The sequence below is a fragment of the Syzygium oleosum genome, unplaced genomic scaffold, assembly GCF_021117445.2.
Source record: "Syzygium oleosum isolate NSW1041296 unplaced genomic scaffold, Sole_v2.1 Sole_v2.55, whole genome shotgun sequence".
Lineage (NCBI taxonomy): Eukaryota > Viridiplantae > Streptophyta > Magnoliopsida > Myrtales > Myrtaceae > Syzygium > Syzygium oleosum.
In genome coordinates, this window is record NW_026607539.1 from 39,900 (window position 1) to 96,089 (window position 56,190).

A 56,190-nucleotide genomic window follows, 5' to 3' on the forward strand; every position below is an offset into this window, starting at 1 on the left:
CCGTTAAATTTTACTGTCAAATTGCTGAGTTAGATGACGCGTGGCAGCTGACAGATATATCAGTTTAGGGCTTTACCCCTCTTTTTGTAACATATTTATCAATTTATGATTTTTTGTGGTATTAATCCAATTTAACGGAGGGTAAATTTGTTACAAGTGTAGCAGTTTGGGGTTTTTTGTGGTCAAAAAATTAGTTTGGAATAAATTTTTCACAGGTGTACCAGTTTAGGATTTTTCGTAATATTAGCCCTAGAATAATCAACAAAGTTACATGGCCAGACTCTTTCCAGAGTTCGACATCCGATCGCGATGGAAATCTAATTACCCAATAGCTCATCGTATGAAGTGCATTCACTAGAAATCTCCTGACCAATACCAGTACTTGAGAGTATTTTTCAGCAATCTCTTGTGACCTTCTCCTCATCAACTCTAGGATTACTTAAACAATTTTGGGTTTTCCTTTGGAAACTACTCTCAATACGTGACCGAAGGCTTTTTTTCAATACTGTTTTCACGTTCAAACGAAAATGAAAACAAAAAACTAGAAAATTTTCAATAAAAACATACGGGGCAACCTGCTTTTTAGACCTATAGGCTTTTGGTCTTCCCTCTTTCTTTCTTTAGTCCCTTCTTTTCTTGGCAAAAGGACACTATAAGTGCCATAACTTATGTACGGCGCTCACTTTAGTGTCAAAAGTTTTCGCCGGCTCACTTAAGTGCCAAATCGGAAGAAAAATGATCACTTAGGCTCCGTTCGTTTGGCGGAAAATATTCTCCTTTTGGAAAATATTTTCCAAGTCATTTTCCGAAAAATGTTTTCTGGAACATAATTTTCCGGTGTTCGGCGATCAATATGAAAAAGTTTCGAATTTTTTCGCGGCGACAAGCCATCATGGGCCGGCGGCAGCCAGGACAAAGGCAGCAGTGACCAGCAGCAGCGAATGGCACGGCGCCAGCCGGCGGTCGCAGCAGCCGGCGGCCAGCCAGCAGCGTGGACCCAGCGCAGCGGCCGTGGCAAGCGGCGCAGCCAATGCAAAGCGGCAGCGGAAAGGCGGCGGCCGAGGCCCAGGCGCGTGGCGGCAACCAGGCGGCCGGCGGCCACGGCCAATGCAGCGGTGACCGCGATCAACTTCCTCTCCCACGGAAAACATTTTCCCTCCCATGGGCAATTTTGCCTTCAATTTGGGGGAAAATGATTTCCTCTTTGTGAAAAGAGGAAATCATTTTCCTCAAAACAATGAAGGATTTGGGGGTGGGGAAGGAAAATGTTTTCCCACAGAAAACATTTTCCGCCCCGAACACCGGAAAACGCTGAAAATGTTTTCCGGAAAAATATTTTTCCGCAAACGAACACAGCCTTAAGTGCCAAAAGTTTTTTTTGGATCACTTCAATGCTAAAATTTTTTATAAACGATCACTTAAGTGCTAAATTTTTTAAAAAACGATCACTTAAGTACCAATCTCCGGCGAGCCACGTCAGCTTCAAAAATTAATAAAAAAAAATGCCACATCGGATTTCTGGCGAAAAATTGTGTACGACACCGGAGTTGGCACTTAAGTGATCGTTTTTCAAAAATTTTAGCACTTAAGTGATCGTTTTTCAAAAATTTTAGCACTAAAGTGATCAAAAAAAACTTATGGCACCAAAGTGAGCGCCGTATACAAGTTATGACATTTGTAGTGTTCTTTTGCCCTTTTTTTCTGGACCCCACGCGCCTTTCACACCACCTAACATTTGCACATGCTGATCTTCTTATCGGTCAAATCCATTCCCACTGAATTTACAACAGTGACTGACCATGAACTAACATGGAAATGCCGTTGGGCCTTGCTGTATATTCGTGCATGAAGTTGATCACACCACCTAACATTTGCACATGCTTATCTTCTTATTGGTCAAATCCATTCCCACTGAATTTACAACAGTGACTGACCATGAACTAACATGGAAATGCCGTTGGGCCTTGCTGTATATTCGTGCATGAAGTTGATCATGCCGCACCACCAAACTATTGTCTCTCAACAAAAGCATCAGCTCTGCAGCCTTCTCGACCCCTGATTTTGCCTTTGGAAATGGCCGAGTCACTGCTCTACAGCATTGCCACTGGCATAATGGAAAGCATCGGCTCCCAAATTGCGAAACCTGGAGGCGCCTACGCTTCTCAAATGATCCAATTGTTCTGCTGTGGCGAGGGCGAGCTCCATAGTCTTAGGGAAACTGTCAAGACCATCCAACTTGTGCTTCCGGATGCCGAGAAGCAGCAATGGCAGGACAAACGGGTCGAGCACTGGGTCGAGAGGCTCAAGGATGTGCTGTACGATGCACAGGACTTGTTCGATGACATCTCGACCGAAGACCTGAGGCGACAAGCTATGGCTGGCAACAAGATGATGAAAGAGGTATGCCTTTTCTTCTCCGAATCAAATCAGCTTGCGCACGGCTTCAACGTGGCTAATCAGATTCGGCAACTTAGGAAGAAACTGGATGAATTCGCATATAATAATAATTTCAACTTTACGCTGCTTCCGAGTGAGGAAAAAATGGTCACCGGAAGACGAAAGAAACCTGAATTTCTCGCACCTGACACTAAAATAATTGGTAGGGAAGAGGACAAAGAAAAGATCAAACAACTTTTGTTTGATTCCTCCTCTAGCAACACTGTGTCCGTGGTTTCCATCGTCGGTAAAGGAGGTCTTGGAAAAACCGCACTTGCACGACTAGTATACAACGATGGGGAGGTAAAAGGACATTTCGGGCTTAAGATGTGGGTTTGTGTATCTGATGTCTTTGATGTGGATCTGATTTTCAAAGAAATTCTTAAATCTGCAAAAAGTGACTGTCGAGGACATGATGATGAGATGAAAAAGTTATCAGAAGATGTTGAGAATAAGCCTGAAGACCAGTTGCCGAGTCTTCTTTGTGAGACTCTATCTGGGAAGAAATACTTGCTTGTTTTGGATGACTTGTGGAATGAAGTTCGGCATAAATGGTTCGAGCTTGGAGAATGGCTAGAGGGTGGTTTACCGGGAAGCAAGATACTTGTAACCACTCGCAGCCACAAAGTTGCAAAGGTCATGGATGAGAAATCAGTTATTCATGTTCTACGTGGCCTAGCTGAAAATGAGTCGTGGAACTTATTCAGGAAAATGGCTTTTGGAGATGGGGTAGACCCAGCACTGGAGGAGATAGGTCGAGATATAGTTAAAAAATGCACAGGGGTTCCCCTTGCCATTAGAACTATTGGAGGCCTTTTGTACGGCAAAAAGAAAGATGAATGGTTCCGTTACAAAGTGCACGAATTTCCAGAAATACCAGAAATTGATGAGGTTGATGATGGAATTATGCAAGTCCTCAATTTCAGTTACGATCGTCTCCAGTCATGCTTGAAACATTGTTTTGCATATTGCTCATTGTTTCCGAAAGACTATATCTATCGTAAACAGGAGATGATACAACTTTGGGTGGCACAAGGCTTTCTTGAGTCCCACAGCAGGGAGGATGACCTTGAAGAGGTTGCTAACAATTACTTGGAAGAACTATTAGGTAGGTCATTCCTCGATGTTATACGCATAAACAACATTGGTGAGGTCATAAATTTCAAGATGCATGATCTCATGCATGATCTTGCCCAAAAAGTTGGGGGAGGTGAATGCAAGACTGTTAATTTTAGAGGAGGAGATAATGATGAACAATTCGACATGCGTTTATTTCGAGATTTCTCTACGAAGAGAAAATGGTGTCCATGCTCAAAACATCCAAATTACGGACGTTTATCGTAATTCCTCTTCACTCAACTCTTCCAAAGTTTTGTCTGAGTGTAGACACTGTCGAGCATTAGTTTTGGCTCGTACAAATATTCCTCTCCCTCCCTCCTCTTTTAAAAAGTTGAAGCACTTAAGGTTTCTTAGGATTTCTGCAAACCAATCTATGCAGAGTTTGCCAGATTCAATCATGGATTTGGTGAACTTGCAGGTCCTTCAACTTTGTGAATGTATGAACCTTAAAACATTTCCAAGAGATTTGAGGAAATTGGTCAATCTTAGAAACCTCTCAATTGAACGTTGTAGGTCACTAAGCCACCTACCACCCTTGAGTGAACTCCTTCCCTAAAGACGTTGAGTCTCCATTATTTGCCTGCGTTGGAGTTCCTTCAGAGACAAGTGACTGGAGCAATCTAATACTACACGCCCCTTCTTCCCATCTCTTGAGAGACTGTCCCTCATCGATTGCGGAAACATGAAAGGATGGTTGGGAAGAAGGCAACTAATAGGAGCAGATAAAAAGCATCGGCCAGACAATTCACGGTCATCATTCCAAAAACTTCGGTGCGTGACAATATGGGGCTGTCCCCACTTGAATGACGTGGCACCATTCCCCCAGGTGCAAGCGTTGCACATAGAAGGAACGAAACTGTTGGCCAATCCAAATTGCCCATCAGAAGCAGCAATGGGATCCACATTCATCCCTTTCTCTGAACTAAAGCATCTACATCTTAGTGGTAGTGATCTGGAGCCCTCGAAGCTCGAGACTCTATTCCAATTGGCTAGTAATCTCGAGTCCTTGCGCCTCGACTTTTGCCAACAAAGGAGTCTCTCTGGCATGCAGCACCTTTCCTCGCTCCAGAAACTCATCATTGTGGGAGTTGAAGGATTTCATTTATTGTGCGAAGAAGACGAGCACGGCATCCAATGGCGATTCCTTACGAAACTTCGTGTCCTTGAAATCTATGGTCCTCATACTTTGACGGTATTACCCGAAGAGATTCAACATGTCAAGACTCTACAATCTCTCGAGATTTCTCGCTGTCAGGATCTGCAGAGTTTGCCGGAATGGATTGGAAATTTCTCTTTGCTCGAAAAGCTTGTATTAATTGGATGTCGGAATTTAAAGCGTTTGCCATTGGAGATGCGCAACCTCACACGCTTGACGGAATTGAGAATCGATGATTGTGATGCTCTGAAAGAGTGGTGCCTAACAGATGGCCGTGAAGATTGGCCAGAGATTGCGCACGTTCTGGTCATCGATTGGGAGCACCGATCGTGACTATGAGCTTAAGTAGAGGTACGAGAAAGACTTATCACCTATATAAATATATAGCTATGTTCGTTTGCGGAAAAATATTTTCCGGAAAACATTTTTTGCGTTTTCTAGTATTCGGGGGCGGAAAATGTTTTCCCTGGGAAAATATTTTCCTTCCCCACCCCCAATTCCTTCATTGTTTTGAGAAAAATGATTTCCTCTTTTCACAAAGAGGAAATCATTTTCCCCAAAGTGAAGGGAAAATTGCTCATGGGAGGAAAATATTTTCCGTGGGAGAGGAAGTTGATCGCCCGTCATCGCCGTTGGCCGCCCGCCGCCGGTCGCCGCCCGCCCGCCCGCCGCCGGTCGCCGCCTGCCCGCCCGCCGCCGCCGCGGGTCGCCACTTGCTTAGAAAATGACAATTGCTGTTTAATAATGGCTGATTCTTTGGAGGACGAGGCAGCTAGCACGCAAGTTTTGCAGTTTATGGAAAAAGAAAAGATCTTCTAGGGCAGAGTTCTTAAGACCTCGCATAGGAATTCACGCTTCCCGCACAGGATGTATGGAGAGCTGTTCCTGTTTATTGTCAGTTTCTTACTTTGTGGAGCAAATATTTGCAATTTTATATATTAGGACAACTATGATAATTGTTGTTTGGCGGAATATAGATCAAGCATAATTGGGCAGATCTGAGGACAACTATATAATGGGGATGGTGACAGGCAGAAATTATATTCCTTCTTGCTAGATACCCGTAATGCAATAGGTATTGTCCTCACATCAGTAAAACTGATGCTAACCTGGCATATTTCCTAACTTGTTCCAGGATGCCAATGACTGCGATACATGGTTGACTTTACTTGATCAAATGCTGTCTATGCTTGCTCCGTCTGTGACAATCAATAATTTATAATGTTACAGTACCCTGTAGTTGTCCCTTTTTTTATATATATTATTCATTGGTGCGATCTTGTTTCCCTGAATGTGCCACTTAATAAATGTGCTCCATTGATAGCACATACCTGAAGCAATAGTCCTGGTCTTATCTGGATTGCTGTCTTACTTTGAAAGTCTATGTGGATATACTCGGTCAAAAGATGGCTACCTCGTTGGATAAACTTGCAGAAATGTGAACTGTCTTATTTGTCATGTTTAGTGTTTAATATTCACTTGTTTCAAATTCAATCTGCACTTTCGTCATATTTGTCATGTTAGAGATTCTTCACTAAGAACGTTGAACTGGCGGCTGGACATATTACACTCCTACTGGAAGAGATTTCCCGAGTGGTTTAGGTCTTAAGCACCCACAATGGTGACCCCTTTCTCTGTGCTTCAAGTTTTTGGTTTGTTTTCTTATAATTTTTTTTCCAATTTCTACTCCGGAAGTTGGTGTCACCTATGCAGAATTTTTTTTGGGGGTGTGATACTTTTGCATCAATTGGTAGAATCCTGTTCAGATTGGCTGGACTTGGAAGTATTTTTGATAGTATGCTTTTAATTAGATTGACAGGATGGTTATCAGAAATGCTATTAGATCTGGAAGTAATTACTTACGTCCAGTTTCTAGTACTATTGACAACCTGTTGTAATGCAGAGAACTTCCGTGTTTTCATTATAATAACCTAGTTCTTGTTAAAAAATGGATGTTCTGGATTAAGTTTGCTACCTACCTTGAGTCATGTATTCATATGAAAGCTATCTCTAATTCTGATTTCTAAGTATTTTGTCCGTTTTACTCATTTTCCTTCTAGTTAATGCTTAACTTGCAAGGCTATATCGTTTGTGCTGTCATCAATCAAAAGAGGTAATGAAAATTGAGAACTAACTGAGATGCCAGTCATACTTATAGATGTTCGTACCAATGAAGAGGTCCTGCTGTATCTCCTTCGCCTTTAAGGGACCTGAATCTGTTATTGGGAATTTGTCTGCCTATGGTTTTTCTGACAGGTTGGCTAAGCACGATATAATCTCGACTGACTATGAACTGTTTTTGAGGCCATATGCTACTCTACTGTCTTGAGATTTACTTGAACGGTCAGATTTGGATACACCTTTAGGACACATGATTATGATGATAGAGCTATCTGAAGAAGTTTGATGTCTGTATTTGACTTCTTTCATAATCCCTCTCTTTAATTTGAAGTCTGAACATAATTCTGACTTTCTCCCTTGACGATCATCTCATTCTTTGGATGACAAGTGGCAGAAGAGGGTTGTCTTGCTGATTACAAATCTGTAGGTGCACCGATTTGTGTGTTTTTTTTTTTTTTGGTAAGGGCACCGATTTGTGTGTTCATCGCTGACAAATTTCGAGCATTGTTGATACTTCCCATTTCATGGATTCTGGGCAGTGAATGGTTCCAATATTATTGATTCTAGTTCCTTCAATTGTCTTCAAAGAGGATGTTTTTCAGTTCTTTTTCTTTTGTAGGTCAGAATTAACTTCGATATAGAGTGTCCTTCAATCTGCAATGGTTTTTCTTAGCTGGATATTAGAAAAATGATTTGATTGGACAAGATCTTGATTCTTGGCATCATCTGAGTATTCAGTTGTTTTTGGAAGGTAGATAACTATAGACTTTCTTCGGTTGTAGCAATTGTTTACGAGTCTGGAAAGCAGGAGGTCCACATTAGTTCTCTTCATTCTTATTTCATATGTGAACTGCAATTATTGATTGGATCTTCTGTAAATCATGCAGATAGTTTTTGTATGTTTATTCGTCATGGTGCTCTTACAATAGATGCTTGGAAAAATTTAGTTTTGGTTGGCACTTCTGATGATTTAGCTCTTCTGTTAACTGATTTTGGATGGCTCTTTTGTGCTTTTGGCAAAATAGAGCCTTTCTTTTTGGGATTGGATGAACTGTTTTTTTGGCCTGGTACTATGATTGTATATGGTTTCTATTAATGATATTTTGTTTGTCCCACCTTTTTTTTTCTTTCATGGAACTCTCGTGGATGTCATTCTTTCACTGACTTTTTGCTTTTGACGTACTTTGTCTCATATTCTTTTTTACGGACCGTAGAAACTCTAATGCTGTAACAAATCTATTCTTTCTGGATATGTTAACTACAAGTCCTAAAACTTGTCATGAAAGTGCAATTGAGTCTTAAAACTTGCAAAAAGTGCAATTGAGTCCTAAAACTTATCAAGTTGGTTCAATCGAGTCCTAAAGTTAACACCGTCAAATTTATTAACGGAAAATGCTAACGTGATTTTTCTTATTAATTTTTTTTATCCTACGTGGTGATGATGTGACTTTTTGTTATTATTTTAATAAAAATTTTATTTAAATTAGATTTTAAAAAAAAAGGGAGGGGGAGAAGTCAGGCAAGGAGGGCCCCTCCTCGCCGGGAGGGGCTAGTGGCAAGTGAGGGCCTAGGCCCTCGCCCAGACCTGGCCGAGGATTGCCACTAGGTAGGGGTTGGCCCCGGCGGTGATGGTGGTTGGGCAGCGGCGGCGGGGAGGGCTCGCCTGACTTCTCCCCCTCCTTTTTTTTGTCACGCCCCGAACCCCTCGAGCACGCGACATCCCTCTTAAGTCGAATTAGTGCGACGTCCCAGGAAACGTCGTCGACCCAAAACGAACCCATCAGAGTTTAATCGCAGCGGAAACACCAAACACCCAAACAATAATTTACCTGGGGTGCTAGGGAGAATAAATTGCCAAACCACCAAATCATATACTATACCACGATTTAAGCACAATATCCATTTACAACATAAACTTATGCCACAATCGCCAATTTACAAACCACAAAACAAAATATACACATTAAACTACTAAACTGCAAACCACCGATAACACAAAAGATTAGTAGCCTGTGTAACGCTACACCAAAATGGGACACTTTTAGGCTCTTCCTCAGCTCCAAAACTAATCCCTACGCCCTCTAGATGGCGTCCGCTTTGGCTCACTCTCTTCGGAATCCTCATCCGAATCCTCATTAGGCACAGCTTCATCCAACGACTCCGAATCGGCCTCAATCTCGATCGGGAATTTTACCACATCATGATAAGTATGCATAACAATCCCAAATAGGCTGCAGCGGCGGCGGCAGAAGGTTCATGGCTCGGGCGGGTGATCTGAAATGGTTTGGTTGATACAACCATGAGACACTTCTCAATAAGTACACAACCTAAACCTTATCGAGGCTATCACGTATTCCAGACAAGTCCAAACACCGAATCAAGCAACACACAAACAACGTCCACACAATCGTACTCACCTGATTCTCAATACACGCAACCTGCACATTAGACTTACAATAGCACTATTCCACTCACATGCACGTTCTAATGACATTTCATGCATTTGTTCCCGTTTCATCACATCTTTTTCCACAACTCTCGCTAGTGACCCGCGTTACAGTACACGCCTCAGGTCCACTGCGACCAACTCATCACAACACTCCAGGGCCCGCGTTACAGTACACGCCTCAGGCTATGTCTCTTGCCAGCATTACCGTACACGCCTTAGGCTTAACATCTACCACCTACGGCATAAACAACCGTCTCATTTTCACAACACTTCTTAGCCCCCGTTACAGTACACGCCTCAGGCTATGTCTCTTGCCCGCGTTACAGTACACGCCTCAGGCTCAACATCTACCACCTACTGCGCAACCCGCGTTGAAGTACACACCTCAGCCGGCGGTCTTCCGTATCTAGGGCATTGTCCGCGTTGAAGTACACGCGTCGGGACGGCACAATTCCCACAATCGTACATGTCACACCACATTCACTCTCTTATTCATGCACATGCTCAACAATCATTTGCCACACTCAATTGGCCAATCACACGTGGCCCGTGCACGCATCAATTCACACACAATTCATGCTCACTAAGCATTTGACATGGCCAATTTAACAATTAATTCAGTCTGGCCCAAGCGTGCACATAACAAAGCACATTTCAATCCATCAAATCACGGTTCAATAAACACACAAGACCACTCATAGGCCCACAAACACAGCCACATTCATAGGCATAAATTCGATATTTCCAAGCATGTTAAACACCACAATCCAGCCATACTACCACACACCAAACCGACACCATTTGTCCTTAAATCGAGCCCTAAGCTCGCCAATTCCATCCCACAACATCCGACACTCCATTCAGTCTCACTCCAGCCTCGAAACATCCTCATTTCATCCTCAAATCAACTCATCTAACACATTCAAGCATAAATTCTGGTCACGAGGCAGCAACAATTCAACCTCGACACCCCCGCCATTCCGCTCATAAAAACGAACATTCAAAGAATCGGGGTAAAATTGGGCAGTTTACACAGTGACTGAAAGCCCATAAAAATAAATAGTAAATGAACTTCAAAAATTCTGAAATTTGGATATGTTGCGTAAAACATCTTGATAAACATTTTTCATGAAAAACTCGAAACCCAGTTCCAACTGTAAACACCTCTTTTTGTCACTTGAAGTCAGATGAAAATCAACCCGTCCGGTCAGGTCACCTGACCATAAAAATGCATCTCATTCAGTACCCAAATCATTTTGGAAAGCCTTGAAATTTTTATATGTCATAGTCACAAATGTCTCCAACAAGTTTTGTGAAGGAAGTATTTTGAAAATGGGTCTGGAAAAATTTATAAAAATTCGAACAGACCCGAAGGTTGGAGGAACAGTGTTTCCAGCACACTAATTTCGGTCCAAAGATGGACTTCCGAATGGCCTCCGATGATTTCCAAAAATTCTCAAATTAAATTATATCATACTTCAAGATGTTAGGAGCAACTTTCATGAAGAAAACTTCCTCAAATTCGGCCCTCAAAATTCTCCACAAAAATAGCAAACCGGACGGGTACAGTCACCGCGAATCCGAGAATCACACTAAACCTCGAGGATGCGAACCCCAATTGATTTCTACCGAATTTCAACCGCCAAAACTCATTCCCAGACGTCTAATCCAACACGCAACAGCCATTAACAGCCATAATCAGCCACCAACAACCACGATCAACACCCTAATCAACCCCTAAATTACCCTAAACCGCGTCTAAACGAGTCCAATAATACCCGATGTTCTAGGCAAGGGTTAGGTTGCGACTTACCGGACTTCAGACTAACTCGGCTAGAGTGGAACGGGGTGGCGATCGGCGCGGCGGCGCGGCTCGGCGGTGGCGACGGCAAGTGGCGGTGGCGAGCGGTGGCGATCCGGTCGGGCGGTGACCGGCGTGCGGCGGTTAGGCGAGGGGAGGGGGCTGGTTCGGTGGGTGAGGGAGAGAGAGGTGCCATGAGATGAGAGAGAGGAAATGAGGAGAGAGAGAGAGCCTCTTGACTTAAAACCCAAGTTTTGACCCAATTTTGCCAAATGACCAAAATGCCCTTCTCTCTACTTTTCATCCGACGGCCCAGATTTGATCTTATCTTGAAATCGACGGCCCATATCGAATCTTACCTAAAATATCCAAGGGCAATTTGGGAATTTCATAAAATTTTAAGGGCAAAATTGTCCAACCAAGGGCAAAATGACCAAAATGCCCCTCCCTCTTAAAACTTGCCCTTTATAAATCTCCAAGGGTAAAATGGTCACTTTTCTCATTTCTCGCCAAAATTGAATTTTTCTGAAGGATCCGAGAAAATCCAAGACTGAACATGCTAATAATGTCGTCCAAATGTCCTGTCGTGACTTCCTAAATTTTCATGCCCAAATTGGTCTCTAATTTAATAATTGAATTTTAAATAACGTAACTTGAGCGTGTCTCGAACTAACGGGCGGCTTTTGGGGAAATTCGCATATTCGATTCGTGACTGATACTAAATCAAGTCACGTGCAAGTTCGTTCGGATCGTGACGACCTCGGTTGTCAATGTAATCGCGAGGATCGATCGCTAGTTCCAACGGGCGCGATCGTTCGGTATAGGTTCTGGGTCGTTCGTCAACTCACCTCGTGGTCAAACGGAATCACCCGTGATCCACTTGTATGACAATGACGAACTGGCCCGTAACTATCCTAAAATCGGCCTACATTGACTCAAAATGTCACCTCGACGATTCTATGGTTGAAAATCAGTTTACGACCGAATTTCTTTAGTCGCACGAATTTAAATCCCTAATTAGCCCTTCCCTAACGGTTAGTGTCCCAGGAATGGCCAATTCCGAGCGAGAGCTAGCTACAAGTACGTTCATAAAACCACTCATTTCATAAATCCCAAATGGGCAAATTTCAGGATGTCACATTTTTAGCCAAAACGACGTCGTTTGTCTTATGTTTCATAATTTAGCCAAGTAGGAGAGAAAAAATATTAAAATAAGTCATGTCAGCGCCACGTCAGTATTTTCCATTAGTAAATTTGACGGTGTTAACTTTAGGACTCAATTACACTTTCATGACAAGTTACAAGGTTTGTAGTGAACATATCCCTTCTTTTTTATGGTTATGTTTGAGGTTGCGTCCTTCGGGTAGAAGGACGGCCGTGTCATCCCATATTCTTGTTGGTATCAAAACTTAGGTTATGATATGTTTGAGTGTAGATTTTATGAGATGTTGTGAGATTGTGTAATAGTTTTAGTGCGTTAATCTTTTAGGTGCTAAGGTTATATTTCGTTTGGATCCAGGTGATCATGCGTTTTGACTCAGAGAAACTGGTGTCACTTCGTAAGAATAGTAAAGGTAAGCGAGTAATACCAGAGATATGCCTCAAGGTTCTCAAGGTGTGGCTTCAAAAAGGAGACGAGAGGATTGATATGATAGGAGTTCGGACTCACAGGATGCAAGGGACAAACCCAGTTAGCCTATCACCCAAGCTGATTTATTTGAAAATTGTCAAGTAGTACTTGACTTCCATTGTCATGAAAGAATTAAGTGGAAGTGGAGCCGTTGAGCCTGAAAATGATAGAAAATGCACATTTGCCCGAGTTCACTGATTTTCAAGAAGCAAGTGGTAGTAGTAAGCGAAGAGGCATCAGCAGACCGTTTGAAACCTAAAATACTCAGCGCCCTCGTAATACATGTGGAAAGTATCTTATGTGAGAAAGTAGGGCACATGAGGCAGGATTGTCCTATACAGAGAGATGCTCCAATTGATAGTAGATCATGTTACCTGTGCGGGCAACCAGGACACCTAGCACGCAGTTGTTCCATGTGGAGAAATGCTTCTTCATTTGGTAGACACCAAGAGAAACAATAAAGACAGAGGATAATTTGGAAGGTTTTTGCTGTGATGGAAGAGGATCCTGCAGTATCCAATGCAGTTGTAGCAGGTAAAATTTCTATTGCCTCACAATATCCTTATGTGATGTTTAATCATGGTGCTATATATTTCTTTATTTCTATTAAATTTGCAATGAAGCTTGATGTGTTGCCTGAACCTCTTGAATATGAATTGCGTGTTGATACTCCTAGTAGTGATTTCTTGGTTGTTGACCATGTATTCAAGAGATGTGTGCTCTAGATTGATTATGTTGAAATGTCTGTGGATTTAGTGGAGTTAAAAATTTGAGATTTCGATGTTATTGTAGTGATGTATTGGTTATCTAAATATCATACTAAGAAAGAACAATTATACGCGTTGCATCACCAAGAAAGTGATTAGAATTCAATGACAAGACCAAGAAGCAACCGGCAATTATTGTATGGCAAGTTCGTCTGACTTTCAAGAATTGCGGTTGGCTTTTTCTACGTACTGCCGGTCAAACGCAGGTATCTTGGAAAAGCATTTGGGAAACGAATGGCTTAAAATGACAGAAGTGGTGAAGTTAAGAAGCAATCAGAAAATTGCAAACAGGCTCGTCATCTTTGACCGCTCGAGTTATGAGAAACCTTGTCGGTTAGCGAACTCATCTTCTATACTTGAGCACTTCGAAAACTTGATGAGCATCGTCCATGTCTATATCCGACCGGCCACAACCAGTTCCAAAACTGATGTCTAAGCGCAATCCCTGTTTGCAAATTATTATCGAATTGAGTTCCGCAGATTGAATCAATTTCCTTGTTCAAATAAAGTTTATGACAATATGGTACGTTGGTACAATGGTAGCATGGAAAGGAATCTTATTTCATAGACAATCAATACAATGCTACAGTGATATGGCTAATACATCTCTAGCGAATTGAAACCCTAAAATTCATAACGACGACATTAATTGTTCAAGAAGGATTGTGCATCTCTTCCTTGGTTAAACAAAATGTAAAGTTCACAGCTTGAAGTGCCTCAGAGGGGAAGTTCCATCAAGGCCATGTTCCTTGAAGTAGGCAAGATAGTCCCTCACTGTGGTCTCTCTGTAGATCGGAGGATTGTCCTCGGACAACAGTTCCCTAATCGGCCCAAAAAGCTTTGACGACGGCTGGAAGCTCGTGTTGAAGAAGCACACGACCGAGATTCTCGAGCCCACCGCGTTCGCCAGTACTCTGTGCTCCATGCTTCTGAATCGGTCGTTCGTTATGAGCTGAAAGGAAGAAATAAGAGGACAGGCATTATCAGCATCCGCCCCATTGTCCCAATGATCGCGAAGAGCAAGAAATCCCCAGGCAAAGAGTATCTCCCTAGATCCCCGAGACATCGCCTATGTTCGCAAAAATTTCAGGTGTTCTGATAATTGACCTGGCACTTTGTATTCAACGACATTAGACCGTGCACTAGTAATACTTTGTCAGTGCCCGTGGTGGCGGCATTGTCGTTGATCCGAGGGGTTGCTTGCAAATTATTAGATGTTACGACTAACGTCGCCGGATATAAGAAACAGGGTCGAATTGAATCGAACTTGCCTGCAGGAGGCCGCCAACATTGACCACTAGGGCTCCAGGGATAGGAGGGACGTCGACTAGGCGATTGTCCCGGAGGACCTGGAGGCCTCCGATGTGGTCTTGCAGGAGCACCGTGAGGAAGTCTTTGTCGGAGTGCTCGCTCGTCCCCACCGTCAGCTCGGGCCGCGGGCACGCCGGGTAGTAGTGGCAGATGACCACGAGGCCCTCCGTGCAGCCCATCTCCCGGAGGCTGTCCGACCTCAGCCCGAGGGACTCGGACAGGAGCTCGAACAGCAACGCGCCGCCCAAGCTGATCACTTGCTCGGAGTAGTCTATCAGTACGTCCCTGCAATTTTGGCCGTGAAAGTCATTATTAGGTTAGATCCACTCATAAATTGTTATTTATATTGAGATTTCATTTTTCTGGTTAAATAAAATTAGTTTTTGTAAAATAAAAAATATATATAAAACAAAAGTCAACTCGAAGATGAAAAGGTTACTTTGTCTCTGTGAAAAACATGTTTTGTAACGTCGCAGGTGAAAATGGCGTCGGTGACTCCGGGACCGGAGGAGGCACTCAGCTGCAAACTTCTGGCGGCTCCTCCGGCGACGGCGTCACATCCCCTTGATCGCCTCCTCCCTCTTGGCCGGGTCGCGGTCGATACGGCCGAGGTCGATGATCGGGACGCCGAGATGCTCGGAGCTGCCGCCCGATTCGGAGTTGTCTTCCGATGTCTTGTCCCATCGGATGAAGAGATTCTGGGGATTTCCGTGATGCCGGCGTCGACGAGGCCTTTGACGCCGGCTGTCGAGTCGTCGAACGCTTTTAGCTCGCTCGCTCTGTCATAACTCTGCTCGCCGGAGTCGGAGGCCAAATTGATGGTAGGCATTGTTCCTCTCTCTATTTCTCTCTACTGCAATTCAATTTCGCTGTGAATGTGAATTTGTTGGAGATGAGTTTGTTATGAATTGAATGTTATGGATGATATGAGCAGCTTCTTTATAGCTGAGAGATGGAGAGAAGAGAACAGTGACATCACATTGGGACGATCCATTTGACTTTAGAACTATTAGGTCCATAAAAATGGAAGGAGAAAGTCATTAGCTTATGAGCTACCACTTGCTGAGAAAATGACAATGCTGTTTAAATAATGGCCGAGTCTTTGGGCAACTGGGTAGCTACTACACAAGTCTTGCAATTTATGGAAAAAAAAAATCTGTTAGGACAGAGTTGACCATCGATAGATGACATTACAATTCAATGTCGTCTTGGCCCTTGGATCAATCGTTGTATCGTCTTAATGTGATGTTGACTCGATTGGATCAATTAGGTTCCAGATCTCATCGCGTCTACTGGAAACCTATAGTTTCATAAAAAATCTAAGTGTAGATAGATTTTTGCCTTGCGGTTGATTATGCTTATTGTCGTTGAGTGAGTTGATGGCTCGCAAGAATTCCACTTTTTATCCTTGCCTTCAATATACAAAGTCGAAGCTGAACCAAACATAAATGTTCCTGCAAGTGCAATTGTTTTCTCGTGGTAGATTAGTGTTGTAACTGTCGTACGAGTATTGGGCACAGTTTCATCTAAAGACCATTTTTGTTTAGAGGATGATCTTTGTTTTTGAGAGTTGTGGAAGTTGGTGCTCATAGTTCTATCAGTTGAAGCTATATAAGCTTCAGTTGACCAAGCAGTGAAGAAAGGCAATCCTGTTCTGTGGTAGTAGATGAACACACACTTATCTTCAAATACAAACATCAATAAGACCACATAAAAAAGTTTACACAGTCTACAGCTGGAAATCAGGAAGTGCAGAAGTTCCATCTAGGCCTTTGGAAATGTAATGGGCAGTGTAGTTTGGAAGTGTAGTCTCCTTGTAGATTGGTGGCTTGTCTGCTGATGTCAATTCCTTGATGCGTCCATACAGCCTTGAAGATGCCTGAGGAGTGTCACTGACGAAGCATGCCACCGACACTCTCTTGTTTGCCATGACTCAATGCTTGACGCTTTTAAACCGGTCGTTTGTTATGAGCTGTGAATGCCAAAATGAGTGGACCATTCTCGGTCTGTTAGTTCTCAGTTCAGAAATGAAGGAGCAAAATTTCTTCTTATTGCTATGATTACACTCTTCACGTTGATAAATACAAAAACTGCAGAATATCTAGGACCCCACATTGACCGCTGCTGTGAAAAACATTGTTTCAACATACATCTGTCTCATTTAGACAATTTTGAACCTGCGAATGTGAGGCTAGCATGACCTAACAAAGTTTGGATCAGGTTTGGATGAGTTAAATAGCTCTGTTTGGATACTTGATGCGTAAGGCATTTGGGAATGGTAGACATGGATTCGTCTTACCAAAGAAAATCCCAAATTGTGAAGACATGATGTTATTGCTACTGGGAAGATGCCGTGGTAATTTACTTCCTGAATTCTCAAGAGCTCTTCAACTAACTTAGCATACGAGGAAGTATAGTAATAAGGGCGAGAAGATGATCGCAATGTGTCGACCAATCAAAATACGGTTTCAGAAAAGTTCAGAGATGAACAATGATATCTGGCCAAAGCTACTTACCTGCAAAAGATCTCCGATGTTGATCACTAGTGCTCCAGGTATTGGAGGAACGTCGATCCAGTGGTTCTCATGATGCACTTGAAGTCCTCCAGTTTGATCTTGGAGGAGAATTGTGAGGAAGTGATTGTCTGAATGCTTTGTCACACCCAGGGTCAACTTGGGCTGTGGGCATGGCGGATAGTAGTGGCACATGATCGCGTGTCCCTTTCCACACTCCATCTCCTTCAAGTGATTTGGGTGGAGCCCTAGGGCTTCTGATAAGAGCTCAAACAGACGAGAGCCCAGTCTCATCACATGCTTTGAGTACTCCATCAGCATTTCTCTGCCACAGATATTGCGATGTATCAGAAAACTGAACTAGAGCTGCTGTAAAAGTATTATCGGACAGATTCCCAGAGAATACAACAAAGGGTATTGGTATTTTGTATCATCTCGGTTGCAAAAGTTTGGTACTGCCACCACTAGAACACACAAAGTCAACTGTCGAGGAACATCCTTTTTTCTGCCCAAAAAGAACAAGAAGACCACCTCCGAGGTTCCAGTCAGTGAAAATGGTCAATCTTTGAGGATCATCTTACTGAATCGTCTCATTGATCGAGACTAGATGCAAGATTACATGCTATAACATGTCTAGTGGAATTTAAGGGAGAAACTTTGTACCCATTCGGCAGTTGCAGTTGCCTTTGCTGACCGAATGAAGAACTGGGCACTTTCATTTCCTGAGTGTTCAACACCTATTCCGGCTGATTCAATGGAGAAAAACACGAACAACTCTAGTTTCATACACGTGCTAGTTTAGCCCTTGATTTGTTGAAGAAAATAAAAAAAGGCTCTCAAGTATCATACAGTGAAAAGCATTTACTTAGCACCTATATGAACTACTGCAACTCTTTTGCAAACTATCTTCATTGATTCACTTTGTGAACTTGTTCATGAATTTTCCCTTTTTTGAAAGGTGAAAAAGACATTAGAAGCCACTGGCTCACCTGCAAGCTTCGGGCAACTCCTGGGGCTGGGGAGGCTCAGGTCCCATGAAGCAAAATATACTGTCCCTCCAATCAGCAGCGACTGAATTATAAAGTCCCATGTTGCTCTTGTATATGACCCTCTTCGCAAAATCTCTAGTGTAAAATCCTTTCTTGGCCGCCGTCTCCTGAGCGAAGAACCTGTGCGACCCATTGATCGCCTCCTCCAAAAGGCTCTCGGGGACCCCATGGTTGATCACCCGGAAGAAACCCCATTTTTCCAGTGCTTGCCCAATATTCTGCACCATCTTGTCGCGACAAGCGGCGCCTGTGTTCGCACGTCCCGGGTCGACACGGGATCTACACATGATCCTCGATGCAGGCCATGCTGTCGGGCGGCCGGATAAATATGCGGGGACTTGGGCGATCCCAATGTCCACGAGGCCTTTGACTCTGGCTTTCGTCTTGTCGAACGCTCTCACCCGCTTGCTCGGTCATGTTTGGGATCGCATCGGTGTCCGTTGTGTGTTCCGTTACTTGGTGTTACCGTATTTGAGTGAGTTAGGTCTTGATGAAGTTCGCTTTCGTGGTTATATAGTGGTGATATGGGAGTGATGATTTAGTGAAGAAGCTAAACACAAGGGACAAGAAGGTCGTAAAGAAATGAGTTTTCTTTGAATTGAAAGTCGACCCTAGAAGATATCAAACAAACTCTCGGAGTTGGCAACTAAAGGCACGAATGATAACATTTCTCTTTCCTGGCACTATTTCTGGCAGCGGATAGCCGGCGAGCGGCAGCAGCGGATAGCCAGCAAGCGGCGGTGGTGACAGGCGACGGCAGACGGCCAACGAGCAGCGGTGGTGACAGGCGACGGCGGATGGCCGGCGAAAGGCGGCGGTGGCGGCGAACGGTTGGCCGACGAAAGGAGGTGGCGACGGGGGACGGCGGATGGCCGGCAAGCAGCGGCGGAAGGCTAGCTAGCAGCCGCCGCCGGTGGACGGCCGGCGAAAGGCAATGGTGGCAGACGGCCGGCCGGCGAGCGGCAATGGGTGGCGGCGAGTGGGCAGCGGTGGGCGGTAAGGGTGAGCAGTAAAAGAGAGTTGTTATTTCTGTTTCTGTTACAGAAATAGAAAAGCAAAAAATTTTAACTTCTCATTTCTGTTCTAAATCTATTTCGAGGGCAAAATTTGTCCCAGAAATAAAAAAATGAAATTATTTTGCCAAACAGATTTCTGTTCCAAGCCTGTTTTCAGAAACAAAAAAAAAGAAAAACAGGAAAACAGAATGGTTATTATTCGCGTCCTAAGAATTCCTTGTTTCTCAACTAGGACAGTATTTGTCGCCAAATCCATGAAAGCACATGTTAACGGAATCTTCAATAAAATAGGAAGTGAAAACATTTTCCAATTAGGATTATTACATGGTTGGATAGAATAGACTTCGATAATTGCGTCACGTGTCCAAATCTTGTGCATTCTCATCTTTTATATGAAAAAACATGATTAATTTACCTGGGGCTACGTAAAGAGCTCATAAATGTTTACTTAACTATTGTAACATTATATTTAATAAAATGAAGAATGAGGAGAAATAAGAAGAGATAAATTAGTCATTTAAATATATTAATTAGAAACAATAAGTAAATAATTAATTTCCTGACAAGAGGAAATCCAATATTATTTCATTCATTCCTGACTCGAGAGTTCTATTTTCACATTTATGCATAAACACGATTGATGGAAGCGATATCGGAAAAGCGCATAACTGTTTACTAAACTATTGTAACATTATATTTAATAAAATGAAGCATGGTGAAAAATAAAAAGAGATTAATTGATTATTAAACATATGAATTAAAAATCGTAAGTAATTAATCCATTTCCTAACAATCCAAATTTATTTCATTCATTCCTTACTCAAGAGTTCTTTTTTCACTTGTATGTGGAAACGTGATTGATGCACTCGGAAGAGCTCATGAATTAATAACTAATTATATGGTGACTATGTAAAACTATAAACAAAGCAAAAAATGGAAATCCTAAATTGCAAAGATCATGTAACATGTATCCTATTTTCCCCATATAAGTTACCCTTGATAAAAAAAATTATGAGCCTACTAATCTAATTAGTATTGAAATTATGATACTCTAAACGGTAGCCCTATGTTAGATATTATGACATCAAAACATATACAAAATCTAATTCATGTCCAGCCGCAAGAAAAAAAAAATTAAAATAATCGTAATGTTGCAATACTATATATGTAGTTTACAAAAACGGAAAAGGGTTGTTTTCATTTTTTTCTTGCTATTCAAGGATATGTGGAGTTGGCTCTCAGCCAGAGCAAAGGTCTTAGGCATTTTACAAATAGTCCAGGTTGCTAAATGATCTACAGTGTTTGTGGAAGCATCTCTTTTTTTCCCCTGCGCCTACGTGTCCCCTGCATTTATGATTGCCGGGCTATATGAATGATCGAGTTCATATTTTTTATACACAGGTTGTGTAATGCAATATGATTTTTGTGCTGAAATAGAAAATCTGCAGCAAGTCTTTAGTATGTGCTTCTTTATATGACTTTCAACTTTGCTTTGCAGATAGCTCAAATAATAAAGACTTGCCTAGTACTTCATTGGACAAACATGAAGGAATGGATGTGGACTTAGGTGAACGTAAAAACAGAAGGTTCATTTGTGACGAAGCTGAAAATATCACCCATAGAGCCGTACTGTTTGTGCCGTCCTATCCAAAGAGTTCATGTTAACATTTCACAAGATTATCCTATGCAGCAGGTAAGATCAGAACCCCTAATATTACGCGCTGAAGGAAGGTGCTGTCTCGTTATTACTGAGTTCCACTCTTTCACTCCAAAAAGGAAGAAAGAAAATAATTGCTTAGTTAGATTCATCGATATCTTTCATATATCCTCATCAAGAGTCAGCTCTAAGCATCCAGCAACACCCTTGTAATGTGAAGTACTACATACATTTGCTATGTCATACAATAATAGTATGGCGTCGGTGAAGTAGAAAAAAATAATTTGGCATGATGCTGCTCATCCCTATAATTTTGCTTCTCAGGTATATGAGGATTTGCATACTATCTGAGACTGGGATATTGGTGGAGAAGTTTCATATACCCCAATCTGAAAGGAATATGTATTCTGCTATTCTTGTTGTGCCTGAGACATTTGATAATCGTGGTACTTATTTGCATTGCTTTTCCTTATGTCCATTTGTTTATACACGAAGAGTTTACTATTACTTTTTCCGCTTATGCATTTCATGAGATTCTATGTGTTGTAAGTGGATGCATGAACATGTGGTTGAGTAATAAGAGAATTGTAGTGTGGTTTCTTCCCATGCTTCTTCTTTATTTTCTCCTACGGTTTATTGGCTCATTTTACTTCGTTTATCATTAGGAATAGATTTCTTTTTTCTACTCTATAATTGAGAGGTAGTATACCATTGCTGTAGCTAAAGATTACTCCAAGAAAGGACTTTTAAGGTCTTCAGCTAATGTAATATTCTTTAGGTTGACAAGAGGAAACCTAAATTTACCGGGATTATGTTTTTTTGGGGAACTTTCTGGATCTCATTAAGCAATTGGTGGCCTTTTCTTAAGCTCTAAAGCATGGATCAGTAGTAAATATATTGGTACTTTTTGGGTCGGGAGTTTATTACACCAGGCGCAGTTTATGTGTGATCTGCAAAGAAATTTCGTTTTATGTTGGGATGCTTGAAAGGGTCATTAACTTGTGTGTTTACTTGTGATAGGTTTAGAAGATCCTATAGTCAAAGCTAAAGAACTGCCAAAGAATGGATGAGAGGCTGAAATAGAACTTTGGATATAAGGTCAATCTGTATGTATGATCTTATATCAAAATCATGCTGTCAACTTCTTCCCACCTTATTTTGTAAGTACTCTTATGATTCTTCAGTTGGCAGTGCGTCAGAGTCATATTGCTATACCACATTTTCTGCTGGAAAGCATAAGATAGACTTATTGTAAAAAAGTTACTGAGGGTTGCCACCCCTGCGGAAAATGATTCTCAATAAACTTCTAACATTAATGAGTTTGGATGTGAACGCTGTGTTTTGCTTCTCCTTCTATGAACTTCTGACATTTCTCTCACTGTTGGAGGAATGAAATCCTTCAATCTCTTCTTCTCCTTGCTTGTGCTAACATGCATTCTTATCCATGCCCGGAGTTCATTTGAAACTGAAGAAATGATTGGAATCTTAAGGAGGACTTTAATTACCTAGGATCTTTACATGGTCCCTATCCTAAGCTAAGAAAAATCATAGGATCGATGTGATCCTACTGATCCCATTGGTCGACCTTTGACATACTTTCACCTTTAAATATGTATATCCGATGTTCAGGTAATAGAAATACTGATTTTTCTTGTACATGTAGTATATAAACTATAAATTCACACCATTTTGGAGTTTTAATGTCACACCATGTTCATAATTAACAAACTTCATTGGACTATCCAAGATTTCTATATTGTCGGTGTAATACTTTAGGATCTTACAACCCACCATCTGATGTTACAATCCGATCCCTTAGACACCTTCATCGATCATAAGTAGGATCCCGCTCCTCACAACCTTGTTCTTAACTGTAGAAAACTCAACCAAGAAAGCACCAACAGTTAATGAGTGTTCCTAGCAACCTTGTTCCTAACAACCCTAGGGCACACTTACAAAATCACCAATTACCAGAATCAAAGCCGTTCAGCATGTTACTGATTGTCAAAATGTTTTTTAAGACAACCTTCTTTTTCTAGGGAAAGAAAGCCACTCTTTGAGGAACTTCCTTTACTAGATTGCCTCCAAGGAAATTAGCCTCCTCGCTCACATTTGTCTCAGAAAAGACAGATTAGTATATTGTTGGATTGAAAATACCTGCCAACAGACCGAATGATCCTTATCTTCGGTGTGATTCACACCCTCAATGTTGTAAAGAAAAATATAGAAAGACTACACCGTTCCAATTCCCAATCTTGGGTACTTCAAACCATATTTAAATATTCCATCAGGTTCTGTCATAACCAGTATACAAAAAAATCTCAAAATTGTACTGGCTTGCTACAAGCCTTAAAAGAATTAGGGAATAATTGTTTTATGAGTGATTTTACACTTAATGCACCATGCCAGAAGAAGATAGAGTAATTTGTAATCAAGAGATTGTGATGGATTAGCTTTCCTTTTTTTATCAACTTCTACTCTACAAGTTCTCCTGCTCACTTCCATCATCCCCGTTATGCAAGAATTTGTGTCGTCTCAGGTAGTTAAGATTCGAGAATGTGTTTTAGCATTAGTAGTTAAATAGTTCTGGGCTTGTCCCATCGAGCTGAAATTCTGTATGCTTAGTCATCTTGCTGATGGAAGAGGTATTTATCTAAATTCTTCGGTGGATTCTTCATCCTTAGTGATATGCTTTTCGAAAAATACTATTACAACATGATAGAGTGATCGCAACATCAATGGTTGAAGGATGAGTTGCATCTGGACCTTCAGTGGGTGCTATCCTTTTACCTCTTGTGCTCTAAGTACATTTTTTATTAGGTACAGCGAAAAGGTTTTCCATGGCAATATCTTTGCAAACAGCTTCCCTTGCTTTCTTGTAAGTTGAGCTTGTTGCATTGAATGCATGTGTCCAGAATCCACTGAATGGGTAGTTGGTTGTTTTGCTGTTTTTCTCTGCCAGGGATCTAGCAGTTTCACATTGAATGTTCTGTTTTCTCTGGTTTCAAGCAAAAATTAAGGAAGTGCTTTATATAGTGTTGCGGGACTTGCAATTTAGCTCCGCCGTGGTACACCAGGTTGGGAACCTTTCTGCCTTCTGATGACTTGCAGAAATTTACCTACATTTTAGTGTGAAACATGTTTTATGATAAAATAGTTGATAAAGATATTTAACTGTGAAAGATATTTTAGCATGCTTTCACTATTCCGATGACAGCCATTCCCTAGAATCACAAAATTGATATCGTATTTATGGCTATGCATGATTTGTAACTTATGTAACACATTATCTTACAGCTTGTTTACTTTGCATGGCAATAACTTTAGCCAAATGGCATGCTTTTTTCTCTTCTGTATTCTCCACTCTCCAAATTGTGTTTTGTCTCATGATGTGATCACCGATCATGACAAATATTTAGGTGACTATAGTATTACCCACTGTATTCTCCATTAGTAGACTATAAATACTTCATTAACTATGTTCAACAGGAAAGTCTTGCTGCAGCTTTTGGGAACGGCTTGTCAACTGCCTGCATTGTGAATGTGGGAGCTCAGGTGACATCAGTCATATGCATTGGGGTACTTGTAAGATTTTACATTTTGCCTCTATTGGAGTATAAGTCTTGCTTTTGGTGATGCAGAGCAGATGATGCAATGCTCATCATTGCCGCCAAGCTTTTAAAGCAAATTCACTGGTCATGTCAACATAGATTGACCTTAGAGATAACACCTTTTCATAAACCGAAGGAAAAGAAAAAGGAGCTATGCTCGTTTGTCTTTATGAGTGACCCATGACGAGAGTAATTATTTCTGAAATCCATATTGACCTGTAATTATTATTAAAGAGCAGTGCAGTCTAAGCTTTCAACATCAATCTTGACTTGTTATCACCATACCGGCAGTGAGATTGTTGCTGCTGCAGCCTTCATCCTTATTCTTTCCTCTTTGCTATAAATTTCTTGTTCCACCATCTCCTCTCATTTTGTTAATGTTAGTGTCACCTCCAAATTAATGATTGAAAACTGAATTAAAATGATGAAGAAATTCTGTTTATGTTTTGATTTTTCCTATCACCAATTATGCTACAAAGTTAACATTTGTAAATAGGCACTCTCCTTTTCTAGACCACTGTAATGCTGTGTTTCATATGTCTGATTAACATTCTTCTGGTAAACAAATAACTCTCAATTGGGCCAATATTGTATTAACAACAATGAAACAAATTAGACTTCTACACATCCTGCTCAGACCTTATATCTACTGACAACTTTAAATATTATGATGGATTATGTTCCACTGAGTTAATGAAGAAATTGTCCTTTGTAAATGTCAGGATGGAGTGGCTCTACCTACCTCCGAGAAGATAGTACCATTTGATGGAGTGGTGCTGCTTACTACTTCTCATAGTTCTGAGCTTACTGCAGTATATCTGCATTAGCCTCACTACCATCATGTGCACAATGTTTAAAGTTGATTTGCTTAACCACCTTACATACTTGAAGGTTCCTCTTTTGATTTGCCTGTATTATGTGAGGTCTGGCTATCATTATTTGGCGTCACACTACAGATAGAGAGCTTTTGACGCATATACTGTTTTTTATCTTGAGATAACTTAATTCAGCATGCAACTTTTTATTATTTGTCCAGAATATCTACTTTATTGTTTAATTGGACTTGAAATTACTTCATGAACATCCAAGATTATGATATTGATGGGTAATAGGGTTTCAGGATATATCCAGATGCCTCCTATGGACCCAGAGGCATCATATATTATGGCCTCAAGTTCGCAGTGACATGTTGAACAAGCGTACAGATATGTTGATGCTAAACGAACTGAAAGAACCCTAGTGATACATCCAAGTGAGTCTATGAATCCCTCTAATTTGGTAATTAAGATTTGGTGTTCGTCAAAATTCTTGTACTCGTGAGCACTGAAAAACGTATGCCCATGCTCCACTTTTAATGGTAGAAACCCACGTGAGAATGGGGATTTATGTTTTAATATTAACGAATGCGAAAGCTAACCGAGATCTTACAAATTAAGCCCAATATGAAATTACCAAAGAAATAAACAAGGAATGATAAAAGACACCCAAGATTTATGTGATTCAGTCCGATATATCAGTACTTACGTCTACGAAGAGAGCCAGCAACAAATAATCCACTATAATCGGAGAATCCAAGTTATAATTGCTCACTCACATGCTCAAGTGTTTTCTACACCTAAATTATACCCAAACCCCAAGTGTTCTCTTTCGGACAATCCGTATCATAGCATTCTTCCACAAACTAAGTTTCGTGCTTACAGGAGGTGGAGGTTGATGCTGTACCAATTGTTCACTCATACGAGGACGGGATGCCAGCTGTATCTCATAGGACAAGGCTTACTGCTCTCAAAGTATGTTTCCCAAAATGAAATCTCATCTCTATAGTACTTTGCTTCTAGATGTTTAGCTTTCTAGAGATGCACCAATAGTTCTTTTTTATTTAGGTACCTCTATAGGTTTGTTTTATTTAATGCTTTTGGCTCCAGATGTATATCCTCCGCCACCTCGTTCTTGGTGAGCGAAATTGTTACTTCTAAGAACTTTTCAGATCAAGTTTAATCGTGACAAAATGATTATTTTGCAAGGTATAATGATAGTGAGGATATTCTAAAAGAAACTTGGCATTTTGATTATCCCAGACGACCAGACATGGCAGATAGCTTTTATCCTGGGTTTAACATTAAATTGCTAATGTGGGACAGCTATCTTATATTTCAAACAAAACTTAAGAAGGAAGAGAAGGTTGACCTTGCTGAAGCAATCACTAGTAGCATCCTTTCAACTGGGAGGTCCTTCGCAATTTCTTCAATTCTGCTTGCAGGGATTGTTAATGTATCATGGTTCATAGTTTTTTATATTACTTTAACAGGGCATATCGATCTTAAGAGAAAACTATTCTGCAGCATACAACTGGTGAGTATCGTGCACACCCTGAGATGTTCTTTGAATTGCTATAAATTGACTGGGTATAATGACTCGGTTTGGTGATTTAGATTGGCGGAGTGGCTTTGACTGAGGATCTCATTCCCGGTGTAGAAGAAAGGTTAGTTTTGCTTATTCTTTAAACATTTGCAGAATTGTGCCTTTTTGAGCATTCTTGCATGGTGACAGAATTTCCTGTTCGACTCTATATTAACCGATGTTAAGAGCCTCGTCTATGCTGAAAGAAAATTGATGAATATATTACTTACAGAAATCTGCTGGAGTAATCCCTCCTTAGATTAAGATATTGGCATCTTTTCTGGCAAAAGTTTGAAGAAGGAACCCATTAATATAGACGATGAGCTCTAAACATGTATGTTTCGGGCTTGTCATGATTTCATGATATTTGAAACCCTATGCAATTGTTATATGCCAATTGCTTTCATATAATTGATGGTTCATCCTGCATGAGCTCCCTTTTGGTTTTGAGAGCTATTTTATGTATGGCTTTAGTTTTTTGGGCTGTTTATGTAAATGGGTTTGCACCCGCTTGGTGCCCTATAGTTGAACTTTTTCTATTTATCAAGCAAAAATCGTCTATAGGACTAGCAATGACTATCATCAAAATTATTTTAGGACTAAAAGAAACTGAGAAAAAGCTCACTTCTAATTTATGTATGCTCCTTTGTTTTCTGGAATCTTCCATTTAAATAGAAGGAATTTTCTTTGGAGAATTTAAAGAAAAAATGAACCTCGGGTCAATAATGATGTGTCTAAGTGCCCAATTATGGATTTTGGCGTGATTGTCCAGTATTTTGCTATCCTTTTTCCATAGGTGGTATGTTTCAATAGAAGTTTCGAAGCCTAAATTTGTGTCTCATTGCTCGTTGATTCTCTTCTTCTTACAGAGTATTTCATGCAATTCCTTCAGATGAAGCAATTGATACAAACGAGGTCAACATGCTCTTTCCTTGCCATGTCGCTATCATATTTTCGTTGCTATATTTAGTTGTTGACTATACGTGGAGATTAGCTGGTCATGCAGCTTTAATTTCATTGTATTGGTGACCACATGATACGCAGCATCATTTAGCACAATGTTCAAATGTTAAATGGGTCGATTTTGTGGATGTTTTCGATTGATGGTATAAAGGACGACATTCTATCTATGCTTCTAAATTGTCGTTTGTCAAATTTCTTAAAAACATGTCTTGTTCAAAGGTTGAGCCTTGGTTTTTTTTGGCGTCTCAATTCTATCGCATGACTTGAGCTGGCCACCATTCATCTCATGCTTTGAAGAGTTCGTCATAAAGGTTATTTAAAAGTGCAGTATTCTTAAGCTATGACTTACGAACAGTGCATGTGAGATAGATAATCCATTACGACTGAAATTTGTGCACTTCTGGATTGAGCAAAATGAGTTGTAGTCTTTTGTTTAACACTACATATGAACTTTGTGAGTCTTTAGCAAGTTTTGCAATTAAGGACATGCCCTACTTTTGTGTCATGGAACGGTGGAGCAGTAAGATAAGCATTGTATCATCACATTTTCTCACTATTTTTATTTTTCTGTAAGAAGATGAATTTTGTCTAAGACTCTGTATATTTGGTGAGTTGAATATGACTCGTTTCGTTTATTGCCTAAGGGAGAATTGAGAGCTATTTGTGTGAGAAACTCTGTTGGTTTCTTGATCAAAACATGCAAAACATATTCACCACCATCTCTTTTTCTTGGCTAATGATTATGGCAGTAACAGCAGACATTGCATTTTCAAAAAGTATGTGCCTTTTTGAAAAATGGCATCTCAAAGACGTAGAAAAGCTTCTTCAAATAGAGACACGCCATGGTTCCGTGTCAATGCAAACTCGTCACATAAGGTGATTCGATTCTCAAGTCAGACCTTGTCATGGTCTCTTAATTAGTGTATTCAAACACTGGCTAACTTAAATTTTTTTCACAAATATTGATATCCATCACTCAAACTTGCATCTTCTTATTGACGAGCTTACTTGTTTCATGACCAAATATACAGAGTCTAAATACACTAACTTCTTAAGTTAATGAGAGCATTTCGCTACTAGATGTTGGAAACTGCGGTTCAAGACATTGATTGCTGACCTTGATGGGTCTAAATACATTTATGTGTCTACCAGGCAGCACCAGATGTTGAACGTTCAAATCATTTTCACTTGCATAGAGATTCGTGGCTGCCCTTTCCACGTGATCCACGGGCAAGATCATATGCCTGTTTTTGGGTCTATCCTCTTTTTCTCTTTAGTCCCTTTTTTGTAGACCCCACGCGTCTTTCTTTTGCACCACCAACATTTCCACATGCTTTATCTTCTCATTGGTCAATTTCCATTCCCACGTTATTAACTGCCAATAATTCTCTTCAGCTACGCGTCCGCGTAAACACCGCCACATTCACAATCACTTCTGTCCAAAAGTAGCCGGAAATAAAATCCGACGCAAATTTGCGACGGAAAATAAATCCGTCGCAAATTTACGACGGAAAAAAAAAATTCATCGCAAATTTACAACGGAAAAATAAATCCGTCGCAAATTTGCGCCGGAAATAAAATCCGACGCAAATTTGCGACGGAAAATAAATCCGTTGCAAATTTGCGACGGAATTTGCCACAAAATAAAAATTCGTCGCAAATTAGCGACGGATTTTTCCGTCGCAAAATAAAAATTTGCGACGGAATTTGCGACGGATTTTTGCCACAAAATAAAAATTCGTCGCAAATTAGCGACGGATTTTTCCGTCGCTAATTTGCGACGGAAAATAAATCCGTTGCAAATTTACGACGGAAAAAAAAATCCGTCGCAAACTTGCGATGAAAAAAAAAAATCCGTCACAAATTTGCAACGGAAAAAAAAATCCGTCGCAAATTTGCGACGGAAAAAAAAAATCCGTCGCAAATTTGCGCTGGAAATAAAATCGGATGCAAATTTGCAACGGAAAAATAAATCCGTCGCAAATTTGCGACGGAAAAAAAAAATCCGTCGCAAATTTGCGCTGGAAATAAAATCGGACGCAAATTTGCAACGGAAAAAAAAAATCCGTCGCAAATTTGCGATGGAAAAAAAAAATTCGTCGCAAATTTGCGCTGGAAATTAAATCGGACGCAAATTTGCGACGGAAAAATAAATCCGTCGCAAATTTGGGACAGAAAAAAAAAATCCGTCGCAAATTTGCGACGGAAAAAATATCCATCGCAAATTTGCACCGGGAAAAAATCTGACTCAAATTTGCGAAGGAAAAAAAATCCGTCGCGGATTTAGCGACGATAAAATCAAATAAATGTTAGTAATTAAGTAAAATAACAGTTAGTAATAGAAAATTAATTGGTATTAAATCGTAAAATGGGATTAGTAAGTCATGCAAAAAGAAGCATGACTCAATATAAAAATTGGTAAGTTAAAAAACCAAATGGGTAAGCAACTCAAATTAGAGTTGACAATCCAAAACTAATTGGTAACTTAATTGGGCAAAAGTTAATGAGGCACACAAAAAAGTTGATAATTTCATGTAATAGAAGATAAATTCAAAGCTGGTAGAAAATTAGAAATGTATTTTTGTTAGAGATAAGAAAAGTCGGTCATTTCAAAATAGAAAACCAAATAAAAGAAGGTAACATAAAACTAGTTAGTAACTTGATCGAAAAAAGTTGGTAATCACTCTAAGGGTACGTTTATTTTGCGGAAAACTTAATGATAAAGGAAAGTGTTTTCCGGAAAATCATTTTCCATGAATACGTTTAGTTTTCATTCGTTTGGTGATATACGATAGAAATCGTTTTCTGATGTTTGGATTTCATTGGAAAATGATTTCAATCTCATGACTTTATTTTAGATCAAAAAAATAAAAGAATTTTTAAATATTTTTATTTTAAAAAAATCGAATTTCTTAATTATTTTTTATTTCTCTTTTTTATTTTTGTAAAAAATTTAAATTTTTTAATTATTTTTTAAAAGGTCGTCGCTAAATCCGTAGCTAATTAGCCACGGATTTAACGACGAAAATAAACTCTTGCTTCACTTTCCCGACTATTTTTTATTTTCGTGGGTAAATCCGTGGCTAATTAGGCACGGACTAAAATCCATCACAAAATTACACTATAAAAAATAAATTGAGCCTTGGAAAATTAGCGACGAACATTTTTGTCCATCGCTAAAATTAGCAAAATTAGCGACGGACAAAGAAGTCCGTCGCTGAATTCTTTGTCCGTCGCTAATTTTTGCGACGGACAAAACGTTCCCTGCCCTCACTTCCAATTTGCCCGCCCTCACCCGCCATTCTCTTCTCTCTCTCTGCTGATTCCTCAGATCCTCCCTGCACTCGCTGTTCTCCCTGCCTCTCCCTCTTTCGTCTCTCGATCAGATCTGCACTCGCTGTACCCCTCGCTAGATATAGAACCTACCCCTCGCACCGCAGCTTCGATGATGGTGGAGAGGACGCGCCGCCGCGGAGGAGGAGGAGGAGCAGCAGCAGCAGCAGCTGGGCCCCGCGTCCCTTCGGGTTCCCTCGGCCCCCCGTGTTTCCCTCGCCCCCGTCCCTCCCTCGTCCGAATTGGGGGGCGGCGCCGCCGCCGAACTGGCCTCGAGGTACTTCCCCTTTGGGTGTTCCGGTTGGTGTTCGCTGGATGGGGTCGTCGCGTTCCGTGATTCTTGCACCCGATTGCCGGCTCGTTCGTTTGATTGCGTGCTCCTCCCGTTCTCTCGGGTGCCTGATTGCTCGATTCTAGCTGCGTTCCTGCTCGTTCTCGACTGTTTCGGGTGTAGTTTGGGGTAAAGGGGGTTCTGGTGTTGTAATTCGTGATTTTAGTGCTAGTGTTGCGTGCTGAATTTCAAGCGATGTTTCTGGGTGCGACAGTGGTGTTGCTTGGCTTTTGATTTTCGTATCCAGCGGGGTTCTGTTAGCTGAATTACTGGGCTGAGTGTTCAAATTCGGAGCTTTTGCAATGCTCTCGGGGAAGTAAACTTTTTGGTTGTTGGGTCTTGAATTTACACTTTTCTTTACTTGGGAATGTGTTCAGTTCGATTCCGTTGAAAGTTCTTACCTATGTCTGTGGTTCCCCAGAGGAGTATTGGTTAAATAGCGGAAGCTTGCAACTTTTGTTATGCTAAGTGACTGTTGAGTCGCCTTTGGTAACAGAGCTTGCTTGGTGAAGTCGTTCTGACCTGTAATTCAGTTTGGAATTGGCTCCCCCCTGCTTCAAGTGATTTTGGAGGGTTTAGACCATGGATTTCTCAAAACTTCTAGCACCTTTGATTTTTTTTCCCTTGCTTTTTTGTAATTATAACTAGAAGCTACTGCGTTGAAATTAAAAAGTAAAAAACAATGTTACTGTGTTTTTAGGTCTTACAGTTTGTAAAATGCATCTCTTTGGAAGGTATAAATTACGATTTTAGGTGCATAAACTTCTTGACCAAGCTTTTCTTGAAGTTGTGGAGTGTGCTCTGTCAACGAGGTTGGCATCTTATTTTTCCTAAATGATGGTAGATAAGCTCTGACATCTGTTTTAATATGGGTGATGGTATGGCAGTAAAACACTTATCAGCATGGCAAGCCAACTTTGATTGATGGGGATGTATTAACTTGGTATCCTAACCCAGGAAGAATCTCCTAGGATATTGACTCATGGCTAGGAAGGGCAATCAGCAGAAGAATGGGGTTAGTAGTTCCTCACAGAATGGCAAAAAGAAGGGTTCAGAAACACATCAAGAAAGAAGACAAGCTACTGACGTGAAGATTCCTCCTAAAGAGACAACTGTGAACAGTCATCACTCGAGCAACGTGTCGGCTGAGAGCATGAGTCAAGGAACTGGGAAACTAATGAGTATGGATAAACAAGGGACAGATGCAGCTCAGGGATTAGAGCACCCAGTTCTGTCTGGGGAATCTTCAGGGGATTATATTCAAAATGCATCTCCTATGGGCATGTCCCACGAGAGAGAACAAGGTGGACTACATTGTGATAATAATTGTCAAAATAGCCGAAAAGGTGGCCTGGGCTGCAAGCTGAATGGGCATATAACGAATCTAATAGAAAATGTCCACATATTTGACAATTTAGTTGTTAGAAATGTGAGAAGATCAGTTTTGTGTGTCCTAAAGGCAGCTGGAGAGTGGCTAGAGTCACAAAGACCTTTTGTCATTAATTTAAAAGGTGACATACTAAAGGCTCGTGACTATGTCAAAGTGAAGATTGAGCTGGCCTACTAGGTTGTTTTGAAATGGCTTGTATACTTTGGGAACACAATGTTTCTCTTATCAATGATTTGGTTGGATTGCACTCTTAGGGGAATCGATTCTTTCCTACATATGGGGACTACATCTTTCTTTTCTATCATATGGTGTGGAATTTTCTCAGCTATCGCTATGGTCGGCATGGTAAAGTTTCTTGTGGTCTCGGTAAGTCACTCATCACTTTTTTCCTTTTAGGTCGAAAAGTCACTCGTCACTTCACAAGCTACTTTTATTGACTTCCTATTGTATTGCTGGTTCAAGTTATCCTTTCCCATCCTGACATGACCTGTTACCCTGGATCCATTCATGTTTGTATGTCAATATTTCATCCTGAACTGAGCTTATAAATATGTGCAACTCCTCCTTCCTGTCAAAGTAGAAGAAATCAAAATAAGCATAGAGTATTACCTGTTGTCACTTCCAAACTCCTTGGAGCCACACGGTATTCTTGCTGGATTTTATCTAGTAAGATACACATCCTCTTTTGTCTATGTTCCTAGAATTCATTCCTCAGTTGCTCTTTCTGAAATGTTCAGAATAACTCTATTAAGCACACTTTGCTTCTGCTGCATTCCTTTTTACTGACTGAAGTTTGCATTCATTCAGGTGCAATGATGTTCTTGTGGGTATTTTTGTGGGGTTTGCCGCTGCACTTTTGCTGCTTGCACTTTGTGGCACTGTCTTCTTGTGGTTTTATGGAAGTTTTTGAACAACAGCTCTTGTAATCATCCTTGCAGGTAATGGCTTCGAGGCTTTCTCTTAAAGACTTAACTCGATGTCTGCTATTAATGTGCTTTTGAGTTTGTAAGCTTGCTTAGATCCAATATTCATGTACATGCAGGTATATCATTCACATTGAGCCATGAACGCCTTGCACTTTTCATATCCTCACAATCTATGCCGTGTACAGTCATTATGTATCCTTTAGAAGCTGAATATATTAACATTTAATGTGGAAACAATGTCACTAATTTTGTGTCTAATTCCAGACAATTTATGTTTTGTAGAAGAACAGCTTTGAGCAATTCTGCATAAGTTATGCAAATGAGAGGTTGCAGCAACATTTCAACCGGCATTTGTTAAAACTGGAGCAGGAAGTGAGCATCTCACATGGACCGTGTCTTTAGTTTTGTTCAGTATTTATATGATGGGTGTTGTCGCTAAAAGCAGGATATTCTTTTTTGATTTATTTCTGTCGTCATTATTTATTGTGCAAAGATTAGTTATTGTGCAAGATTATATATTCTCTCATTATGTGTACTATAAAGAAAAATATTTATGTCATTTTTGTGGAAAATGTAGATGAATGTATTTCATTTTCATATTATTATAATATTTTGATGTTATTAAGTGTTTAATCAATGTTAAATATAAATTCCAAAAATTAAATTTTCTTTTAATTAGGTTTAAAATCACAAAAATAAAATAAATGATTTTATCGTACGATCACAAATTACAAAAGTTCGTTCCAAAATTAAAATTTCGTCGCTAATTTCGTCCCTAAACGATATTCGTTGCAGAGTTCGTCGTTAAAGAATTAATAAAAAATCGTCGCTAAATTTGTTCATGAATAATGTTCATGGCAAAAGTAAAAAAATTTGGTGGCAATTTTAGCGACGAATAAAGTTCATGGCTAATTTGCGACGAATAAAGTTCGTGGCTAATTTTGCGACGAATTTTGCCACGAAATTTGCAACGAGTTTTGCCACGAATTTTGCCACGAATTTTGCGACGGATTTTTCGACGAATTTTGCGACGGATTTTGCAACGAATTTTGCGACGATTTTTGCGACGAATTTTGCGACGAACTTTGTGACGAATTTTGCGACGACCTAGTAGCGTCACAAAATTCGTCGCAAATTCGATTTGCGATGAATTTTGCCACGAAATTTGCGACGGATTTTGCCACGAATTTTGCGACGGATTTTGCCACGAAATTTGCCATGAATTTTGCGGCGGATTTTGCGACGAATTTTGCGACGGATTTTGCGACGAATTTTGCGACGAATTATTTGCGACGAACTTTGCGATGGATTTTGCGACGAATTTTTTTCCGTCGCAAATTTGCGATGGAAATTTAAATTTTCCGTCGCAAAAATTTGCGACGACCTAGTAGCGACGGAATTTTTTCCGTCGCAAAATTCGTCGCAAATTCGATTTGCGACGGATTTTTGCAAATTTTTCGTCGCAAAATTCGTCGCAAAAATCATATTTTTTTGTAGTGGTTTCCTAAAGCCCAAAACCCGGTTTTGATGCCTGAACCACTCTTCCTGCCCCTAACCTCTGGAGCACTACCAGTGAGGGTAAGGTGAAGGTGATTTATGGTTGGCGTCTTGTCCAACAAAATTCTCGGTTGAAGTCCATATCGGAATGCTATGCAGTTCTCCTGATCGCTCTGCGTTGGGTCTTTCATTCTTGAATCGATTACATCTAGTCTCGGGTAAGTCTTTCTGTATGCTCTGTTTTTTCTTTGGAAAGTGATCATGGAGAGGGAGGAGGAATCCGAAAGTCGAATGGCAGTACTCAGCAAACGATTAGGCAGGCTTTGGTCAAGAACAGAAGTTACTGCAATGGATGAGGCGGTTCCTACAAGCAAAATCAGAGAAGGTAGACTTACCCTCGTTGGCAAGCTGTTTCAAAACCCAAAGATAAACTTTCTAGCATTCCAAAGCACAATGAGGAGAGCATGGAGACTTGAGAATGTAACCTTCTCCCCTTTGGAATCTGGAATTTATGCCATTACCTTCATGACTGAGAAAGAACTTCTGGGGGTGTTTGAAACTAGTCCTTGGTCCTTCTCGAGCCATCTATTGATTCTCAAAAAATCGGAACCAGATATGCCTCCACACCGATATGAGTTTGATACGTGTCCTTTTTGGGTGCAAATCCACGGACTTCCTTTTGATTGGCTTACAGAAGAAGTCATTCTAAGAGCTGTTAAAAGTCTGGGTCTGGTTATGGATGTGAAGGTAGATGCGAAAGGTGTTATAGCTAACAAAATTGGGAAGGCGAAAGCCCTCTTAGATGTGAAAACCCCTTTAAAATCTGGATTTATTGCTAGTATGGGAGGGAAAAAGCTCTGGTTGGATTATAAGTTTGAGAGGCTCCCTAATTTCTGCTACTCTTGCGGTAGATTAGGGCACAACGCAAATTACTGTGAAGAAGTCGAATTCAAAGAAGGGAAATCTGAAGCTGAGGATGAGTGTCTCTATGGCCAGTGGCTTAAAGCCGAAGTACAGGGTCACAGTCCTTTTATGAAGCTCTTTTATGGGAAGTTAAAGGAGGAGGATATAGAGGAGGAAATTATCTCTGAGACCCCAATACTTTCCCTCTAGATTGTGCCTTTTCAGGGTGAAGCCCTGCAACCTGTCTCTCAGCCCAACCATATTCAAGTAGAAAAGGGAAAGAACATAATGTTTGGGGATACAAGTAAGCAGTCGCAGCAACAAGCCAAGAGGGGTGAGGACTTTATTTCAACCAATCTGCCGTTTACAGGTCAGAGCAGTGGCTCTACCTCCCCTGATGTACAAACGCTCCCAGAAGTTGCTCAGACTAAGAAGCTTAAAGAGACAAAGAAAGCTGCTGCTAAGAAGAAACACAGGTACAGCCCCTATAAAGCACAAATGGCAAACTCGCAGTTGCTAGATGAAACTCAATTGCTGGATACACCTATTCAAGTGGTGTCAGGAACAATGGAATGGGCTTTGGTGGCTAGCCCTAATAAGCCACCGGGTTACATATGAATATTATATGCTGGAATTGTCAGGGGTTGGGCAATCCCTTGACAATTCAAGCAATCAGAGCCCTAGTGGCTCAAGAAAAGCCCAAGATATTTTTTTGATGGAGACCAAAAATCAAGAACAAGTAGTACTTCGGCTGAGCGGCTACGACCTGAACGCTTTTTGGTTAATCCGAGGGGTATTGCCAGGGGTATGGCTATTTTTTGGGATGACAGAGTATCTTTAATAGTGGAATCAAACTCTAAATTCTTTATAGATTTGGTGTGCGTATTAGAGGAAACAAAACAACGAATGCGACTGACCTTTATACATGCACCAAATGAGTTCCAGAGAAGGCTAGTTCTTTGGGAAGATATGTACAACATTAGCCACTTGAATGATCTACCATGGGTCTGCATAGGAGACTTCAATGAAATCCTTTATCACTGGGAAAAAATAGGGAAGCGCATGGCAGAACATTATCGACTCAATGCTTTCCGAGACTTCATCAATGCTTGTTCTTTAATGGACTTGGAAAGTAAGGGATGTGCTTTCACTTGGACAAATAATAGGGATGGAGAAAATCATGTCAAGGAGAGATTGGACAGGGTATTGTGCACTATGGACTGGCGAATTTGCTTTCCACACGCTGAAGCATATGCATTGCCGGCAATAGGGTCAGACCATAGTCCTATTTTGTTATCTCTCTTTCCCAAGTTAGTGAAAAGGAAAAAAGACTTTAAATTTGAGGCTTTTTGGCTGGAAGATGAGGAATGTGGAAACATCATTAAAAAAGTCTGGCACTCGGAAGAATTGATGAATGAAGATCTGCTGAAGAGGCTGAAAGTGGTATCATTGGCTCTATCTAAATGGAGCAACACAAAGTTCTCCAATGGAAAGAAGAAAATAGACCTTTTAAAGAGAGAGCTTCAGGACATCTCCAACAACCGACACTTGCATTGGGAAAGAGAGAGGGTGCAGTTTCTAAAAAATGAAATCGAGAAGATGTGGAGACAAGAGGGGATGTACTGGGGTATGAGATCGAGAGTAAATTAGCTCAAATGGGGAGACAAAAACACTAAATTTTTTCACGCCACAACAATTCAGAGGAGACAGAGGAACAAAATCTCCATGTTAAAAAATGAAGAAGGGGAATGGGCTCATGATATAACTCAACTAAAGCAGCACACATCTCAATTCTTCAGCAACCTTTTTCAAACAGTCGGCCCTCGAAATTTCCAGCCAACTCTGGAGGACTATCCTTGTCTAGTAGGGGAGGACATGAACCAGATGTTGACAAAGCCAGTGACACTAGAAGAAGTAACTGAAGCAGTCTACCAGTTGGGATCTACAAAAGCCCCAGGACCCGATGGTTTAAATGGCCAGTTTTTTCAGCATAACTGGAAAGAGCTACAACAAGCAGTTTTCAGGGAGGTACAAAACTTTTTTCGCTCGGGGTATCTCAACTCAGAGCTGAACAGAACATATATATCCCTCGTTCCAAAGATCCCAAACCCGGAAAAACTGGAACAATTTCGCCCCATAAGCCTGTGTAACTTTGCGTACAAGATTATATCAAAAGTCTTGGCAAACCGATTGAAAATATGCTTGCCAAACTTAATTTCTATTGAGCAAAGTGCCTTCGTGAGTGGAAGACAAATTCAGGATAACATCTTAATTGTCCAAGAGGTGCTACATCAGTTGAGAATCAGAAAGAGAAAAACAAAGTTTCAAGCAGTGCTTAAACTTGATATGCAAAAAGCTTATGACAGAGTTGAATGGGATTTTTTGGAAGCTTGCATGGGGAAGATGGGTTTCAGTGATCAATGGGTGAAGTGGATTATGCAATGTGTCTCTACTGTGTCCTTTAGTGTCAAGCTAAATGGAGAGCCTCTACCCTATTTTCAACCAGCAAGAGGAATTAGACAAGGTGATCCCCTCTCCCCCTATTTGTTCATCTTGGTGGGTAATGTATTATCTTTTTTGATGAAAAAGGCAATGGAGGACGGAAGTATAAAGGGGATCAAGCTGAATAGATTCTGCCCCACGCTATCTCACCTCTTGTTTGCAGACGACTCAATCTTTTTCCTCGATGGAACGATTATGGAATGCCAAAAAGTTGCAGCTGTTTTGAATCAATACTGTTTTGCGTCTGGGCAATCAATAAACTTAAACAAGTCAGGGGTATATTTCAGCAAGGATTGTCCACTGAGTTTGAGACAGATTATGTCATATGAGCTTAGAGTTCCAGAATTAGAGAAGAAGGGGAAGTACCTAGGGATCCCTTCAGACTGGGGGGCATCAAAAAAACATATGTTTGCCTGGATACTAGCAAGAGTAAACACGAAACTAGTAGGTTGGAAGGGAAATCTGATGTCAAAAGCTGGAAAAGAAATACTCATCAAAGCAGTGGTGCAAGCACTACCCCAATATGCTATGTCTATCTTTAAAATCCCCGTCTCCATTTGCAGGGCAATTGAAAAGAAAATTGCGTCTTTTTGGTGGAAAAATGGTGAAACACAAGCTGGACTCCATTGGAGGAAATGGGATGTTCTGAAACGAAGAAAGGATAGTGGAGGACTTGGATTCAGGGATCTAATGACTTTTAATGGGTCTATGTTGGGAAAACAAGCATGGCGAATTACCCAAAACCCTTCCTCATTATGGACTCAAGTATTGAAAGGGCTGTATTTCCCTAATTGTGATTTCTGGCATGCAGGGAAAGGGACTCGTCCCCCATGGGGGTGGCTTAGTGTTCTGATGGGGAGAGCATCTATCCATCCTTCCATTATGTGGTCTGTGGGTAATGGGGAACAAATTAACATTAGAGAAGACAAATGGCTTCATAGGGGAGTTATTGGGGGTCCACCTAATCGTGAGGAGCCTAAGAGGGTAGCTGAGTTAATTTTGCAGGAGGAGTCGAAGTGGAATGAATCAAAGCTACATCAGCTTTTTGATGAACAGCTTGTCGATGAAATTCTTGCAATCCCACTGAGGTCACATGACACTGATGACAAATTGGTTTGGTTAAATACCAAATAAGGATCCTATACAGTCAAGAGTGGCTATAATAGAAACAGAGACCTTGCAATGAAACCAAACCCAAATCAGGCTTCTTCTTCATATCAAACCCCCGAAGCATTGTGGACAAAAATTTGGAAGGCAAACACAGAACCGAAGATCAGATTTTTCCTATGGGCGATATGTCAAAATGCATTACCAACAAAGGTAAATCTAATCAGAAGAAGTATTGTACCAGAACCGATGTGTGAGCTATGTCACCAACATCCCGAAACTATTGAGCATCTTTTTCTCCTCTGTCCATGGACGAAACAAGTCTAGTCCAATCCTTCACTGCAAATCAAGTTTCCCAATCAAGGTCTCCCAAGAATTGAAGAATGGCTATGGAATTTTAGCGTCACAACTATACCTTTTGAGCTACTTGTGACTGTCCTTTGGCTTATTTGGAAATCAAGGAACAATTTCATATTCCGAAGACCGAAACCAAACCCAAATCAGCTGGTAAATACAGCTCAGTTGAAGCAAAATGAAGCACGACGAAGCAATTTAGGAAAAGGAAAAGCTGTTGAAGGCCAACACTTACCTCAAATTTGGCGAAATCCGCAACAGGGAGTCCTGAAGATCAATATTGATGCTTCCTTTATTGAAGGTTCAACGTCGGGGGCAATAGCTGCTGTGATGCGAGATAGCTATGGAAGAATGGTAGATGGTTTTGCAAAAACAGTGAGGGCCAACTCTGCAGCTCGAGCCGAGGTCAGTGCTCTTCTAGAAACGCTAGTCTTCTTCTTTGAACGGGCAAAGGATTGCCTTCTACTAGAGTCAGATAATTTAGACTTGATTAAAGCTGTCACATGTGTAGATTATTTCAAGTGGGATATACATGTGCTTATTTTGAAAGCCAAAGATTTGTTGGAAAATTTTACTGATATTAAGTTGACCTTTTGTAATAGAGAGTCCAACAAAGTGGCAGACTGGATAGCGAAGGCTCAAAGAAAAAATGTTATGCCACAGAATTGGAAACTCTACCCCCCTCCCGATCTTTGGAGTCTACTTTGCGTCGATGCTTTGCCGTTGTACTCGCAAGCTAAGTCGTGAGAATTGTATGAATATGGTTCTTCTGATAAAAAAAAAAACACCGCCACATTCACAATCACTTCTGTCCAGAAGTAGCTGAGAATCTAACTTATCTACTAACAATAAGTGAATTTAATTTCGTGCATCATATTCGTATTCTCGCTCACCTTGTGCATGACTAAGGAATATAAACTTTCTTGTCCTCTCATTAACAAAATACGAACTATCGAATATTTTGATAATAGAATAACCAACAAAGTTACATGACCAGACTTTTTCTAGAGTTCGACATCCGATCGCAGTCGATGGAAATCTAATTACCCGTTAGCTCGTCGTACGAAGTGCATCCACTTAGAATCTCCTCACCAATACCAGTACTAGAGAGTATTTTATCAGCAATCTCTTGTGACCTTCTGCTCATCAATTCTAGGATTACTTAAACAATTTTGGATTTTCCTTTGGAAACTGCTCTCAATACGTGACCAATGGATACTATAGGCTTTTGGTCTTTCCTCTTTCATTCTTTAGTCCCTTTTTTTCTAGACCCCACGCGTCTTTTTCTATGTTATCATCTAGTGGAGCGACTAAGCAAGAAGTAACATGGAGATGCCGTTGGCCTTGCCATATATTTTCACGGGTTCGACATCCAATTACAATAACAATCGATGACAATCTATTTATTAGATAGTTCGCCGTAATAAGTACATCCACCAGGAATCTTCTAATCATTATAGCACTAGAGATTATTTTATTAATCATCCTTTGTAACATTCCGTTCGTCAACTCTACAATTGTTTAAACAATTTTGGAGACCCTTTTTGCATGCTATTTTCATGTTCAAATGAAAATGAAAACAAAATAAACCGGAAGATTTTCGCTAAACAAACAGGGCAACCTGCTTTGCTTTTACCGCATCATCAAACCATATGTTATTTAGACCAGCCGATTTCGTGTAGCTCAGACGATTGAGACACTTCCGAAAGTCATGCACGACATTAGCTGTGCCCACTTGTGTTCGTACTCCATCAATGCTAGCTAGAAATAGAGTTTTCATGGACAGCTATGTGTGTATGTACGTTGAATCCAAAAGCAAACCTCACGGAGGCTTTTGATAATTTCAGCATTTCATGTCCAGTCGCCCTCCCCATAGTTCCGTATCGCAATTATAGGCAAAAGTACACCACACGTGCCATAACTTGTGTACGGCGATCACTTTGGTGCCATAACTTTTTTTCGGATCACTTTGGTGTCAAGTCGGAGGAAAATCGATCACTTTAGTGACTCCGGCCAAAATTCCGGCCAAAAAGCTGACATGGCATTTATATTAAAAAAAATGATCTGACTTGTACACGGTGGAAATTACGTGGCTTTTTTTCGAATTTTTTAATTTTTAGAAAAATAATAATAATTAAAATAATTAAAAAAAAACAAAAAACAAAAAACAAAAAAGGTGTTGCAGCAGTGGCGAGGGAGCCCTCGCCGCTGCTGCCGCCAAGCCACCACCGCCGGGAAGGGCCAGCGGTGGTGGGCGCAGTGGTCGGCGAGGGTCGCCGGCCCTTGGCCGAGGCCCGCGACTCCGGCCTCGCCCGGCGAGGGCCGGATTCGGCGAGGTGAGACCTCGCCGTCGCTCGGGTCCCGACGGCGAGGCCCCGCCTCGCCTTCGCCGGGCAAGGTCGGCCTCACCTTCGCCGGGCTAGGCGAGACCTCGCCGTCGCGACCCAGCGACGGCGAGGTCCCGCCGCCCAGCGAGGCGAGGCGACCTCGCCGTCGCGACCCGGGCGACGGCGAGGTCTCGGCCTCGCCTTGGCCGGGCGAGGCGGGACCTCGCCGTCGCCCGGGTCGCGACGGCAAGGCGCGGCCTCGCTTCACCGGGCGAGGCGAGACCTCGCCGTCGCGACCCGTGCGACGGCGAGGTCTCGCCTCGCCGGATCCGCCTCGCCTCGGCGAGGCGAGGGTCGCCGGGGTCGGCGAGGGTTGTCGGGCCCCGGCGTGGGCCGGCGACCCTCGCGACCACCGCGCCCACCACCGTCGGCCCTTCCCGGCGGTGGTGGCTTGGCGGCAGCAACGGCGAGGGCTCCCTCGCCGCTGCTGCAGGGTTTTTTTTTTTAAAATTAATTAATTAATTAATATTTAAAAAAAATACACGTCAGCGGGCTAAACGGCGTTGTTTTTGGTTTTTAATGCTGACTGGACCTCTCCGGCGAGCCGTGTCAGCGCCACATCGGATTTCCGGCGAGCCACGTCAGCATTGGCACTAAAGTGATCGATTTTCAAAAAAGTTGACACCAAAGTGATCCGAAAAAAAGTTTTGGCACCAAAGTGATCGCCGTACACAAGTTATGGCACTTATGGTGTACTTTTGCCCGCAATTATATATCACGTGAGACTTGGAAACCATCTCGGTAACGCAAATCAGTGTCGCCTTCGAAGAATGAAACCTTACAAGATTCTTATAGTGTGTGTGGACACTGGGGCCACATCTGCTGTGGTCGATAGGACAACAATTTTTTGGGTCTTTCACACCCACCTAACATTTCCACATGCTTTTATCTTCTAATTTGTCAATCCCATTCCTCCAGTCGCAGCTCAAGAAGAATCAACAACTCCAAGGGTAGAAACGCTCAACGCGAAGCACGCAAAAGGAGAGAAGGTTGTTGGTTGCAAGGATTCGAGTTCGATTCTTCCAATTGCTGATTTTATCGGTTCATTCAAAAGCCGCCATTGCTGTAATCTCATTTCTTATTTTCTGTTTTCCAGTTTTTTTCTTTTTCTTGCCAGAATCCTGTAATCTTACTTTTATTAGCTTACTACGTGCTCACAAAATTAAATGCGCATATAAAAAGAAAAGATTATAGATTGAGATTGTCTCCAAAAAAAGAAAGGTCAGTTATTTTTTCCATGAATGAAATGAGCGAAGGTAATTATTCTTTGAGAGGAGCAAATAGATGCTTGAATTGTTGATATTAATTGTTAATTGTTCTGGAAGGAAGCAAAGTGAGTAAATTCAGTAAATTGACTTAGGCTCTGTTTGTTTCGCGAAAAATGAATGATTTAGAAAATACTTTCCTAAAAATAATCGCTTGTATCACTTGAAATAATTAATCAATGAAAATTATTTTCATTACAGACAACAATTTCTGTCTACACATTTTCATATGCGACGAAAATATTTTTCGTTCATTTATTTTTGTAAGCGATACAAGTAGACATGGCTACGGGCCGGTTTTGGCCCGGAATCGGCCCGGGTCAAACTTGGGACCGGCCCGTTGACCGGGCCCGCGGTTCGGAACCGGAACCGGCCCGTGGCCTACGGGCCCGGTTCCGGTTCCAAAAAAAAAAAAAAAAACTCGAGTAATCTCTTCATCTTCCTGGAGTCGAGGGCTTCAAGCTCCCCTCCTCGCCCTCCCCTCCGCCGCCCCCTCCACCTCCCTCCTCCTCATGCCCTCCCTGGTCCTCCCACCCTTCCCTCCCTTACATCGGCGTCAAGCTCGTGACCCACTTCCCCGGCAACTCCTCCGCGCTGAACCTGCCGGGGGTCCACGCCGTCTTCGTCCTCTTCAGCTCCCTCACCGGCCAGCCCCTTCCCCCCTCTCCCCTGCGCCTCCTCCGGTCCTCCCCTTTTCTCCTCCGCCCGCCCCCCGTCTTCCCGAGATCTGACCCCGCCGCTGTCGCCGCCGTCACCCCCGCCCATGGCCGCAGCCGCCGACGCCGACGCCCCCTCCTCCTTCTCCCTCGCTACCCTGCGCCTCCTCCCCTTTTCTCCTCCTCCCCCTTCGAACCGGAACCGGAACCGGCCCGGAACCGCCGGTTCCGGTTCATACATGGCCACGAACTGGAACCGCCGGTTCCGAACCGGAACCGGCGGTTCCTGAACCATGGCCATGTCTAGATACAAGTGACCATTTTTTGAAAAATATTTTTCAAATTATTTATTTATCGCGAAACAAATGGAGCCTTAATATCTATAAAATAATATGAAAGGGAGAATTTTTGGATGGATGGGAGGGAGATCCGTGAGTGTCGAATTACAGCCAGTGGGCTTTGGTTTGTTTTGCCGACTTCCAGTTTTTTTTCGTTTTTATTCCTTTCAGGAAAATTCTTAAGTTGTTAAATGATCATCTTAGTTTGACTTTCTCTCTCATTTTTCATCACGTTTTTTTTCTTATATATTTATTTATTTATTTATTTTTAACACATAAGTGAGTTCTAACATATAAGAACATAATTCTACGCAAATCCAATCAATTTGTATTTGATGTTTACAATTTAGTTAACATTATTGTCATCACCTAGATTTTAATTTTCTTTAAATTCATATATGAAAATAACATAAATACCACCAGTGATCATAATGCTTACAGTGTGCGTGAGTTGAACAAAATCATCCCAAATATGCCAAATTTAATTTATATGAAAGTATGAATTCTTGTTACTGATATGAAATTATTGCTCGATGATAAATTATGGAGCCATGATGATGTGCGTTTAGGATTGACAAATTTTCGATATATCAAGTGTACAAGACAGATCACACAAGCAAGGCTCAGGCCTGTGGAAAATGTATTTAACAGCGGCAATGTACCTCGTAAAGATTCATTTCAACCCACCGCTCAATGTATGTCCATTCCACACGTATTCGTCAATCTGACACCACACAAGTGTCCTGATTTCTATCGAAACAAGGCTACTTGCTTTGCTTTTGCTGCATCGTTTTTTGACAAACTTTTTCGGTAGATTGATATGCGATCGTAGTCGATAAAAATCTATGTATCAGTACCTCATCATATAAAGTGCATCCGCTCGGAATCTTCTAATCATATTAGCACTAGAGAGCAATTTATTGGTTATCTCTCATAGTGTTCTACTCATCAACTATACAATCACTTAAACGATTTTGAAAACTGCTTTTTTTGGAAACGGTTCTGAATACACGACCAAACGCTTCTTAACATACTAATTTCACGAAAATGAAAACAAAGAAGGGGGCAATTTCTCTAAACAAACAGGGCAACGTGCTTTGCTTTTGCCTCATAGTCAAGCCATGAGATAGACTAGCTAGGGGAAGCCTATCGATTTCGGGCATATCAAGCTCGGACTTCGTCCATTGGGAATCTTCCAAAAGTTATCCACGACATAGCATTGCCCACTTGCGTTTCTACTCCATCCGTGCCAGCCACAAATGGAGTTTTCATGGACAGCTGTGTGTTTGTACGTTGATATGAGTGCCTTTCTTAAGTGGTCATCAAGCTATTAATTTGGAGTGCAATCCACGAAAATTGTTTGGTCAAAATCTGATATAACACTAGCTTTTGAAAGAATATTGTTAGGAGTGTTTTAACTGGTTAAGTATTCCTTTTTTACTGCGGCATGCTTTGTTCTTAAACAGATATTAGGAATTCTTGATATTGGCTGAGCTGCTTGGATACATCGTATGGACTGATTTTAGAATGGAATCCATGTCAGTAGCAGCAGAAGGAACAAGGACTCTTACTATGTCCAAGCACAAGCATCACGTTAAATGAATTCTTGAAAGGTAAAAACAACTAGGGCTCATGGTTACTCCCAATTAAACTGGTCAGCCGATATGCTCTCATTATGGCTTGCAGGATATTCTAATTTCGTAGGAGCATTTCGCTACTGGATGTTGAAAACTGCACTTGTAGACATTGATTGCTGATCTTGATGGATCTGAATACACTTATGTGTCTACCAGGTAGCACCAGATGCTGAAGTTTTAAATCATTTTCACTTGCACAGCGGTTGCAGCAGTGGCTTACCCTTGTTTGGGTCTATCCCCATGCAAGATCATAAGCCTGTTTTTGCACACACTTGTCTTCTTATCGGGTCCTTCCTCTCTTTTTCATGGACCTCATGCGTCTTTCTTTCACACCGCCAAACATTTCCACAAGCTTTATCTTCTTATTGGTCAATTTCCATTCCCACTACGGAGATTGACTGAAAGTGAAGTCCGGACAACTTTGCAATTGCCCCGTGAACTTTGCGATTGCCATGGGCATTGTTAGGGAACTTCATCATCGACTGCCAATAATTCTCTTCAGCTACGCATCTGCCTAAACACCGCCACATTCACAATCACTTCTATCCGGAAGTAGCGTAACAGAGAATCTAACTTATCTACTAACAACATGTGAATATAATTTCGTGCATCGTATACTTATTCTCGCTCACCTTGTTCATAACCAAGGAATATAAACTTTCTTGTCCTCTCATTGATATTACCATCACCGGCTTAAACAAAATTTACTCTCCATTAGTTTACCACAAAAAACTCCCCAAATTAGTACACCTGTGACAAATTCACTCCAAACTAATTTTTTTACTACCAAAAACCCCAAACCGGTACACCTGTGATAAATTTACCATATGTTAGTTTCCGTTAAATTTTACTGTCAAATTGCTGAGTTAGATGACGCGTGGCAGCTGACAGATATATCAGTTTAGGGCTTTACCCCTCTTTTTGTAACATATTTATCAATTTATGATTTTTTGTGGTATTAATCCAATTTAACGGAGGGTAAATTTGTTACAAGTGTAGCAGTTTGGGGTTTTTTGTGGTCAAAAAATTAGTTTGGAATAAATTTTTCACAGGTGTACCAGTTTAGGATTTTTCGTGATATTAGCCCTAGAATAATCAACAAAGTTACATGGCCAGACTCTTTCCAGAGTTCGACATCCGATCGCGATGGAAATCTAATTACCCAATAGCTCATCGTATGAAGTGCATTCACTAGAAATCTCCTGACCAATACCAGTACTTGAGAGTATTTTTCAGCAATCTCTTGTGACCTTCTCCTCATCAACTCTAGGATTACTTAAACAATTTTGGGTTTTCCTTTGGAAACTACTCTCAATACGTGACCGAAGGCTTTTTTTCAATACTGTTTTCACGTTCAAACGAAAATGAAAACAAAAAAGTAGAAAATTTTCTCAAAACATACGGGGCAACCTTCTTTTTAGACCTATAGGCTTTTGGTCTTTGCTCTTTCTTTCTTTAGACCCTTTTTTTCTGGCAAAAGGACACTATAAGTGCCATAACTTATGTACGGCGCTCACTTTAGTGTCAAAAGTTTTCGCCGGCTCACTTAAGTGCCAAATCGGAAGAAAAACGATCACTTAGGCTCCGTTCATTTGGCGGAAAATATTCTCCTTTTGGAAAATATTTTCCCGGAAGTCATTTTCCTGAAAAATGTTTTCCCGGAACATAATTTTCCGGTGTTCGGCGATCAATATGAAAAAGTTTCGAATTTTTCACGGCGACGGCTGGCCGCGGCGGCGCGCGGCGGCGGCGGCGGCGGGCGGCGGCGGGGCGGCAGCCGGCGACCGGTGGCGGCGGCGGCTGGCGACTGGGCAGGCGGGTGGCGGCGGCGGTTACGGCGGGCGGCGATCGGCGGTGGCAATGGCGGGCGTGGATGGCTGGCGGGCGTGGCGGCGGGCGGGTAACCATGGCGCCAAGGAAGTGGCACGGAGGAGGCCGGCGGGCGGCGGCGGCGGCGGCGACCGGCGGGCGACGGCCAACGGCGGTGACCGGCGATCAACTTCCTCTCCCGCAGAAAACATTTTCCCTCCCATGGGCAATTTTGCCTTCAATTTGGGGGAAAATGATTTCCTCTTTGTGAAAAGAGGAAATCATTTTCCTCAAAACAATGAAGGATTTGGGGGTGGGGAAGGAAAATGTTTTCCCACGGAAAACATTTTCCGCCCCGAACACCGGAAAACGCTGAAAATGTTTTCCGGAAAAATATTTTTCCGCAAACGAACACAGCCTTAAGTGCCAAAAGTTTTTTTTGGATCACTTCAATGCTAAAATTTTTAAAAAACGATCACTTAAGTACCAATATCCGGCGAGCCACATCAGCTTCAAAAATTAATAAAAAAAAATGCCACATCGGATTTCTGGCGAAAAATTGTGTACGACACCGGAGTTGGCACTTAAGTGATCGTTTTTCAAAAATTTTAGCACTAAAGTGATCAAAAAAAACTTATGGCACCAAAGTGAGCGCCGTATACAAGTTATGACACTTGTAGTGTTCTTTTGCCCTTTTTTTCTGGACCCCACGCGCCTTTCACACCACCTAACATTTGCACATGCTGATCTTCTTATTGGTCAAATCCATTCCCACTGAATTTACAACAGTGACTGACCATGAACTAACATGGAAATGCCGTTGGGCCTTGCTGTATATTCGTGCATGAAGTTGATCACACCACCTAACATTTGCACATGCTTATCTTCTTATTGGTCAAATCCATTCCCACTGAATTTACAACAGTGACTGACCATGAACTAACATGGAAATGCCGTTGGGCCTTGCTGTATATTCGTGCATGAAGTTGATCATGCCGCACCACCAAACTATTGTCTCTCAACAAAAGCATCAGCTCTGCAGCCTTCTCGACCCCTGATTTTGCCTTTGGAAATGGCCGAGTCACTGCTCTACAGCATTGCCACTGGCATAATGGAAAGCATCGGCTCCCAAATTGCGAAACCTGGAGGCGCCTACGCTTCTCAAATGATCCAATTGTTCTGCTGTGCTGAGGGCGAGCTCCATAGTCTTAAGGAAACTGTCGAGACCATCCGAGCTGTGCTTATGGATGCCGAGAAGAAGCAATGGCACGACAACCAGGTCAAGCTCTGGCTCAGGAGGCTCAAGGATGTGCTGTACGACGCACAGGACTTGTTCGACAACATCTCGACCGAAGACCTGAGGCGACAAGCTATGGCTGGCAACGAGATAATGAAAGAGGTATGCCTTTTCTTCTCCGAATCAAATCAGCTTGCGCACGGCTTCAATGTGGCTAATCAGATTCGGCAACTTAGGAAGAAACTGGATGAATTCGCATATAATAATAATTTCAACTTTAAGCAGCTTCCGAGTGAGGAAAAAATGGCCGCCGGAAGACGAAAGAAACCTGAATTTCTCGCACCTGACACTAAAATAATTGGTAGGGAAGAGGACAAAGAAAAGATCAAACAAATTTTGTTTACTTCCTCCTCTAGCAACACTGTGTCCGTGGTTTCCATCATCGGTAAAGGAGGTCTTGGAAAAACCGCACTTGCACGACTAGTATACAACGATGGGGAGGTAAAAGGACATTTCGGGCTTAAGATGTGGGTTTGTGTATCTGATGTCTTTGATGTGGATCTGATTTTCAAAGAAATTCTTAAATCTGCAAAAAGTGACTGTCGAGGACATGCTGATGAGATGAAAGAGTTATCAGATGATGTTGAGAATAAGCCTCAAGACCAGTTGCGGAGTCTTCTTCGTGAGACTCTATCTAGGAAGAAATACTTGCTTGTTTTGGATGACTTGTGGAATGAAGTTCGGCATAAATGGTTGGAGCTTGGAGAATGGCTAGAGGGTGGTTTACCGGGAAGCAAGATACTTGTAACCACTCGCAGCTACAAAGTTGCAAAGGTCATGGATGAGAAATCAGTTATCCATGTTCTACGTGGCCTAGCTGAAAATGAGTCGTGGAACTTATTCAGGAAAATGGCTTTTGGAGATGGGGTAGAATCATTAGACCCAGCACTGGAGGAGATAGGTCGAGATATAGTTAAAAAATGCACCGGGGTTCCCCTTGCCATTAGAACTATTGGAGGCCATTTGTATGGCGAAAAGAAAGATGAATGGCTCCGTTACAAAGTGCATGAATTTCCAGAAATACCAGAAATTGATGAGGTTGATGCTGGAATTATGCAAGTCCTCAATTTCAGTTACGATCGTCTCCCGTCATGCTTGAAACATTGTTTTGCATATTGCTCATTGTTTCCGAAAGACTATTTCTATGATAAAGAGGAGATGATACAACTTTGGGTGGCACAAGGCTTTATTGAGTCCCAAAGCAGGGAGGATGACCTTGAAGAGGTCGCTAACAATTACTTCGAAGAACTATTAGGTAGGTCATTCCTCGATGTGATAGAGACAAACGACATTGGTGAGGTCATAAGATTCAAGATGCATGATCTCATGCATGATCTTGCCCAAAAAGTTGGTGGAGGTGAATGCAAGATTATTAATTTTAGAGGAGGAGATAACGATGAAAGAATTCGACATGCGTTTATTTCAGAAATTTCCTCTGAAGAGAAAATTGTGTCCCTGCTCAAAACATCCAAATTGCGGACGTTTCTCTGTAAATCCTCTTCACTCAACTCTTCCAAAGTTTTGTCCGAGTGTGGACACTGTCGAGCGTTAGTTTTGGATCATACAAATATTCCTTTCCCTCCTTCCTCTTTTAAAAAGTCGAAGCACTTAAGATTTCTTAAGATTTCTACAAACCAATCTATGCAGAGTTTGCCGGATTCAATCATGGATTTGGTGAACTTGCAGATCCTTGAACTTTATAGTTGTGAGAACCTTAAAACATTTCCAAGAGATTTGAGGAAATTGGTCAATCTTAGAAACCTCTCAATTGAGAGTTGTCAGTCACTAAGCCACCTACCACCCCTGAGTGAACTCCCCTCCCTAAAGACGTTGAGTCTCTTTGATTTGCCTGCGTTGGAGTTCCTTCAACAAACAAGTGACCTGGAGCAATCTAATACTACATGCCCCTTCTTCCCATCTCTTGAGAGACTGTCCCTCTTCGATTGCGGAAACCTGAAAGGATGGTTTGGAAGAAGGCAACTAATAGGAGCAGATAAAAAGCATCGGCCAGACAATTCACGGTCATCATTCCAAAAGCTTTGGTCCGTGACAATAATCGGCTGTCCCCACTTGAATGACGTGGCACCATTCCCCCAAGTGCAAGCGTTGGACATAGATGGAACGAAAATGTTGGCCAATCCAAATTGCCCATCAGAAGCAGCAGTGGGATCCACATTCATCCATTTCTCTAAACTGAAGCATCTAGAACTTGGTGGCAGTGATCTGGAGCCCTCGAAGCTCGAGACTCTATTCCAATTGGCTAGTAATCTCGAGTCCTTGCGCTTCACCGCTTGCAAACTAAGGAGTCTCTCTGGCATGCAGCACCTTTCCTCGCTCCAGAAACTCACCATTGGGGGAGTTGAAGGATTTGATTTATTGTGCGAAGAAGACGAGCACGGCATCCAATGGCGATTCCTTACGAAACTTCGTGTTCTTGAAATCGTTGATCTTGGTCCTTTGACGGCATTACCCGAGGGGATTCAACATGTCAAGACTCTACAATCTCTCGAGATTTATGACTGTCACAATCTGGAGAGTTTGCCGGAATGGATTGGAAACTTCTCTTTGCTCGAAAAGCTTGTATTATCTGAATGTCTGGATTTAAAGCGTTTGCCATTGGAGATGCGCAACCTCACACGCTTGACGGAATTGAGAATCGATTATTGTCCTGCTCTGGAACAGTGGTGCCTAACAGATGGCCGGGAAGATTGGCCAGAGATTGCGCACGTTCTGGTCACCGTTTGAGAGGACCGATCGTGACTATGAGCATAGTAGAGGTACGAGAAAAGACTTATCACCTATATAAATATATCAAGTTGTTCCTTTCAACTATTTTACCTTCTTTTATTATTTAACTAATTCCTCTTCACCATAGTATTTGCAGTGCGTACTTATCAAAAGAAGAAAAGCGTCCCCCCAGTTCCCCACCGACGCCGTGTACAGGTCGAAATTGCTCTTTGCACACCACCTTCCTCGTCCCTCTTTGCCAAGTCGCGGTCAATTCCGCCGAGGTCGATGATCGGGGGGAGCTGAGATTCTCGGATCCGCCGCTTGATTCGGAGCTGCCTTCGGATGTCTCGTCCAGTCGGATGAAGAGAATTTTGGGGACTTCGGCGATTTCGGCGTTGAGGAGGCCTTTGACGCCGGCTTTTGAGTCGTCGCTCACTCTGTCGTTGCTCAGCTCACTGGAGTCGGAGGCCAAATCGATGGTAGGCATTGTTCCTCTCTCTCTCTCTCTCTCTCTCTCTTTCTCTCTACTGCAATTCAATTTTCAGTGTGAATGTATATTTTGTTGGAGATGAGTTTGGATTATGAATTGAGTGTTATGGAGACATTACAATGCATGATATGATGAGCAGCTTCTTTATAGATGATTGATTGAGAGAAGAGAAGAGAAGGGCACAACGGCATCTGTTGCGAGGCTCCCGTTTGACTTTAGAATTATGCGGTCCATAAAAACGGAAGGAGAAAGTCATTAGCTTATGAGCTACCGCCACTTGCTTAGAAAATGATAATTGCTATTTAATAATGGGTGATTCTTTGAAGGACCAGGCAGCTAGCACACAAGTTTTGCAGTTTATGGAAAAAGAAAAGATGTTCTAGGACAGAGTTGACCATGGATAGATGACATGATGATTCGATGTCGTCTTAGCCCTTGGATTAATCGTTGCATCATCTTAATGTGATGCTGATTCAATTATATTAATTGGGTTTTAGATATCGTCGCGTTCGTAATGGAAACCTACTGTTTCGTAGAAAATCTGAGTGTACATAAATTTTTGCCTTGCCGTGGATTCTGGTTGTTGTCGGTGAGCGAGGTGGAGACTGGCAAGAGTTCCGCTTTTTATCCTTGCCGTCGATATACAAAGTCGAAATTCAAAGCTGAATGTCACGCCCTGAACCCCACGAGTGCGCAACATCCTGTAATGGTCATTATGATGCGACGTCCCAGGATGCGTCGCCGACCCAACATTTTATCTTTTGAATTACGCATGCGGAAGCTAAACAAAGATTACCCAGACAATAACAATAAACAAGGATAGATAGGAAAACGGTTCACAACATTGAAATTAAAACACCATTTTAACATTTACTTGATTAACCCCTGGGAACATTTTTTTACAAGCCCATTTCGGGCATTTCCATAAAAGTCTACAAAAAGATGTCAGGCTGGGGTCAATCTACTTCACCAAAAGTCAGCTTCCGGGCACCCCGAACCATACTGGGTGCATCAACATGCTAAAGGCCTGAAAAATGTTTAACAATCACAAATAAGATAAAAATCTCAATAAGTTAATGCCTAAGCCCCGTTTAGAAGGCCAACTCACCTCGGGGGTCCCTAATCACGCGACCATGCACTGGACACGAATCATTAACAAATCACAGGCATCATTACCGTGCTTTGGCACACATATTATGCATAACATAGATAGTCATATCTCACAGCGATGCATCAAACATATCACATACCCAGAACATGTATTGAGATTTCCCATGCATCAATGCATCACAGTCGCGCGTGTCTCGATTATAAGGCAAAATCCACTTGGGCACGTCCCATACCATGCCTAGCAGTTTCTACCCCATAATCAAGCACTATGCATCACACGTATTCCATTTGTTACGACCCCTCTTGGCCATTACACATCAAGCGATACGCAGCGAGATGGCAGTCTGCCGGCATAACCGGGCATCGTCCCACCCGTTGGCCACGGCATCGTCAAACGATCTACAGTAAGACGGCGTTCCAATATGGCAACATCAAACGATCTACAGTAAGATGGTATCCCGTAAAGAGCATCGAGTCCGGCCTCGGGCCGCGGCAAGGCATCCGAAGTATCGGTAATCCAGATAATCTCCAGGTATCTGATAAATCGAGTATTGTCAAGCGATCTACAGCAAGACCCCAATAAATCAGGCATCGTCAAGCGATCTACAGCAAGACGGCTCCAACGTGTGACCCACGAGCACACAAGCATTCAGGCCAATTCTTATCTTTTCATTTAGCCAATGCATCCATGAATCGTGCTCACATCAATGCCACACAACAATAACCAGTGGTCACACATGCAAATGGTCAATCGACTTTGTGAACCTCATTTTAAAACATGAATTTACAAAAGCATTCAACATCAGATCATAGCCAAATAAACATTATTGAACAGCTAGGTAATTGTAGTTACTGTCTCTATTAGGCCGGAAATCGAAAGCCAAAGATTTCAAGTAAAGACCGGCAGATTATGGAATTCTAGTAAAACTGGACAGATTTGCATGATTTGGGAAATCAACTTCAAAAGCATAGCAAATGGTTTCCAAAAATTATAAAATTCGAATATGTTATAAACAAGACCTTCACAAATATTTCCATGAAGAACACAATCCCAAAATCCTTATACAAAGATCACTTTTGATGGCTCGGATACAACCCAGAACTGGTCCGCCGGAACAGGGGAACAGAACCACAAGAAATACTCATTTTACAAACCAAATCCTTTCAAAACACTTTGAAATTTTTATACGTTGTAGACATGGATTTCGTTTACAAATCTTGTGAAGGAAGTATGTCGAAATCGAACTGGAAATTTTTATAAAAATCTGAGAAGGCACGAAGGTCACCGAATCCACAGTATAAAACAGTTCTGATTCGGTAAGAAATTGGACCTTCGTGTAACCCATTTGAGCTCAGAAAAATATGAAATTTAAGTATGTTATAGATCAAGATCTTATGAACAACTTTTGTGAAAAACACTTTTCAAGATTCTAACCACAAAATGCTTTATAAAAATGGAAAACCAGGGACGTACAGTAAAATCAGTTCTGAAATCAGGATAAAAGCTCCAAGAAACGCCTTCAACTTTGAGATCCACCACTTCTCAGCCATGATAATACCACACCAAGAGTTCAAATAAACATCCAACATCTATTTTAACTTAGTCTAGCAATCAAGACTCGCCAACGCTCATTCTAGAAGTTCAAACACACTAAAACATTAACTAGCTAAACTACTCAATGCAAGTTAAACATCCTAAACAAGGGATTAGATGTTAACTTACTCGTCTAAAAACGACGACAACGCGAGGATGACGGCAACGACACAAGTTGTCCGTGGTGGCCTCGGCTTGACACGGCAAGCGGCAAACAGCGGTGAATGGCACATGACGATCCACGGGGCTCAACGGTGGTGGCGTGAGGATGAGGAGAGAGTGGCGTGAGAACTCTCTCTCTCTCTCTCTCTCTCTATTTATAATAGCCCAAGCAAAGAAAAGACAAAATAGCATCATTACCAAATCTTCCTAGATTTTGTCATCATTACCAAATCTTCCTTCATTGATGGCTAGATTTGGCTATCATTATCAAATCTTCTTAAAATCTTAGTCATTAATGAATATGAGTCAAAAGTCACGATGAAATGATCTTGAAAATCTTGGCCATTAATGAAATGATATTGAAAATCTTTGC

At 41.6% G+C, this 56,190-nt stretch overlaps 3 protein-coding genes, 3 long non-coding RNA genes and 2 pseudogenes across 8 annotated transcripts; 4 read left to right on the forward strand and 4 right to left on the reverse strand.

The window, feature by feature from the left end:
- Positions 1-2,073: 2,073 nt before the first annotated feature.
- On the forward strand, positions 2,074-3,780 carry LOC130136929 (putative disease resistance protein RGA3). The gene has a single exon (XM_056307555.1). The coding sequence runs from the start codon at positions 2,074-2,076 to the stop codon at positions 3,778-3,780; it is 1,707 nt and encodes a 568-aa protein (XP_056163530.1).
- Positions 3,781-14,122: 10,342 nt separating this feature from the next.
- Positions 14,123-15,685, reverse strand: LOC115668024 (1-aminocyclopropane-1-carboxylate oxidase homolog 3-like; annotated as a pseudogene).
- A 39-nt stretch (positions 15,686-15,724) lies between these two features.
- Positions 15,725-18,639, reverse strand: LOC115668022 (1-aminocyclopropane-1-carboxylate oxidase homolog 1-like; annotated as a pseudogene).
- A 7,835-nt stretch (positions 18,640-26,474) lies between these two features.
- LOC130136942 (actin-related protein 9-like) lies at positions 26,475-28,666 on the forward strand. The gene is made up of 3 exons (XM_056307579.1): positions 26,475-26,988; positions 27,069-27,118; positions 27,906-28,666. The coding sequence occupies exons 1-3, from the start codon at positions 26,725-26,727 to the stop codon at positions 28,063-28,065; spliced, it is 474 nt and encodes a 157-aa protein (XP_056163554.1). The 5' UTR covers positions 26,475-26,724; the 3' UTR covers positions 28,066-28,666.
- A 2,597-nt stretch (positions 28,667-31,263) lies between these two features.
- Positions 31,264-34,538, forward strand: LOC130134626 (uncharacterized). 2 transcript variants are annotated; one of them, XR_008815620.1, is made up of 4 exons: positions 31,264-31,991; positions 32,417-33,991; positions 34,096-34,156; positions 34,262-34,538. It is a non-coding gene; the product is annotated as an uncharacterized LOC130134626 (long non-coding RNA). The 2 variants fall into 2 exon arrangements; XR_008815621.1 differs by lacking the exon at positions 34,096-34,156.
- A 4,042-nt stretch (positions 34,539-38,580) lies between these two features.
- On the reverse strand, positions 38,581-40,501 carry LOC130136944 (uncharacterized). Its single transcript, XR_008815623.1, has 2 exons — positions 40,404-40,501; positions 38,581-40,327 (listed from the first exon to the last, which is right to left on the reverse strand). It is a non-coding gene; the product is annotated as an uncharacterized LOC130136944 (long non-coding RNA).
- An 8,729-nt stretch (positions 40,502-49,230) lies between these two features.
- On the forward strand, positions 49,231-53,100 carry LOC115687741 (putative disease resistance protein RGA3). 2 transcript variants are annotated; one of them, XM_056307578.1, is made up of 2 exons: positions 49,231-52,508; positions 52,616-52,716. In XM_056307578.1, exon 1 carries the CDS (start codon positions 49,507-49,509, stop codon positions 52,474-52,476), a length of 2,970 nt encoding a protein of 989 aa, XP_056163553.1. In that variant the 5' UTR covers positions 49,231-49,506; the 3' UTR covers positions 52,477-52,508; positions 52,616-52,716. The 2 variants fall into 2 exon arrangements, with proteins under 2 accessions (XP_056163553.1, XP_056163552.1); XM_056307577.1 differs by having other exon boundaries at positions 49,235-52,508; positions 52,607-53,100.
- Positions 53,101-53,786: 686 nt separating this feature from the next.
- Positions 53,787-55,865, reverse strand: LOC130136943 (uncharacterized). Its single transcript, XR_008815622.1, has 2 exons — positions 55,785-55,865; positions 53,787-53,978 (listed from the first exon to the last, which is right to left on the reverse strand). It is a non-coding gene; the product is annotated as an uncharacterized LOC130136943 (long non-coding RNA).
- Between the last annotated feature and the right edge of the window lie 325 nt (positions 55,866-56,190).

Coding starts and splice junctions, on each gene's coding strand:
- LOC130136929 (XM_056307555.1), top strand. CDS start 2,074: ATGGCCGAGTCACTGCTCTACAGCATTGCCACTGGCATAATGGAAAGC.
- LOC130136942 (XM_056307579.1), top strand. CDS start 26,725: ATGGCAGATAGCTTTTATCCTGGGTTTAACATTAAATTGCTAATGTGG. Junction 26,989..27,068: donor TATTCTGCAGCATACAACTG/GTGAGTATCGTG, acceptor TTGGTGATTTAG/ATTGGCGGAGTGGCTTTGAC. Junction 27,119..27,905: donor ATTCCCGGTGTAGAAGAAAG/GTTAGTTTTGCT, acceptor TTCTTCTTACAG/AGTATTTCATGCAATTCCTT.
- LOC115687741 (XM_056307578.1), top strand. CDS start 49,507: ATGGCCGAGTCACTGCTCTACAGCATTGCCACTGGCATAATGGAAAGC.